Below are 60,948 nucleotides of genomic sequence, written 5' to 3' on the forward strand. Positions count from 1 at the left end.
TGTTGCGGGAGTGAGGAGGCCTGAGAGGCTCTGGGCACCCAGAGGCAGTGCCTTTCCCAGCTAAGAAGGCAGGGAGGGGAGAGGTTCTCTGGTGAGGAGGCTTAGCTGGGGTGAAGGGTCCAGAGAGTGTCCCAGATGAACAACCCATGTAAAGGCCCCAAAGCCAGCAGGTTGGTATAATTGGGGAATTCAAGTCTAACAGGCATAGGGAAGATGACAGCCCCTACCTTATAGGGTGGTGGTGATAACTAGAGGATAATTGACATGTCTTGTAACGTTCTCTGTCCGCTTACCCAACCCCACAGAACCCCTCGTGATGACCACTTTGGCGCTTCCTACCAGCAGTGGCTGAGCTCAGTGGAGGTGAGAGGGCAGGGCTCTCAGGAAAGCCACACCCTCCCGCCCCATGATCAAAACTTAGGGTGCCAGGACCTAACTCTTGATGACAGCCCTATTCCCATGGGGTCTCAGCTCACAGCCCTGCCCCGATCCTGCCCTGACTTCACCCTCCCTCACCCTAGACGCTGCTGACAAACCATCCCCCAGGCCACGTCCTGGCTGCCTTGGAGCACCTGGCTGCAGAGCGGGAGGCAGAGATTCGGTCCCTGTGCAGTGGGGATGGGCTTGGCGATACAGAGATATCCAGGTGTGGGGCAGGGTATTCTCACAGTTGGGGAAGGCCATGTGAGTGGGTGAGCTGGGACAGCCTCAGAACCTGGCCCAGCCACCTGCTGATGGGGTAGAACTGAAACCCACTGCCTGGTGGGGTGGCAGGACTGATACTGGCCACCCTCGAGTACCAAGGCAAGGCCACAGCATGGCTCCCTCAGCAGCTCTTCCCCCACCCCAGACCCCAGGCCCCGGACCAGTCAGACTCCAGCCAGACCCTGCCGTCCGTGGTTCATCTCATCCAGGTGACCCCAGGGCTCGCTTCCCCACCACATTCCAAGACTTCCTTAATCCCCTCACCCATGGATCATGCCCTGGGTGTACCCTGATTCTGCACCCCGCTTGCAGGAGGGCTGGCGGACTGTGGGTATGCTGGTCTCCCAGCGGAGCGCCCTCCTGAAGGAGCGGCAAGTCTTGACCCAGCGCCTCCAGGGCCTGGTGGAGGAGGTGGAGAGACGCGTCCTGGGATCCAGTGAGAGGTGGGGGGCTCTCCGAGCAGAGGCCTCTAGGCCATCTCGCTTCTGAGTGTCTCAGCCCATTGGACTTTTTCAGCCTCTGTGGCTCCTATCTCTGCCTCCTCTCCCTGCAGTTTCTCTCCCTGGTTTATGGTCCCTTGTGTGGCTCAGTCACCCTTCTCTCCTTTGCTCTCCTCCACTTGCCCTGCAGGCAGGTGCTGATACTGGGGCTTCGGCGCTGTGGCCTGTGGACAGAGCTCAAGGCCCTGCACGATCAGAGCCAGGAGCTGGAGGATGCAGCCGGGCATCGGCAGCTCCTGCTGAGGGAGCTACAGGCCAAACAGCAGCGGATCCTGCACTGGCGCCAGCTGGTGGTGAGAGGCTAGGCCCAGGGCCTTGTGGAGGGCCAGAGGGGAGGCTTGAAAACTATGGCTAAGAACTGGGCCTGAGCCCAGTGTGGTAGCACATGCCTGTGGTTCCAGCACTTTGGGAGGCTGAGGTGGGAGGATCTGAGCCCAGGAGTTCAAGGCTGTAGTGAGGTATGATCACACCACTGCACTCCAGCCTGGGTGACAGAGCAAGATGCTGTCACTTAAAAAAAAAAGAATGCTGTCACTTAAAAATTAAGAACTGGGCCTCCTAGGCAAGAGCCCAGGTGAGACTCCCAGGCAGAAGCAGGACCTAAGCAGAGAGGCGCACTGAGGCTGGGAGCTGGGAGGAGTGGGCCTCAGGGTATCCTGGTTCCTCAGGAGGAGACCCAGGAACAGGTCCGCCTGCTCATCAAGGGAAACTCGGCCAGCAAGACCCGCCTGTGCCGGAGCCCGGGGGAGGTGAGATGGGAGTTGGGGTGAGGTCTGGGTAGGGCTGGATCTGCCAGGATGGGGCTGGGTGGACTTGTGATGCCCCACCCATCCCTCCCCTTCCCCACAGGTGCTAGCTCTGGTCCAGCGAAAGGTGGTCCCTACATCTGAGGCAGTGGCACCGCAGAGCCGGGAGCTGCTGCGCTGTCTGGAGGAGGAAGTCCGGCATTTGCCCCACATTCTGTTGGGCACGCTGCTGCGGCACAGGCCGGGAGAGTGAGACTGGGGCTGCCCCACCCCTGCCCTGCATCCCCTGCCATGGGTGACTGTCACTCCCTGAACCTCCTCAAAAAAGATAACCCCAGACCCCCAGTGTTCCCAGGCTGCCAGACCTCACCCTTGGGTCAGCAGCCTGGTCTTGGCATCCTAGTCCCCAGACCCACCTTGAAGTTCCTGGGCCCCCAGAGCCTCCAGAACCCAAGGCCTCCTCTCAGTCCCCACCCAACCCAGACTTCTCCCCATCCGTAGGTTGAAGCCCCTGCCCACGGTCCTCCCATCCATCCACCAGCTGCACCCCGCGTCCCCAAGGGGCTCCAGCTTCATAGCGCTGAGCCACAAGCTGGGGCTGCCTCCAGGGAAGGTGAGTGCCTGTCTCCTGTGACTTGTCTCCCCAGCCCCACCCCAGGTGACTGTCCTTCCCTCCTCCTCCAGGCCTCGGAGCTGCTCCTGCCGGCGGCTGCCTCTCTTCGCCAGGACCTTCTGTTCCTGCAGGACCAGCAGAGCCTCTGGTGCTGCGATCTACTCCACATGAAGACCAGCCTGTCGCCAGGCCCTCCCACCCAGGGTAGGTCTGCCCTGCCACCCCATCCAGCCTCCCCGCCCATTCCCACTACCAGCAGCCTCCACGAGTCCTTACCAGCAACCGCGTTGTTTACGCAGTGCCCATTGTGTGCTAAGGGCTTTAAACATTCTCCCTTGTTTCATCTGCACGGCAGTCCCATGAGGTAAGTGCTGCTGTTCTCTCCATTCTACAGAGAAGGGAACTGAGACGCAGAGGTTAGTAGGTTGCCCAAATGGCAAAGCTGGAATTTGAATCCAGGTGGTCTGAAATGGGTCTGTGCTCCCAACCACTAAGCTACACTACCGTCGACTTTCCACGTGTTCATTCATCACTGTCACATAGTATACCTCAGCAGTTCAAAGCCTGGGAATCCTCTCCACCGTCTCTTCCTAGCTGTGTGGCCTCCCCGTGCCTTAGCTTCCTCCTCAGTGGAGTAAGCATGAAGCAATATCTTACCGAGGTGCTGGGCAGATTGAGGCAGGGGACCCACACAGGGCACTGAACACTGCCTGCTATGCAGTAAGCACCCTGTGTCTCCAATGTGATTAGCATCGTTGTCTGTGTACACACACAGTCTCTTGGAGTCATGACGATGAGGAAAGGGACTTTTAAGAACCCCAGTTTACAGACGAGGAAACTGAAGGTCAGAGAAGTCATTCATTCCTGGATTCACTCACCAAATACTGGGTGTCTACCAGGTGCCAGCCCAGATGGCTTGATGGGGAGTGAGGAGAAAGGTCCCCACCCCAGGGGTTTCCCCAGATGGAAGTAAAGAGTAAAGAATGAAAGGATAAATACATGGAAGAGGAGAATTGATGAGAAATGAACCGGCAGTGCCAGCAGCACTGGAGGAAGAGACTGTTCAAGCCTCTGAGTTTGGGGCTCCCTGCCCTCCACTTCTTCACGAGGGGATGGAGCAGTGTGCAGGAGCAATGAGAGCAGCCCCAGACCCCACATGGCCTCTGCCCACCTCAGCCTCTGCCTACCACACCCTCTGCCCACCTCATGTGTTTTTTGTTTTTGCTTTTGTTTTTTTGAGACAAGGTCTCATTCTGTCACCCAGGCTGGAGTGCAGTGGTGCCATCCTGGCTTACTGCAGCCTCAACCTCCTGGGCTTAAGCCATCCTCCTGCCTCAGCCTCCCGAGTAGCTGGGACCACAGGCATGCACCCCACGCCCAGCTAATTTTATATTTCTTGTAATCATGGGCATCTTGAACTGTACACATCTATCATGGAACTCCTGGTTCTCTCTACTCCAAAAAACAATTTTGTTCCTCTTCTTCTTGGTTTCCTTCCTTGTTAAATTATCTCACCCTCCTCATCCAAGTGCTGCACCCAGAAACCCAGGAGTCATCCTGAATTTCTCCATCTCCCTAATCCCCCCACCCTCACCAGCTTCAGCCTCTCAGCAAGCCCTAAGGGTCCCATCCCCAGAGTTCTCCCATCGGTCCCCTGCCCCAGTAATTCCACCTGACAGTAGACGGAGCTGAACAAAGAGCCAGTGTTGTGATCAAGGTCACAGGGCAGGGATGGGATGGGGTCAGGATTCAGACCCAGCTTGTCTGATCACGCTGCTCGTCTGCACTTGCTGAGCTGGGCCTGTTCTGTGCACATGGAGAGGTAGGCCCAGTCCCAGTCCCAGAGGAAAGCACCGCTAGAGTGAAGCTAGAGCAGGCAGAGGAGGAAGCCTTGGGGCGAGAGTGTTGGAGGGGCCTCCAGGAGGAAAGATACTCTCTACTGTGGGCCCTAGGAATTGGCCAGGCTCTGCCACATCATGAAACTCAAATACCTGCTGAAGGGCTTGGACTCTGCCTTGGGGGCACTGGAGAACCTTGGAGGGTTCTAGACAGGAGGGAGAGCATCAAATTTAGGCTTCAGGAAGATCACTGTGGTGTAGTGTGGAGGGTGAACCAGAGCAGGAGACTGAGGCCTGGAGCAGAGGAGAGGAAGAAACGTTCAGGAGACTGTGCGGACAGGCCATGGAGATTGATGGGCTCTCACGGGGAGGGAGGAAGGCATCCAGAAGGAGACCTGGACGGGGCTGGGGGTGGTGGACTGCCCTTGAGATGAGGACCTGGGAGGAGGGACAGGTCCTCATCTCAAGGGCAGTCCCTCAGAAGGGGACTTCCAGGCTGGGAAGAGAAGGAGACAGACTCATCATTGGTTTGCGGGAGCTGCTGAGGTCAAGACTAGGGGACTGGAGAATTGGGGACCCATTGCTGTAAGGTACCAGCGAGCCAGAGGACTCAAAGCTGCCTCCTGGCTTTCTCACCCTCAGAGCTGCTGCAGATCCAGGCATCCCAGGAAAAACAGCAGAAAGAGAACCTGGGGCAGGCTCTGAAGAGGCTGGAGAAGCTACTGAAACAGGCGCTGGAGCGAATCCCTGAGCTGCAGGGGATCCTGGGGGACTGGTGAGAGGGGAACGTGCCGCGGGTGGGAAACAGAAAAGTCAGGACTCAAGCTGGGGGCCTGATGAGAAGGAGCAGGCCGTGGTTTTGCAGGGAGGGTCTGGAGGGTCAGTCCTTTCCTCTGACGCCATGCCATTCCCCAGGTGGGAGCAGCCAGGCCAGGCCGCCCTCTCTGAGGAGCTCTGCCAGGGCCTGTCCCTGCCCCAGTGGCGGCTGCGCTGGGTTCAGGCCCAGGGGGCCCTGCAGAAGCTGTGCAGCTGAGGAGAGGGTTCAAACGGAAGCCGAGAACTTGACACTGTTCGCCCCAACACCTCACCTCCCCCAGGACATTTGGAAGAAAGCAGCGCCAGGATTCCTCGGCAGTCGTCCCCACCCGCACCTGCGGTCCCCTCATGTGCTGTTCTGCTGCCCCACTCAGCTCCTGGACCCTGTCCTTTCATCCCGCTAAAGCACCCCCTGAAACCCCTTCATCACTTTCATTCTCAGCAAAAAGTAATTGAGCACCTCCTCTAGGCGCTGGGGAGTCCACACTGAACAAAAGAAACAGAAAACCCTGTCTTCCAGCAGTTGAGTTCTAGGGCAGGGAGACAGAGTTTACAAGATAAGGAAAATATATATGTAGTATGCTGCAAGTTAACTGCTGTGTGGGAAATCCAGCAGGGGGTGGGATGTGTGATTTGAATTGAGGGCCACACTGCCCAGGTCGTGCTCCGTCAAGGGGTGAGCAGGAGCAACAGGGGTGGCTGAGTAAGGGCTTGCAGCTTGAGACAACAGCACATGCAAAGGCCCTGAGCCAGGATGTGCTGCAATAAGGGCCATTGAGGGGGACAGTATAGGTTGGGGGTGAGGAATGTATTAAAAGATGAGATTGCCTTCTAGTTTGTATAGTTTCTTTTTTTACATGTAAATCAGCCATTTGGAATTTATCCTAGCACATGGATCCAATTTTGTCTTATTTTACATATATCCTAGTAGCACTGAAATTCCCAGTCAGAGTGGCAGTTGCCTCTGAGGGAAGGTGGGTGGCAGGGATCAACTGAGGAGGAGACACAGAAATATCCTAGCTGATGGGAATGTGCTGTGTCGAGAGCAGCGGCGGTGACGCAGGCGTAGAGATTTGTCAGAGCTCATGTAGTTGTAGTCTTAAGGCCTGTGCATTTCACTGCATGGGTTACTCAATTTATAAAGCAAAGCCCTTACCCTTTTGAGATGCCACCTTTTTATGCACTAAATTTCCATGTTTAATTGGGTTATATCTGGCTTCTCTCCAGACCTGCTTTGTATTTAACTCTACATGTGTCATTCCTACAGTAGCTTAATAGAAAGGCTTGTGACACATTGTCATATCTGTTCTTGTTTTCTTTTGTGGTTTTTTTTTTGGTTGTTTTTTTTTTGAGATGCAGTCTCATTCTGTTGCCCAAGTTGGAGTGCAGTGGCATGATCTCAGCTCACTGCAACCTCCGCCTCCCAGGTTCAAGCCATTCTCATGCCTCAGCTTCCCCAGTAGCTAGGATTACAGGTACGCACCACCATGCCCAGCTCATTTTTGTACTTTTAGTAGGGACGGGGTTTCATCATGTTGGCCAGACTGGTCTCGAACTCCTGACCTCAAGTGATCTGCCTGCCTCGGCCTCCCAAAGTGCTGGGATTACAGGCATGAGCCACCGTGCCTGACCACATTGCCATATCTGAAATGGCTGGATTCTCTTAGGTGCTTTTCTTTTTCTTTTTCTTTCTTTCTTTCTTTTTTTTGAGACAGAATCTGGCTGTTTCCCAGGCTGAAGTGCAGTGGCATGAACTCAGCTCACTGCAACCTCTGCCTCCTGGATTCAAACAATTCTCATGTCTCAGCCTCCTGAATAGCTGGGATTACAGGCACCCACCACCATGTCTGGCTAATATTTGTATTTTTTGTAGAGTCGGAGCTTTACCATGTTGGTCAGGCTGCTCTCCAACTCCTGGCCTCAAGTGAGTCTATCGCCTCTGCCTCCCAAATCTTCACCTGCTGGGATTGGTTTCCCCTGTCTCAGTACATTTTTTCCCCAAACTAAGTGAACATTAGATTTAATTTGCCTGGCCCCAGAAGAAAAACATGCACAGATGGTAGTTTTACTGGTGTCGCAGTAAGTTTTCAAATTTGGAAGTTTGGCAGCTTTATGATCTTGAACCTTGCTGTCCATCTCTCACACAACTCCTCTCTTGGCCTCCAGAGTCCCTTTACTCTCCCAGCTTTCCTCCTGCCCCTGGCTGCTGTTTCCCAGCCTTTCCACATTGGCTTTCCCATGCAGTCCTTAGTGTGTCTTCTCCTCCTCTCTCTCCTCATCACAGTTCCCAGCCCCCATTTTCAACTGAACTCAACAAAATCTTCAACTTCATACAGTAGTCACATTGTTAGTAATAACACTGGCATTTTCATTTTGATAAAATAGACCGTTTAAATTTTTGAGATTCTACCTTATATTTTTTGAATTATATACTAAAGCAAATAAATAGTGATGTAATGTCATTGGGGACCAAGATTTTTAGTGTAAATGAAAAAAGATAACAAATGTAAACTCAAGTAAACACCCTGTAGTCTTTCATATGAATTGGAAATATCAGAATAAAGTCATGATTTTTCTCTTTCTAAAAAATATGTATTTCCCTAGTTAAGTCCCCTGAAAAGGTCTAAATATAATGACACCCCAGTAACACTGAGCAGCACTAGTATACAGACTGTGGTCTCTAAGTGCCATTTCTGACTAAGAACTAGGGACTTTTGTGAAAACAGCTGATTCCAGGTCTGGGGCAAGAAATGTGCAAAATGTGTCCAGGATATTTTGTGCCAGGAAGCAAAGAAGTCCTCCAAGACTACTGTGGCCAAGTCAAAGGAACTCAGGAGCCAGTCTGAAGGACTGTCACTGACCAAAGGTGGGACATGTTGAGCAGCAAAAAGAACCACAGTGGTTTGAAGCACATCAAATATGCCTGAATGTGTAAGTTCATGTTGATACTCATATACCTCATTGAAATCACCTTTGAAGAGTACTAGGAACCCACTCTTTATTTTGAAAAATTTTTTATATATAAAATAAAAGAATCAAGCATGTTCTCTATTTTTCTTATATGTGAACAAGTAACCAACTTTTTTTTTTTTTTTTTTGAGACAGGGTCTTGTGCTGTCACCCAGGCTGGAGTGCAATGGTGAGATTTTGGCTCACTGCAACCTCCGCCTCCTGGGTTCAAGTGATTCTCGTGCTTCAGCCTCCTGAGTAGCTGGGATTACAGGTGCGCGCCACCATGCCAGGCTAATTTTTGTATTTTTACTAGAGGCGGGGTTTTGCCATGTTGGCCAGGCTGGTCTTGAACTTCTGACTTCAGGTAATCTGCCAGCCTCAGCCTCCCAAAGTGCTGGGATTATAGGTGTGAGCCACTGTGCCTGGCCTAAGTAACCAAATTTCTGATGAAGAGGTTATTTATGGAAGAATCACAACTAATAACTTCAGAGAAAATACTAGAATTCAAAAACCACTATTTGCTATTAATTAATCTAGTGATGGATACAGGTAATGATGATCAAGGGCTACTAAAACTATTAGGGGAAAGGTTGATTGGGCTTCTTAAAATAGGTAGACCAGGATGACACCACTGATCAATCCTGACACCAAAGGAAGGCAACCAGACATCTTGTGCTTCTGATGGGATCCAATAGGATACAAGGGATATGATACCATACAATATTATCTATGAAGTGTGCTTTTACCAAATTAAACCTAAATCTCATCTAGCCTTAGCTCTCACTACAAGCATATGGGAAAGGGGCAGGAGGCAGTCAGAAACAAGTGAAACAAAAAGGATGTAATTAGTTAAATTCAAAATGTGTGACACCCTATAGGATAAATGATCCAGTTTCTTCAATGAAGAGAAGGCAAAAGGGGGAATGAAGAAAGAAGAAAGGGAGGGAGGGAAGAAGGGAGGAAGGAAGGAAAGAAAGATGGCAGGCAGACAGGTATTCATTTGTACTGATTCATACTGCAGCTTCAAGAAACCAAGGCAGCCAATAAAATTAAATTTTCTTTTTCTTTTTCTTTTTTTTTTTTTGACACGGAGTCTCGCACTGTCGCTGGAGTGCAGTGGCACAATCTTGGCTCACTGCAACCTCCGCCTCCCGGGTTCAAGCGATTCTCCTGCCTCAGCCTCCCAAGTAGCTCGGATTACAGGCGCTCGCCACCACGCCCAGCTAATGTTTGTATTTTTAGTACAGACGGGGTTTCACCATGTTAGCCAGGCTGGTCTTGAACTCCTGACCTCGTGATTCACCCGCCTTGGCCTCCCAAAGTGCTGGGATTACAGGTGTGAGCCACCTCGCCTGGCCTCTAAGTTTTTCCTGTTGGTAGACATCTGAGCAAGCAAAAATTTAAGTTTTGACAGGAAAAAAAAAGACAATCAAATGCAATATTTGGACCTTGTTTTGATCCTGATTCTACTATTGTATAAAGACATTTTTGAGACAAGGAAAACTGAACACGGTCTGGGTGTTAGATGATACTAAGAAATTAATTTGATGGTATTCATAATGGCATAGTTAATGGTATTTTTTTTTTTCTTGACACTGAGTTTCACTCTATCGCCCAGGCTGGAGTGCAGTGACGCGATCTCGGCTCACTGCAACCTCTGTCTCCCGGGTTCAAACAATTCTCCTGCCTCAGCCTCCCTAGTAGCTGGAACCACAGGCGCACGCCACCACGGCCGGCTAATTTTCGTATTTTTAGTAGAGACAGGGTTTCACTATGTTGGCCAGGCCGGTTTCAAACCCCTGACCTCAGGTGATCCGCCCACCTCGACCTCCCAGAGTGCTGGGATTACAGGTGTGAGCCACTGAGCCCAGCGTTAATGGTATTTTTTAAAAATAGTTCTTGGCCGGGCGCGGTGCCTCACACTTGTAATCCCAGCACTTTGGGAGGCCGAGGCGGGCGGATCACGAGGTCAGGAGATCGAGACCATCCTGGCTAACACGGTGAAACCCCGTCTCTACTAAAAATACAAAAAATTAGCCGGGCGTGGTAGCGGGTGCCTGTAGTCCCAGCTACTCGGGAGGCTGAGGCAGGAGAATGGCGTGAACCGGCGAGGTGGAGCTTGCAGTGAGCCGAGATCGCGCCACTGCTCTCCAGCCTGGGCGACAGAACGATACTCCGTCTCAAAAAAAAAAAAAATAGTTCTTATCTGTTAGGGAGACATAATGGCGCATTTATGACTGAGTTGATGTCTGGAATTTGCTTTAACATACTCCAGCAAAAAAATATAAAAATAAGAAAAGTATAAGGCCATGCGCAGTGGCTCATGCCTGTAATCCCAGCACTCTGGGAGGCCGAGGCGAGTGGATCACTTGAGATCAGAAGTTTGCTACCAGCCTGGCCAACATGGTGAAACCCCGCCTCTACTAAAAATACAAAAATTAGCCAGGTGTGGTAGTACACACCTGTAATCCCAGCTACTAGGGAAGCTGAGGCAGGAGAATCCCTTGAGTCCAGGAGGTGGAGGTTGCAGTGAGCCGAGGTCACACTACTGCAATCCAGCCTGGGCGACAGAGCGAGACTCCGTCTCAAAAAAAAGAAGGTACTTTGTAACATTCTCCCCGCCCTTGAGAATGTACTTTATAAGCCTATCCCAAACCTGTAAGAACTAATGATAATCCCACCACCCTTTGCTGACTCCTTTTTCGGACTCAGCCCGCCTGCACCCAGGTGAAATAAACAGCCTTGTTGCTCACACAAAGCCTGCTTGGTGGTCTCTTCACACGGACGCGCGTGACAAAGAAGTATAGATCAAGTGAAATCCAGAAGTGTTGAATATTGGTAGCGTTTGAGATGTACTTAAGAGTGCGTTATACTATTCCCCTTAATGTGCATGTTTGAAAATACTCAGAATAAAACACTTGTGAGGGCTACGGGAAAAAAAAAAAAAAGGGTCAGCTGTGGCCCAAGAAAGGACAGGGACCAAGCCCACGGACGTGCTCCTCTGAGTTGCACTAGTCTCTGGGCCTTGGCTCCCACCCTGAACAGCTCTCATCTTTAAATGTCTTCAGCTGTCCTCCTCCAGGAAGCCGGGTCAGGCGCTTCCTCCCGGGAGTCTCCGGTCTTCGTGGGAACCACAGGTCAGGTGTCAACCTACTCCAGGATAGGGGCCCCGAGGTGCCAGCCAGGCCTCCCAGCCTTGCCCAACCCTGGGGTTAACACGGACTTTAGCGTCTTTTTAAACTTCCGGCGCGGGCTCTGCGGTGGCACAGGAGGGTCCTCCAAACTTTCCTGCGATCTCAAAGGTCCAGATTCCACATTGGGGATGGGCCCAACTGACTTTGCTTCGCTCTCATTAGCCGGTGGTCCTCCAGGAAGGCGGGGCCGCCTCTCCGCTGTGCTCTCATAGGCCCAGGTTCTTCCGTTCGTGTGTCCTTCTCTCACTCTGATTGGCCTATATTCCCCCTGAGGGTGTGGCAAAATCTCATTGGCTCTCGCGCCCGAATGTATGACGTCATGCGCCAGCGCCCGTCGCTTTTGCTGGACGTCATCCTCGGGAGCCCACCCGGACGAAGGCGGAGAGTAGACAGCAGAACCAGCGGCGGCGGCTAAGCAGAGACTGTAGTAGCGGCGACAGCGACGACGGCAGCGATGGCTGGGGCGGGGCCAGCCCCGGGACTCCCGGGTGCAGGAGGACCCGTGGTCCCGGGTCCTGGCGCTGGCATCCCGGGCAAAAGCGGCGAGGAACGCTTGAAGGAAATGGAGGCGGAGATGGCCCTGTAAGGCCCGCGACAGAGAGTGATAAAAGTCGTCCCAGAGCCAGAGCCACCGAATCTCGGAGCCTCCAGGCCTCGATAGGCCGGAGATACGGCTCTAACATGGGGAAGTGGGACCTTCGGGATTGTGGGGGCGGGGATAGGGGAGAGGTTGGCAGGGGTGAGGGTCCCCTCGCGATATACCCACAGTTCCAAAATTGGTAGGAGGTCCTGAGCGCTGATGTCTGTTCTACTCCTCCAGGTTTGAGCAGGAAGTTCTGGGGGCTCCAGTACCTGGAATCCCAACTGCTGTGCCTGCGGTGCCCACGGTCCCCACGGTCCCCACAGTAGAAGCGATGCAGGTCCCAGCGGCCCCTGTGATCCGCCCAATTATCGCGACCAACACATACCAGCAGGTACGGCTGAGCTAAGGCATATAAGTCAGGGAACACAGTGCCTCGAACAGAGTAGGTGTTTGTGTACAGAGAGCTGTTGACGTTTTGGCTTGTTGACTAATTAGCATGACAAATATTTTATATGCCAGGCACTGAGAACACAGTAATGACTGAGAGAGACATTTCTGCCCTGTGGGAGCTTATATTCTAGAGCATGTTGTCCAGTAGAGCTTTCTGCAATGACGAGACTGTTCTGATATATTTAAAATTTATATTTAATAGTTCGTTATTCTCATTAGTCACATTTCAAGTGCTCAGTAGCCAACTATATATGATTAGTAGAGAAAGAGAGAGAAATTATTAAGATGAAAATAGGCTGGGCACAGGGCGCGGTGGCTCACACCTGTAATCCCAGCACTTTGGGAGGCCGAGGCAGGCAGAGCACGAGGTCAAGAGATCGAGTCCATCCTGGCCAACATGGTGAAACCCCATCTCTACTAAAATTACAAAAATTAGCTGGGTGTGGGGGCACGCGCCTGTAGTCCCAGCTACTTGGGAGGCTGAGGCAGGAGAATCACTTGAACCCAGGAAGTGGAGGTTGCAGTGAGCCAAGATTGCGCCACTGCACTGGAGCCTGGTGACAGAGCAAGACTCCGTCTCAAAAAAAAAAAAAAAAAGCCCTGAGGCAGGTGCATACCTGTTGTGTTGTTGTGTTCAAGGAACAGCAAGGAGACCAGTGACAGTGGAGTGAGCAAAGAGGAAAGTGGGAGGAGATAAGGACAGAAAGGTGAGGCCAAATCTTGTAGAGCCTTATGGCTATTTTAAGAACCCTGGCGGCCAGGCACGGTTGCTCACGCCTGTAATCCCAGCACTTTGGGAAGCCAAGGCGGGTAGATCACGAGGTCAGGAGTTCAAGACCAGCCTGGCCAACATGGTGAAACCCCGTCTCTATTAAAAATACAAAAATTAGCCGGGCGTGTCGGCGGGCGCCTATAATCCCAGCTACTCAGGAGGCTGAGGCAGGAAAATCACTTGAACCCAGGAGGCGGAGGTTGCAGTGAGCCAAGCTCGTGCCACTGCATTCCAGCCTGGACAATAGAGCGAGACTCCGTCTCAAAAAAAAAAAAAAAAAAAAGACTATAAGGGACAAGGGCAGAAGCCAGGAGATGGAGGAAGGGGCTAGTACAGTAATCTAGACAGGAGTTAATGGTGGCTTGGATGGAGGTTGTGCATGGGAGATGGGGAGGACAGGTTGGACACAGTTTCAGTGGGTGCTAAGTGCTGTGGGGAAGATGAAATAAGGTGGTGAGAGAAGCTGCTGCTCAGAGAGCCCTAGTGTGATCCCAAAAGCCTCCCCGAGAAGTGGCATTTTAGCTAAGACCTGAGATAGCCACATACAGAGCACAAAGCATGAAGCTCTTGGTCTCTTGGGGTGAGCTGGCCGCAGCAGATGGGAATGCTGAGTCAGGCCCCTCACGCTGACCTCTTCCTCGACAGGTCCAGCAGACTCTGGAGGCCCGAGCAGCTGCTGCAGCCACAGTAGTTCCTCCCATGGTGGGTGGCCCTCCTTTTGTAGGCCCTGGTAAGTAAAGAGTGGCAAGGTGAGGGGGTTGGGCAATCAGGCAGGGTGGTAAAAAGGTGTGCACAGGACTCTCCTCCCACCATCCTTGCCTCTCCCCTCCCAACAGTTGGCTTTGGCCCTGGTGATCGAAGTCACCTGGACAGCCCAGAGGCTCGAGAAGCCATGTTCCTGCGGCGGGCAGGTGAGTCTGGGGCCAGGGACCCCCACATTTAATCAGGCACTCTTGTTTACATGACTTCAGCCTCTTGCCTAAATCCTTGCTCTAAATTACCCTTTGCATTTGATCCCAACTTGATGTCATCCTAAAGCACAAACCTGATCATGTCCTTTCTGATGATGTCAATTTTGTTTTAACCTGATCATTGCAAACCAACCCTCCTGCTGTCAGTCCTAATTCCCAGTTACCACAGCACTTAACACCGCATAACAAGCTGTATAATTTCTTATTTACTATGGCTATCATCTTTTGCATCCTCTAAAATAAAAGCTCCATGAGGGGCAGAAGTCTCAGTATCTGCCACATAGGAAGCATTATGTACTGTCTGTTGATGGGATGAACAGACTGTCGAGACAAGCGCCAGGCTTTTCCCCTGGCAGTCACAACCCTACATGACCTTGCTTCTTGCAGGGAGAGATCCCCAGCAGCCCGAACATTTCTGGGATGTGCCAGCAGTGCTTTTGTTAAGGTCCCTTCTCTCCCAGCTCACTGTCACCCAGCTGTAATCTTCCAGCCATCCTTCTCCCCCAGGCCATTTTCTACATTCCACCTTTTGTTCTTCAGGTAACCTTTACTCACACTGTCAATTTGTAGGACATTACTTCCTTATATGTATGAAAAGGATGCGTGTTCTTATTTGGATGTAAAATTCTGGTATAATCTCCGTTAAACCAAACGTGCTACTTATGTTACCTAAATCCTGCTATACTTGTTAATCTGATGATCTCTGAGAAGTTGTAATGTCTCTTACTTTTTAGTATGGTTTTGATCAAAATGCAAATCTGACCTACTCCCCCTGCCCAGCTTCCAACCCTGCTGTGGCTCCCCAGTGCCCTCAGGAGGACACCCATGGCTCAGCCAAGAATGCTGTGCTTTAAAAACAAAAAAGCTCTACTGGGGTGCCTGCTGGCTGCTCAGCCCTTCTCACGACACTCTCTAAGCCCCGCTGCGTCTATTACAGTTACACTAAACTGAAAAGGGAAAGGTTTTGCTTATAAATATTCTCCCTGCCAATAATATTCCCACTCACCCCTTGCCTAACACTTCATTGCCCCTCGGGTCTCAGCTCACAGGTCCCTTTCTCCAGGAAGCCTTCCCTGGGCCTGGCTGGGTCAGAGGGCTCCCCTCTCTTAGCACTGATCCTGCTGCCTGGGCTTCCCTGCTTCCAGCCCTGGTCCCCATTGGCTCTCCTTCTCTAGTGATGTCTCCATTCCCTCCTCCTCTGGACCAGGAGCTCCCTGAGAACCCTGGGTCTGTTGGTGTATCCCCAGCATTGCCTGCCACAGGGCTGAGCCAGAGGAGCTTCTCAGTGGTAAATTTTCATGGAATGAACCAGGGGAGAGGCCCCCACATCTCCAGGAGGGCTCCCCAGACTCTTCTCCAGGATTTCTTGATGCTGAGAGTGCGCACACACACACACACACACACGCATGCACACACACACCTTGTCCCAAGTGCCCCTGTCCCCCATGACACACACCCCCATCTCTCTCTCCCACAGCTGTGGCCCCCCAGAGGGCCCCTATCCTGCGTCCAGCCTTCGTCCCCCACGTGCTACAGAGAGCAGGTGAGGGGCCAGGGTCATCATTCCCTGCCACGTAACTCCCCCCAGGCCCTGGAACTCCCCACTAACACCCTGACAGATTCCGCTCTCTCCTCTGCAGCAGCTGGCCCCCGCCCTATGGCCCTACGGCCCCCTCACCAGGCCCTCGTGGGCCCCCCTCTGCCTGGGCCCCCTGGACCACCCATGATGCTGCCACCAATGGCTCGGGCTCCAGGGCCCCCGCTGGGCTCCATGGCTGCGCTGAGGCCCCCTCTGGTGAGTGTGAACAGGGAACTAAAGGTCAGATGTGCGGTGGACGGGGAGACCATCCATCCTGGCCCAATGGGCTATGTCTGAGTTGGCCTCTCTCCTGACTTTGTTTCTCTACCTTCTCACTCTGCCTTTGTCTCTGTCTCTTTCTGCATCTTTCTGCGGCAAAATCTGTTCTCTTCTTTTGTGAAGGGAGTACAGAGAGAAACACATGCTATTGGAATATTTCTCTTTTGATTGTTACTGATGTTCTTGTCTGTGGCTGTCTCTCTCTGCTTGTGTTTCTCCTTCTCTGTGTTTGTCTGGCTGGAGACTCTCTGCCTGGGTGTCTCTTGGCTGCTCTCTGGCCCCCAGGCCCTTTCTTTGTTGGATGGAATGGAGATGACAGTAAAGTCTCAGCCTGTGAGCCGGCCCCCCTCATGCTCTCCTCTTACCCACAGGAAGAGCCAGCAGCACCCCGAGAGCTGGGCCTAGGCCTGGGGTTGGGCCTGAAAGAGAAGGAAGAGGCAGTGGTGGCGGCGGCGGCTGGGCTGGAGGAGGCTAGTGCGGCTGTGGCCGTGGGGGCAGGAGGTGCCCCAGCTGGCCCTGCAGTCATTGGGCCTAGCCTGCCGCTGGCCCTGGCCATGCCATTGCCCGAGCCTGAGCCCCTGCCCCTCCCGCTGGAGGTCGTCCGCGGCCTCCTGCCCCCGCTGCGCATTCCTGAACTCCTGTCCCTGCGTCCTCGGCCCCGGCCCCCTCGGCCAGAGCCACCCCCAGGCCTCATGGCTCTTGAGGTAAGCAGGGAGCCTAGCGGTGAAGGGACAGAAGGGACGGGGGGCAGACAGGAGCCCAGCAACTTCCACACAGACAGACCGGACAGCAGGAGGACCCGGGGGAGGGAGGCGGACACATGTGCCCCACATCCAGAAGCACATCCAGCCCTTACCGTGGTGGCAGGAGGGCCGGGGACCAAAGGACAATGGGAGACCCCAATACCAAGCCCTTTGCACCTCTCCCCTTTCCTCTGCAGGTCCCAGAGCCCCTGGGTGAAGACAAGAAGAAGGGGAAGCCAGAGAAATTGAAACGGTGCATTCGCACAGCGGCAGGGAGCAGCTGGGAGGACCCCAGCCTGCTGGAGTGGGATGCAGGTAAGCTGCTGAAGCTCGAGGTCAGGCGTGGCTCGGCCAAGGTCAGACCAGGCTGCTGTCCTTGGGCTGCAGACTGGGAGGGTGAACCCTCTCAGTAGGGTGGGCGCTGTTGTTAGCCCACCTTGGGGAGGGGAGGCTATGGCTCACGGGCTGGTTCCTCACCTAGCCATGGGCCGGAGCTTGGTGGAGGTGACAGGGACATGGGGCTTTGTAGCCCGTTTTACTCATGAGGTGCCTGGCTTCAGAGAGTATCTTTTTTTTTTTCCCAACTCTTAGGATAAAATTTTTTTTTTTTTTTTTATGAGACAGGGTATCACTCTGTCGCCCAGGCTGCAGTGCAGTGGCGCGATCTTGGCTCACTGCAGACTCCGCCCCCCAGGTTCAAGTGATTCTCCTGCCTCAGCCTCCCAAAGTGCTGGGATTACAGGCATGAGCCACTGTGCCTGGCCGGGAAAAATTTTAAACACAGATGGCACAGTAAATACCCGTCTACCCACCACCTAGATTCTGCAATTAACATTTTGCTGTGTTCACTTTTTTCCTCTTTGTGTATGTATATGGTTTCTTTGTTTTTAGCTCAGTCATTTGAAGCAAGTTATAAGTGAAGTAATCACTTCTAAATATCTCAGTATTTATCTCCTAAGAAAAGAGATATTTTGGCCAGGCACGGTGGCTCACACCTGTAATCCCAGCACTTTGGGAGGCGGAGGCAGGTGGATCACTTGAGGTCAGGAGTTCAAGACCAGCCTGGCCAACATGGTGAAATCCCGTGTCCCTAAAAATACAAAAAAATTAGCCAGGCTTGGTGGGAGGCACCTATAATCCCAGCTACTCGGTTGGCTGAGACAGGAGTATCGCCTGAACCCAGGAGGCAGAGGTTGCAGTGAGCCAAGATCAGGCCACTGCACTCTAGCCTGGCAACAGAACAAGACTCCATCTCAAAAAAAAAAAAGAAAAGAAAAGAGATACTTTTTGCATATCATAATACTATTATCAAGTCTAAGAACATTAACTAATTCGGTATCTTCTTTTCAGTTTATATTCGTATTTCCCTAGGTGTCCCAAAACTCTGTTAGAACTATTAATGTTTTTGCCCTGAACCAGCATGCATGCAGTTTTATGTCCTTCAATTATATCTTTTTTTTTTTTTTTTTTTTGAAACGGAGTCTTGCTCCATCGCCCAGGCTGGAGTGCAGTGGCGCAATCTCGGCAGCTCACTGCAACCTCCACCTGCCGGGGTCAAGTAATTCTCCTGCCCCAGCCTCCCGAGTAGCTGGGACTACAGGCGCGCACCACCATGCTTGGCTAATTTTTGGTATTTTTAGTAGAGACGGGGTTTCACCATGCTGGCCAGTCTGGTCTCGAACTCCTGACCTCGTGATCCGCCCGCCTCAGCCTTCCAAAGTGCTGGGATTACAGGCATAAGCCACCACGCCCAGCCTCGATTATATCTTAAGAATGGTCTCTTTCCTACCTCTTTGTTTTGTACATATTTTTTGAAGTGTCCAGGGCAGTTGTCATGTATGATGTCCCACCTTCTGAGTTTGTCCGGTTGTTGGCTCCTGGCATTGCCTAACTTGTGCTTAGAGTGTCCCATATCACAGACGCCATGGGGCAGCCGTGCAATGGCTGAGGAAGGAGATGGACCCCTCCTGCTTCAGTGTTTGACTTCCGCCCCCTCTCCTGGGACTGTCTGCCTGGCCCAGAGAAGACCCTAGCTCTGTGACCTTGGGCAAGTCACTTAGCCTGGTTTTGTTTTGTTTCTTCTTTTTTTTTTTTTTTTTTTTTTTCTTTTTTTTTTGAGACAGAGTCTCGCACTGTCACCCAGGTTGGAGTGCAGTGGTGTAATCTTGGCGAGCCTCCGCCTCCTGGGTTGAAGCAATTCTCCCACCTCAGCCTTCCGAGTAGCTGGGATTACAGGCACCCACCACCACACCCAGCTAATTTTTGTATTTTTTAGTAGAGATGGAGTTTCACCATGTTGCTCAGGCTGGTCTTGAACTCTTGAGCTCAAGTCATCCACCTGCCTCAGCCTCCCAAAGTGCTGGGATCACAGGCGTGAGCCACTGTGCTTGGCTCACTTAGCCTTTTAAGCCTCATATTCCTCATCCCCTCCCTTGTGGGGACAGGGATTCATTGGGACAGAGCATGTTCAGTGGAAGCACAGGCCCAACTCAGAGGCAGCATGAGAATGTCAGCTGGGTGCAGCCATGGCGGAGGAGCAGGCAGCATGTCCAGGTCTCAAGGGGGAGTTAGGGCAGGCCTTGCTAAGGAAGCAGGGCTGAGGAAAGATGAAGCCCATGTTCCTGAGGTGCCATGACGGGCAGCCAGTGGGTGACAGGGGTCCAGGGGACCAAGGGACACCAAGGCTCAGAGGAAAGGCCAGGGCTAGGGCAGAGTTAAGGGTGTTACTACAGGAATGAGTGAGGTGGCCCTGGGGTGGGGAGGGCAGTGCAGTTCAAGGTTAAAAGTAAGGACTGGAGCCAGATGCCTGAGCTCTTGTCTTAGCTCTGCCGCTTCCTGCTTGTGTCACTGTGGGCAGTGACTTCACCTCTCTGTGCCTCAGTGTAAAAGCATGGTTGGGAGTGCCAGAAATGGAAACACCCCTCCAGGTGCCAGCAGAGCTCCTGGCGCAGGGTCAGTAGGTGTTGACCATTATTACTAAGAGGTCCCTAGGTGGAGACTAGATACCTCCGAAAAGGTGGGATCGTTCAGACAAGGTACACACTGGGCAAGGCCTCTGCATCCTCTGATGTCATCTCTTCCCCATCCCCAGATGACTTCCGGATCTTCTGTGGGGATCTGGGCAATGAGGTGAACGATGACATCTTGGCACGCGCCTTCAGCCGCTTCCCATCCTTCCTTAAGGCCAAGGTGATCCGTGACAAGCGCACAGGCAAGACCAAGGGCTACGGCTTCGTCAGCTTCAAGGACCCCAGCGACTACGTGCGCGCCATGCGTGAGATGAATGGTGGGTGCGGCCTCCCCTGGGAACTGCAGGCGCGGCAGGCGCTGGCCTAAGCCTGACCTGAGCCTGCCTTGAACCCTCTGTCTCCACAGGGAAGTATGTGGGCTCGCGCCCCATCAAGCTTCGTAAGAGCATGTGGAAGGACCGGAATCTGGACGTGGTCCGCAAGAAGCAGAAGGAAAAGAAGAAGCTGGGCCTGAGATAGGGTCTGTGGCCAGGCACCCGCTCCCACCTGGCCGGGCGCTGGCTCCTCCCTCAGTTCTCTTTGGAAAACCCCCAGCTGTCCACCCATCTCCTGCCCCAAAACCAGTTTCAATAAATTTACGTTCATTTCCACCCCTGGCTGGGCATGGAAGCACGCTGTGGGGAGCAGGGCTTGGCTTCCCCACAGCTGGAAATGGCGGGGAGCCTTGAGAGTTTACCCAGGCAAACACCCAGGCGGGGGCTTCTGAGCCCTTCCTGTGCACCCATTCCCTCTTCAAACGTCTTCCACACATGCTGAGTGCTGCTTATTCCAGAAGAGAAAGGGGGGCCAATGGCAAGGGTGAAGCCAAGCTCAGGCCCACCCCCGTGTCCTGGCTACTTCCTGTGTTCTCAGCACCAAGGTAGGAGATCTAGGCCCTTCCCTTCTGGAGCTCACAGCCTTCTAGGCCCTCTTCCATCCAGCAGACTCTCACCAAGGGTCTGAACAGTGCTTGAGGACACAATGGTGGCTAAAAGTCCTGGGCCCTGCACCGTTAGAGCTCAAGGTCCAGTGGCAGAAAATAGGCCCGGTGCCCTGACAATAAGAGCCCAGAGTGGTCAGGGCAGGATGGGGGCGCTGACCTGTGGGTGAGGGGGCCCTTCCTGAAGGAACTGTCCACCCCCAAGTCTCCTCTGGGGCTTTCCAGCTTCTCCAGTCTGCCACGCCCAGCCAGCTCACCGTGCTCTAAGTCTCGGTGGGCACCTCTATCTCTGTCTCTGTGGGTACCCCTCCATTTCTTGTCTCTAAGCTTCTATATCCCTGTTGGTCTCTGTTCTCTCCCTTGGAGCTGGGAAATGAAAAAGGAGGAGAGACCCAGATAGAACAGAGACTTGGGGTCTGTTCCCCTCTTTTCCCAGCTCCAAGCTGGCCTCTGCCTGTCTGAAGAGGTGTCTGTGCAGGGCCTTGAATGCCAGGCTGAGAGCTTAAGCTTTACGCAGAAGGCAGCAGCAAGCCCCAAAAAGCTGAGAAAATTCAAGCAGCAGCAAGGTCCCGGGCAGCACAGATGTGTGCTGTAGAAAGGGCCCTGTGACCGGCTGGGTGCGGTGGCGCACGCCTGTAATCCCAGCACTTTGGGAGGCAGGCAGATCACGAACCAGCCTGGCCAACATAGTGAAACCCTGTCCCTACTGAAAAATACAAAAATTAGTTGGGCGTGGTGGCGGGCACATGTAGTCCCAGCTACTTGGGAGGGCTGAGGCAGGAGAATTGCTTGAACCTGGTAAAAGGAGGTTGCAGTGAGCTGAGATCGCGCCACTGCACTCTAGCCTTAGCGACAGAGTGAGATTCTGTCTCAAAAAAAAAAAAAAAACGCCCTGCGACCACCACTGTGGCTGGAAGTCTAGAAGAAGGCTGGGGCAGGGACTGGGCCAGAGGAGGGAGATGGCAGGTTTGAGTATGGGGAGGAGTGGAGGGTCTCCCAGGGACACAGCCATCAGAACCCTCCATTAGGAGGGAGCAGGTTGGGCAGGACTTTGTGGGGCATAAGTTGGGGGGTGAACAATACCAAGGCCTCTCAGGGACCGAGGTCCCCCAGGAGAGGTGTCGAATTTCTCCTGTTCCTGTCTTCCCCGCCTTACTGCCCCCTCTCTGACGTCACATTTTCCAGTCTGGTCAGAGGGTGAGAGCCTCCCTCCCTGGCAGGAAGTGCCCTTTAGCCCCCTGCCACCTGGGCCAGACCACCCAGCCCCAGGATCCTCAAAGCCCCTTCCCCCCATCACTAGTCTTTTCTACCCCTGACCCCCCTTGTGCTGACAGCAAGCATAGGGTCACGGGAGGAGATGGGAAGAGAGGATGGCTCCAGAAAGGACGCTTCCAAATGCATGTGATTCTCACTTCCAAGTGGGAGCAGAACAGCAGGTACACGTGGACATGCAGAGTGGGGTAACAGGCACTGCAGACTCCAAAAGGTGGGAGCGTGGGGGAAGCTGAACAGTTACCAGTTGGGTACGTTGCTCACTATTCGGGTGCACTAAAGGCCCAGGCCAGTATACTGGATATACTGACATATATCCGGTAAGGAATCTGCACTTGTACCCCCTAAAGGTTTATCTTTTTTTTTAATGCACACAAGTCTTCCTGAGAACAAGAAGAGACACACACAGATAGAATGTGGCAAGCAGAGGTAGAGATGGCGCTGTGAGCAGGGGGCTCAGAGGCAGAGATGAGAACCATCAGAGACTGTGCAGTGGGAAGGGGGACGGGGAGAAAACCAATAGACAGATGGAGACGGACAAGGAGATGAGATAGGAACACTCAGACAGATGGGGAGGGACAGAGATGTCAGAAGAGACCAGGTGACAAAGCCTCACTGGAGTCAGGCCCGTGGCAACAGAGACCCAGTTTTAGAGATGCCAACCTGAAGAAAGAGGGCAGAGAGACATGGAGAGACAGACAAGAGGCCAGTTTCAAGGACGGGAAGCCAGGACTCCCTTCAGGCGCCCACGCTGGACGGATAGAGGGACCAGTGATGCTCCAGGGCTCTGTGGCTCACCTCACACTGATTCCAATCCCAGTCCCACTCCCACTCCATGGGAACCCCGGTTTACTTTTCTGTAAAATGGAAGGAGGAGCAATGCCACCTGCTCTCCAGAACGGCAAGTAGTTAATGATCAAGAGGCTGGGCTGGGGATTGGAAGATGCCTATATGCAAAAGTTATTTTTAATGGTAAATATTACATACTTATTAAAATACAGCAGGACGGCTGGGCACGGTGGTGGCTCATGCTTCTAATTACAGCACTAAGGCTAAGGCAGGTGGATAGCTTGCGGCCAGGAGTTTGAGACCAGCCTGGCCAACATGGCAAAACCCCATCTCTACTAAAAATGCAAAAATTAGCCTAGGCATGGTGGCTCACGCCTGTAATCCCAGCACTTTGGGAGACCGAGGCAAGTGGATCACTTGAGGTCAGGAGTTCGAGACCAGCCTGGCCAACATGGCAAAACCCCGTCTCTACTAAAAATGCAAAAAATTAGCCGGGCATGGTGGCGCTTGCCTGTAATCCCAGCTACTTAGAAGGCTGAGGCACCGGAATTGCTTGAACCCGGGAGGCAGAGGTTTTAGTGAGCTGAGATCACACCACTGCACTCCAGCCTAGGCGACAGAGCGAGACTCCATCTCAAAAAATATTTTATATATATATATATAGGACACCCAGTTATTGAATTTTACATGAACAATTTTATAGTTTAGGTATGTCCTAAATATTTCATGTATGTATGTATATGTTACATGTATAGCTGTGTTTTTTTTTTGTTGTTTTTTGCTGAATTATTTGAGCAAGTTACAGACTTTGTTTTTTTGGTTTCTTTTTTTGAGATGAAGTTTCGCTCTTGTTCCCCAGGCTGGAGTGCAATGGCATGATCTTGGCTCACTGCAACCTCCATCTCCCTGGTTCAAGCAATTCTCCTGCCTCAGCCTCCCGAGTAGCTGGGATTACAAGCACCCGCCACCACGCCCGGCTAATTTTTTGTATTTTTAGTAGAGACAGGGTTTCACCATGTTGGACAGGCTGATCTAGAACTCCTGACCTCAGATGATCCACCCGCCTCAGCCTCCCAAAGTGCTGGGATTACAGGCGTGAGTCACCGCGCCCAACCACAAGTTACAGACATTATAACATTTCATCTCTGAGTTCATTTTCTAAATGATATCTTTCCTCCTGAATACCATTATCAAATCTAAGAAAAGAATTCTATGATATTTCATATTCAGTTCATACTCCAGTTTCCCCAATTGTCCTAAACTATTACAGCGCGGAAGGGCATGGGGTCTGGAGAAGGAGAGCAGTGGGAGGATGCCTGCCTTACCTTCCCCCTTCATCAAATGAGAGTATGTATTGTACTTGCCTCATAGAAGGATTCAATGAAGGGGTATGGCACAGTTGGTTTCACACAATGAGCCCTCATTTAATGTTGGCTGTTATTGCTACTATTGTTATTGTTGAAATTGTTGATGTCAATATTGCTATGACTGGCACTCCTGGGAAGCAGCCCCAGGACGCCCTCCCTACTGGGCCTGGTGGGGGATTGGGTCGGCCTTCACTCCTGCTCCACACCCCCGCAGTTACTCTGCCGATTGTGACGTCAGCCGACGCTGGGGGCGGGTGGGGGAATCTGGCCGGAAATCCCTCTTCCTGTTGCAGATAAGCCCAGCTTAGCCCAGCTGAGCCCAGACCCTCTCCCCTCACTCCCCCCATGTCGCTGGATCAAGACCCTGAGGCACACAGCCCGTTCACCAAGCCCCCCGCCCCGCCCCCATCACCCCGTAAACTTCTCCCAGCCTCCGCCCTGCCTCACCCAGCCCGCTGTTCCCCAAGCCTCGCTCCAAGCCCACGCCACCCCTGCAGCAGGGCAGCCCCAGAGGCCAGCACCTATCCCCGAGGCTGGGGTCGAGGCTCGGCCCCGCCCCTGCCCCTGCAACTTGAGCCTGGCTGCGACCCCTGCTCTGACGTCTCGGAAAATTCCCCCTTGCCCAGGCCCTTGGGGGAGGGGGTGCATGGTATGAAATGGGGCTGAGACCCCCGGCTGGGGGCAGAGGAACCCGCCAGAGGTGAGCCATGAACTGAGGACTAGATGCCTGGGTGTCTGGGTTAGGAAGGACCTGGGGGACTAGACTCCCAAGAAGCCGGGCGCCTGGACTCCTGGGTCTAAGAGAGGAAGAGAGCTGGGGTCCCTCACTCCCAGGACCAAGATTTTAGGCTCCTGGGGAAGGAGGGAGCGGAGGCGTGGACTCCTGGCTCTGAGGGAAGCTAGGGCTGGGGCCCAGACTCCAGGGCCTCCAAGTGTCACCAGCTCACCCATTGCCATCTGGACTTTTCCCGACCCAGAACATTCAGAAGGCCTTCATCGCATCCATGGACCTGTGGAACTGGGATGAGGCATCCCCACAGGAAGTGCCTCCAGGGAACAAGCTGGCAGGGCTTGGTAGGCTGCCGAGGCTGCCACAACGTGTGTGGGGAGGGTGTCCAGGTGGGGCCTCTGCTGACCCTAACCCCTTACCGCCCGCAGAAGGAGCCAAATTAGGCTTCTGTTTCCCTGATCTGGCACTCCAAGGGGACACGCCGACAGCGACAGCAGAGACATGCTGGAAAGGTGGCTGCGGGCTGGGACCCCTAAGAGCTGGAAAAGAAGCGGGGAGGCTGGGATCCTAGGGCAAAGGGAGGAGGGGGGCGTGCCTAGGTTCCTGGGACTGGGTGGGGAGGGGCCGCGTGCTTGACCCCTGAGGGTGAAGGAAAAGGGGGCGCGGGGTGCTGAAATACGGGCTGGGGGGCTATAACTCCCAGTCCCTGACAAGTAGAGACTAGAGAGTGGGTAATTGAGGGGTCTCTTTCATTGCTCACAGTCCTCCCTAAACTCAGGTACAAGCTCATCCCTGGCAAGCTTCCCACAGCTGGACTGGGGCTCCGCGTTACTGCACCCAGAAGTTCCATGGGGGGCGGGTGAGTGTGGGGAGAGGCGGTGGGAGGTGGGGACTGGGGTCCCGAGGCACCGGGGCTAGAGGTGTAGACTCCCTGATCTTTGAGGACTGAGAACATCTGCGCCCTCAAGGTGGCATGACCTGGATCCGGGACAGCCGGGCCCCAAGTGCCAGGGCTGAGAGCTTAGACCCTAGAGTTTTTGAGGGGGCACCTGGGCTCCCCTCACTCGGGATCCGTTACTCCTCACAGAGCCCGACTCTCAGGCTCTTCCGTGGTCGGGGGACTGGACAGACGTGGCGTGCACAGCCTGGGACTCTTGGAGCGGCGCTTCGCAGACCCTGGGCCCCGCCCCTCTCGGCCCGGGCCCCATCCCCGCCGCCGGCTCCGAAGGCGCCGCGGGCCAGAACTGTGTCCCCGGGGCGGGAGGGGCCACCTCGTGGTCGCGCGCCCAGGCCGCCGGGAGCAACACCAGCTGGGACTGTTATGTGGGGCCCGACGGCGATAGCTACTGGGGCAGTGGCCTGGGCGGGGAGCCGCGCACGGACTGTACCATTTCGTGGGGCGGGCCCGCGGGCCCGGACTGTACCACATCCTGGAACCCGGGGCTGCATGCGGGTGGCACCACCTCTTTGAAGCGGTACCAGAGCTCAGCTCTCACCGTTTGCTCCGAACCGAGCCCGCAGTCGGACCGTGCCAGTTTGGCTCGATGCCCCAAAACTAACCACCGAGGTGAGAGGGCCGCAAAGACTGCGGGGAGGGCGAAGCTGGAGTCCAGAGCCGGGACCCAGGCACCTAAGGGGGCGGGGCCCGGGAGACTGACAGTGAGGGGGCGGAGGCTTAGGGACCAGGGGCTCGAAGAAGGAGGGGCCGGTGGCCCGCACTCCAGGTCCTTGGGGAGGAGAGGGCTAAGAAACTGGTAGTCTTATAGAGACCAAGGGGATGAGGACCCAGGCTCCTGGATTATATAAAACGAAAGCGATAAAGGCCCAGATTCCTGGGTCTCCGAGATGGGGAGGTCAAACTCCTCAATCTCTGAGACTGGGGCCCTGGACGCTTGAGTCTCCAAGGCTGACTGTTGGATCTCAGAGAAGGGGGGGATCCGGACTCCTGGGTCCCGAGTTGGGAGAGTGAGTGTGCCCTTCCCTTCATCCCGCAGGCCCCATTCAGCTGTGGCAGTTCCTCCTGGAGCTGCTCCACGACGGGGCGCGTAGCAGCTGCATCCGTTGGACTGGCAACAGCCGCGAGTTCCAGCTGTGCGACCCCAAAGAGGTGGGGCAGCTCCCCTGCCCAGCCAAATCCTGCCCCGTCTCTTCTAGTTCAATTTAGCTCCGCCCAAGGGCTAGGTTCAATCGCGTAGCCCTCGGCCCCGCCGCTCCCCGGCCCACTCGAGGCCCCGCCCAACCCTTCTCAAAACCAATCTCCCGCCTGTACTCCTGCCTCAACCAACCCAGTCTCCACCGGGCTCTGCGAGGCCTCGCCCAGGTCTGCACTGCACACCGCCCCCAGGCCCGGCCCTCCCCACTATCGCCAAGCCCCGCCCCTTCCCACTCCGACCAAGCGGGCCTCTGTCCTAGGTGGCTCGGCTGTGGGGCGAGCGCAAGAGAAAGCCGGGCATGAATTACGAGAAGCTGAGCCGGGGCCTTCGCTACTACTATCGCCGCGACATCGTGCGCAAGAGCGGGGGGCGAAAGTACACGTACCGCTTCGGGGGCCGCGTGCCCAGCCTAGCCTATCCGGACTGTGCGGGAGGCGGACGGGGAGCAGAGACACAATAAAAATTCCCGGTCAAACCTCTTCGCGCGTGCTCCTCTGCTGCATTCTTCCCGCTGATACTGACTACACCAGCTAGGGAGCCTAAGTGTGCAGCTCCACATGTTGGAATTTGGCCTCCCCACCTCGGAGACCCAGGCGTCTGGGCCTTCATCTCTTTCCTCTCACATGATCCAGAGGCCTGGATCCTTGCTCGCTAAAAGACTGCAGTGTCTTAGTCCTCTCCTCCCCGAAGACCCTGAAGTGCGGGCCACCAGCCCCAAGTCCCTTAAGCTCCCAGGTCCCTAAGCCCCGCCCCTCGCTGTCAGTTTCCCCGGTCCCGCCCCCTTAGGCCCCGCCTCTCGACTCCGCCTTCACTCCCTCCGCAGTCTTCGCGGACCTCCCTCCTCGGTGGTTAGTTTTGGGATGAGGAACCATCCACCTCCAGTGCTGGGCAATGATCAAAGGAGACCCAGACTCAGGGAGCCTGCCATGTGCCCGCCCTGTGATGAGAGAGGCAAAGAAACTAAACCCAAAGCCCATAGGGCCTACTGTGTCCCTGCCCTGTGTCGGGATTTGTAAAGGAATCAGACCCAATCATGAGAGTATATCTGCTGTGTCCCCTTGAAGAGAAGACTCAGACCCTGAAAAGGGCTTACTGTGCTGTGTGTCCTCCCAGTGCAAGGGATCATCAAAGAATTAAAACTAGTGCTTGCACCCCAACACCACTCACTCTTTCCCCACTCCAAGCTGGAGGACACAGGACTCAGACCTACGCTGTAAAGAGAGCCTACGCCATTCTGAGAGCCACTGAGCCCCTAAAGAGAGCCTGCTGTCTGGTCGTCCTGTGAGCGATGCTGGGGATACAGCAGGGACCAAGACAGACCTGGACCCTCCCCTCAAGGAGCTCACAGTACAGTGGGAAGACAGACCCATCATCAGAGTGTTTTGAGCTGGGATGAGAAGACTCCAGGGGACTGAGGGAGGCCAAAAGGAGAGACCTGATCTAGCCCAGGAGGAGAAGGGTCAGGGGAGACTCCCTGGAGGAGGAGACAGCTGATTTGAGAAGTCAGGTAGGCAAAGAATGTTTCAGGCAGAAGGAACAACAAGATCAAAGGCCCAGAGGTGGACGATCTCAAAGCACTGCTCAAAACTATCAATGTGGGCCAGGCATAGTGGCTCACACCTGTAATCTCAGCACTTTGGAAGTCTGAGGCAGGAGGATGCCTTGAGGCCAGGAGTTCCAGACCAGCCTGAGCAACATAGGTGAGACCCCCATCTCTATTTAAAAAATTAAAAATAAACGTGGCTACAGCAGCAACAGGGACCAATTCATAAAGGATCTGTGGGCCGTGGTGAGGAGCCTGGACTTTGTCTCCAGGGCTCCTGGGGAGCCATCAAGGGTTTTGTTTGTTTGTTTGTTTGTTGAGATGGAGTCTCACTCTGTCACTCTGGCTGGAGTGCAGTGATGCAATTTCAGCTCACTGCAACCTCCGACTCCCAGGTTCAAGCAATTCTCCTGCCTCAGCCTCCCAAATAGCTGGGATTACAGGCGCACATCACCACGCACAGCTAATTTTTGTATATTTAGTAAAGATGGGGTTGCACCGTGTTGGTCAGGCTGGTCTTGAACTCCTGACCTCAGGTGATCCGCCTGCCTTGGCCACCCAAAGTGCTGGGATTATAGGAGTGAGCCACTGTGCCTGGCCCCCATCAAGGGGTTTTAAGCAGGGAAAGGGATTTGGATTTTAGGAAGATCTCATTGCAGGGGATGAATACATGCATGTAAACAGGTAATTCCACAAATAATCACAATGTTGATGGACACAGAACGTGTAAGAAGAGGTCCCTGACCCAATTCCTTCTGGACACTGCACCCCAGATGGTATGTGAGAAGCTTTAGAGGCCAGATGGGGGAGGAAGGAAAGCGGTTCTCTTTCATAGCTCCCTCTCCCAGTCCCCAGATGCTTCCTTCATTTCCACAAGAAATTCTTGCACTCAGCAAATATTTATAGACCACTTCCTGTGTGCCAGGCACTGCTTTAGATACAATGGTAAATGAATAAGGCAGACAAAAATTCTTCCTTTATGATAATTCTTTTCTATTGAGGGAGGCAAAAAGAGGTAAACATAATTTAAAAGAACAGATATAGCCGGGCGCGGTGGCTCACGCCTGTAATCCCAGCACTTTGGAAGGCCAAGGCGGGCAGATCACCTGAGGTCAAAAGTTCAAGACCAGCCTGACCAACATGGAGAAACCGCATCTCTACTAAAAATACAAAATTAGCCAGGTGTGGTGGCGCATGCCTGTAATCCCAGCTACTGGGGAGGCTGAGGCAGAAGAATCGCTCTAGCCCGGGAGGTGGAGGTTGCAGTGAGCCAAGATCGCACCACTGCACTCCAGCCTGGGAAACAAGAGCAAAACTCTGTCTGAAAAAAAAAAAAAGACCAAATTGGTCAGGTAGGGCAGCTCACGCCTGTAATCCCAGCATTTTGGGAGGCCGAGGTGGGCAGATCACCTGAGGTCAGGAGTTCAAGACCAACCTGACCAACATGGTGAAATCCCATCTCTACCAAAAATACAAAAATTAGCCGGGAGTGGTGGCGTGCGCTTGTAATCGCACCTACTCGGGAGGCTGAGGCAGGAGAATCGCTTGAACCCAGTAGGCGGAGGTTGCAGTGAGCCAAGTTCGTGTCACTGCACTCCAGCCTGGGCGACAGAGTGAGACTCCGTCTCTCTCTATATATATATTATAAGGGTAGGGATTTTTGTGTTTTGTGCAGCGTGCTTTCTCAACCCGTAAAGTGCCTGATGGCTGGATACGGTGGGTCACGCCGGTAATCCTAACGCTTTGGAAGGCCGAGGCGGGAGGATCGCTTAGAGACCAGGAGTTCGAGTCCAGCCTAGGTAACACAGCAAGACCCCATCTCTATAAAATGCATATATATATCCAGGAGTTGCGGTGCGCATCTGTAATCCCAGCTACTCGGGAGGATGAGGCGGGAGAATCGCTTGAACCCAGGAGGCGGAGGTTGCAGTGAGCTGAGATCGCGCTACTGCACTCCAGCCTGGGCCATAGAGTAAGACCCTGTCTCAAAAATTTAAAAAAAAAGAAAAAAAATTTTTAAAGAAAAGAAATACCTGACACAGAAAAAGCGTTCAATAAATATTTCTTGCATGAATAAAAGTACTTTCGCTGGGACATTTTTCCCCATACCTACCCCTCCAGCCAGCCCCGGGATCTATAGCACTCTCTCCGAGTGAAGACACGGAGGTGATGAGATCGGGTAACCCACAGGCGCCCGAACCCCAGCCGCGCAAGCTCACGATTGGGCCAGAAGTGAGGATGAACAAGCATTTAGCCCAATAGAAAGTCGTAGTTCTCTTGCTGGGCGTGGCTTGAATGACTTCGGTGGCCTCCTCCTGGGAGGGAGCTGAAGCCGCTCGCAAGACTCCCCTGGTCCCCACCTCTCTCAGCTTCCGGCTGATAGTAGTTCCGCTTCCTGTCCGACTGTGGTGTCTTTGCTGAGGGTCACATTGAGCTGCAGGTTGAATCCGGGGTGCCTTTAGGTGAGTGTGGAGGGTTCTGTAACCTGGGATCCCAGTCTAGCGGGCTGAGGAGCCGGACCCCAGCTTCCCTGAGAACGGGTTGAGGCTTCCGGCTGGCGGCGTCCGGCCTCCCTGGACCCCGGGGCCCTGTTGTTCTGTTCATCGTAAGAGCTAACAATGATACGGTTCTTCCTTGATGCCAGGCAACATCCCAAACAACTTTAATTAATTTATTTAACTCTCCCACCAGCCCTATGAGATAGGGCCTGCGATTATCCCCTTTTCTCAGTAAACAGGCTCAGAGATACCAAGCGACCTAGCTGAACCTACACAGCGACCAGGATTTGGCCCAGGAGTTTGTCCTCCAGGGCTCTTCATGGCTAATTCACAGGCGTGGCGTCTCGCGGCTTGCCTGGGCCGCAGCCTGGCTCCCGGGTGTCTAGTCCATCCTCCCTTTTGGACGTTGGAGGGGCCGCAGCGTCATCTCCGATGCACCCTCATCCTCAGATACCGGGTAGAGATCTCGCCGGTAACGATCCTTCCTACTGCGTCTGTGCCCCAGCAGCTGGTGTTTTACACCGCACTTCCCCACCGAAAGACTGTTTTAGTGCTCCAGACCCCCACCACCACCTTGCGTCGCTTGAATTTGACACTGCTCTGCAAGTCTCTGTATAGCCCCACGACTCCTAGGATTCCCTGGAATATAGATACTTTTCTCTCAGGTTCCCGACGAACACTGTCACTTCTTCAGAGACATTATATTAAAGGTTTTTAACCCTGGGTCCGCAGAGTTGGTAGAATTCAAGGAATGCTAGTACTTGAATTGGGGTGGGGGGTGGAATTGCATCTGTGTTTTTACTAACCTTTTGAGGCAACAACCTTGGTAGTACTAGCAGCAGCTGTGATTTTGTTAGCAATGAAAATCATAGACATTCCTTTTTTTTTTGTTTTTCTCCTTTTTTGAGACAGGGTCTCTGTGTCACCCAGGCTGGCGTGCAGTGGAGAAATCTTGGCTCACTGCAACTTCTGCTTCCCTGTGCAAGCGATCCTGCCTCAGTAGCTGGGACCACAGGCATGCGCCACCACACCTGGCTAATTTAATTTTTTTTTTTTTTTTTTTTTGAGACAAGATCTTGCTGTATCGCCCAGGCTGGAGTACAATGGCACAATCTCGGCTCACTGCAACCTCCGCCTCCTGGGTTCAAGTGATTCTTCTGCCCCAGCCTCCCTGGTAGCTGGGATTACAGGTGCAAGCCACCGTGCCCAGCTAATTTTTTGTATTTTTAGTAGAGATGGGGTTTCACCATATTGGCCAAGCTGGTCTTGAACTCCTGACCTCAGGTGATCCGCCCACCTCGGCCTCCCAAAGTGCTGGGATTACAGGCGTGAGCCACCTCTTCCGGCCAATTTTAATATTTTTTTGTAGAGATGAGATGGGGTTTCACCATGTTGCCCAGGCTGGTCTTGAACTCCTGGGCTCAAGCGATCCTCCCACCTCAGCATTCCAAAGTGCTGGGATTACAGGAGCCATTGTGCTCCACCCAAAATCATAGGTATTCTTATACCACATTATAACTGCAAATGTCACAAAATACTATATTCATTCATGATTACTTCAAAATTGTATTTTTTTTTTTTTTTGAGACAGTGTTTTTGCTCTGTTGCCCAGGTTGGAGTGCACTGGCACAATCTCGGCTCACTGCAACCTCTGCTTCCTGGGTTCAAGCGATTCTTTTGCCTCAACATCCAGAGTAGCTGGGATTATAGGCACCTGCCACCATGCCCAGCTAATTTTTGTATTTTTAGTAGAGCCAGGGTTTCACCATGTTGGCCAGGCTGGTCTTGAACTCCTGACCTCAGATGATCCACCCCCCTGGCCTCACAAAGTGCTAGGATTACAGGCGTGAGCCACCACACCCGGCGAAAATTGTATTCCTTAATGAATCCTCAGCTGGATATAACTGCTTTTCTTTGTGATGCTGTGCAGGTTTTTTTCACTTCATGTACTCATGGAGCCTATGCAATTTTTAAATACATTTAAACATATTCAGGCCGGGTTTGGTGTCTCCCTTCTGTAATCTCAACATTTTGGGAAGCCAAGCCGGGTGGATCATTTGAGGTCAGGAGTTGGAGAGCAGTCTGACCAACATGGTAAAACCTTGTCTAAAATACAAAAAAATTAGCAGGGCATGGTGGCAGGCACCTGTAATCTCAGCTGTTCGGGAGGCTGAGGCAACAGAATTGCTTGAATCTTGGAGGCGGAGTTTGCAGTGAGCCCAGATCGTACCAGTGAGCCTGGGTGACAGAGCAAGACTCTGTCTTAAAAAAAGAAAAAAAAAAAACATTCAGCGAGAGGTTTCTGGGATTCATCAGACTGCTGAGGAGTTTGTGGCACCAAAAAGATTAAGAATCTTTGCAGTGTAGATTATGCCAACAACGGAGGCAGCCCACCAGTTATTTTTATGCCGTTTAACCGTAGGAAGTCACTTAGACACCCTGTTCCTTCCTCGTCTGGGCAATGGTGATAGTAATAGTTCCTACCTTTTAGAGTGGCTGTAGGAGTAAAGTGTGTAGAACAGCGCCTGGCATGTAGTAAGCACTCAGTGAGTGTTAGCTCATGTTATTTGGGGACCAGGCTGATTTTGCTGAGGAGTTGTACCCCAACCCTGCCGCGACCTCGACACTCAGATGTGTGGATTCGCCCTGCCCCTCATCTCTGTGTATGTTGAGAGGCAGGAACTTGTTCACACCCAGCCCATTGTTCTGTGCCTGCCCTCTTCCATTGATCCTGGGTAGTCTGGCTTGCTCAGGGCCCCTGGGGCCCCTGCTGACACCCACTCCTTTCGCCTCCAGGATTCAGCACCATGGCGGAAGACATGGAGACCAAAATCAAGAACTACAAGACTGCCCCTTTTGACAGCCGCTTCCCCAACCAGAACCAGACTAGAAACTGCTGGCAGAACTACCTGGGTAAGCAGGACCTTTCCCTGGCCACATACCTCGAGTCACTCACCGCTTGCCTCTTCCTAGGGGACCCATCCACCCCAGCCTCCTCCCTTTTATTCTGAACATCCTTACTCTGGAAGGCCCATGCCTCTCATCACCTGCTGTTCAGGTCCAGGCTAGGGTTACAAACTTTAGTTCCTGCAATCTTTTTTTTTTTTAATTTAAATTTTTTAGTATTATTATTATGGTTTTGTTTTGTTTTTTTCCAGAGACGGGGTCTCACTTTGTCACCTAGGCTGGAGTGCAGTGGTGCAATCATAGCTCACTGCAGCCTCAACCTCCTGGGCTCAAGAGGTCCCCCTACCTCAGCCTCTCGAGTAGCTGGGACCACAGGCCCACACTACTGCACTTGGCTAATTTTTTTGTAGAGAAGAGGTCTCAGTTTGTTGCCCAGGCTGGTCTCAAACTCTTGGTTGGCTTCATGCGCTCTTCCTGCCTCAGCTTCTCAAAGTGTTGGGATTATAGGTGTGAGCCACCGTGCCTGGCCCCTACAATGATTTTTTTTTTAAGCTGTATGTGTGTGCGTACTGTAACATGTACAGAAAGCACATAACAAACATGTACAGCTAAATGAATAATTCTAAAGTGAACCCCTTGTGCAACCATAACCTGGAGAGAAAAGCAGACATTGCCCACACTCTCATCTCCGTGCCTTCTTTTTTTTTTTTTTTTGAGATGGAGTTTTGCTCTTGTTGCCCAGGCTGGAGTGCAATGGTGCAATCTTGGCTCACTGCAACCTCCGCCTCCCGGGTTCAAGCAGTTCTCCTACCTCAGTCCCCCAAGTAGCTGGGATTACAGGCACCCGCCACCACACCCAGCTAATTTTTTGTATTTTTAGTAGAGACGGGGTTTCTCCATGTTGGTCAGGCTGGTCTCGAACTCCTGACCTCAGGTGATCCACCCGCCTCGGCCTCCCAAAATGCTGGGATTACAGGCATGAGCCACCGCGCCTGGCCTCCCCACCTTCTTTATGTCCTGTCTGGAACACAACACCCCGCTCTCCCCAGTAGAGAAGTGACCCCACTAACTGGGGGTGATCACATCTTTGTTTTTGTTTGTTTTTTTGTTTTTGTTTTTGAGACTGAGTTTTTTGTTTTTGTTGCCCAGGCTGGAGAGCAATGTCACGATCTCGGCTCACTGCAACCTCCTCTGCCTGCTGGGTTCAAGCAATTCTCCTGTCTCAGCCTCACTAGTAGCTGGGATTACAGGCACCCGCCACCATGCCCAGCTAATTTTTTGTATTTTTTTTTTTTTTTAGTAAAGACAAGGTTTCACCATGTTGATCAGGCTGATCTTGAACTCCTGACCTCAGGTGATCCACCCACCTCAGCCTCCCAAAGTGCTGGAATTATAGGCTGAGCCACTGTGCCCGGCCTCACATCTTTGTTTTTTACCACCATGTTTATTATTTTATTTTATTTTATATATGTTATGTTGTTATGTTATTGATGGAGTCTGTTTCTTGTTGCCCAAGTTGGAGTGCAATGGCACGATCTCAGCTCACTGCAACCTCTGCCTCCCGGGTTCAAGTGATTCTCCTGCCTCAGCCTCCTGAGTAGCTGGGAATACAGGCGCTTGCCACCACACCCAGCTAATTTTTTTTTTTTTTTTTTGAGACAGAGTCTCGCTTTGTCGCCCAGATTGGAGTGCAGTGGTGCAATCTCGGCTCACTGCAACCTCCGCCTCCCAGCTTCAAGCAGTTCTCTGCCTCAGCCTCCCGAGTAGCTGGGATTACAGTCGCCTGCCACCATGCCTGGCTAATTTTTTTTTTTTTTGTATTTTTAGTAGAGACAGGGTTTTACCATCTTGGCCAGGCTGGTCTTAAACTCCTGACCTCGTGATCCACCCCCCTCAGCCTCCCAAAGTGCTGAGATTACAGGTGTAAGCCACCATGCCTGGCCAATTTTATTTATTTATTTGAGACAGAGTCTCGCTCTGTTGCCCAGGCTGGAGTGCAGTGGTGCAATCTTGGCTCACTGCACCCTCCGCCTCCCGGGTTTAAGCAATTCTCCTGCCTCAGCTTCCTGAGTAGCTGGGACTACAGGCGCGTGCCACCATGCCCGGCTAATTTTTTGTGTTTTTAGTAGAGACGGGGTTTCACCATGTTGGCCAGGTTGGTCTCGATCTCCTGACCTCATGATCTGCCTGCCTCGGCCTCCCAAAGTGCTGAGATTACAGGCGTGAGCCACCGTGCCTGGCCAATTTTTTGTATTTTTTTTTTTTTTTTTTGAGATGGAGTCTCGCTCTGTCGCCCAGGCTGGAGTGCAGTGGCGTGATCTCGGCTCACTGCAAGCTCCGCCTCCTGGGTTCACACCATTCTCCTGCCTCAGCCTCCCGAGTAGCTGGGACTACAGGTGCCCGCCACTGCGCCCAGCTAATTTTTTGTATTTTTAGTAGAGATGGGGTTTCACCGTGGTCTCGATCTCCTGACCTCATGATCCGCCTGCCTCGGCCTCCCAAAGTGCTGGGATTACAGGCATGAGCCACTACGTCCAGCCACTTTTTTGTATTTTTAATAGAGACAGGGCTTCACCATGTTGTCCAGGCTGGTCTCGAACTCCTACCCTCAAGTGATCCACCTGCCTTAGCTTCCCAAAGTGCTGGGATTACAGGCCTGAGCCACCATGCCCGGCTACCACCGTGTTTAGATTCACCTCTTTGTGAACTTTATAAATACTGTGTGTATTCTTTTGTGTTTGGATTTTTTCATTCAGTACCTTCTCAGATCCATACATGCTGTGGCATATAGCTTGCTCATTTTCATTGCTGTCCAGTTTTCTACAATTTATTCTATGCCTGTACACTTGTGTGATTTCCATTTTGGAGTTCTTACAAATGGTGTGGCTATAAACATCTTTATAAATGTAATTTTGCTGGGTGCAGTGGCTCACGCCTGTAATCCTAGCACTTTGGGAGGCCGAAGTGGGCAGATCAAGACCAGCCTGGACAACATGGCGAAACCCTGTCTCTACTAAAAATACAAAAATTAGCTGGGCGTGGTGGCAGGTGCCTGTAATCCCAGCTACTTGAGAGGCTGAGGCAGGAGAATCACTTGAACCCAGGAGGAGGTAGAGGTTGCAGTGAGCTGAGATCGCACCATTGCACTCCAGCCTGAGTGACAGATCAAGACCCTACCTCAAAAAAAAAAAAAAAATGTGTTCCAACTCTTGATCTGGGCTGACTTGAACCCCTTTCTTCACAGACTTCCACCGCTGTCAGAAGGCAATGACCGCTAAAGGAGGCGATATCTCTGTGTGCGAATGGTACCAGCGTGTGTACCAGTCCCTCTGCCCCACATCCTGGGTATGTGCCTCCTGCCGGGGCCCTTGGGATGCTGGGATGGGGTCTTAGCAGAGGGGAGTGTGGTGGCTTGGTAGGAGCGCATCTGTGAGGGGCAGAGGGAGGACAGGGCACCACACTGTCCCAGGACTCAGTGCCTTTCCTCCCGCCTAGAATTACCTCCCTGTCTCCTTCTGCTGATGCCTCTCAGCCAGTCAGGGCTCTCAGCTGAGGCGACCAGGGTGCTTTGCTAGATGTAGCTCACTCATGCACTCTCCAAATACACACTCAGCACTGGGCTCCCATCCCTATGTAGCTCACAATTCTGTGCAGTCCTGTCCTTTTTTATTAGGAACATTTTCTTTTCTTTTGTTTTTTTTTTCTTTTTTTTTTTAGACCAGTCTTGCTCTGTTGCCAGGCTGGAAGGCTGGAGTGCAGTGGCGCGATCTTGCCTCACTGCAACCTCCGCCTCCTGGGTTCAAGCGATTCCCCTGCCTCAGCCTCCCAAGTAGCTGGGACTACAGGTGTGCACCACCATGCGCAGCTAGTTTTTTGTATTTTAATAGAAACGAGGTTTCACCATGTTAGCCAGGATAGTCTCAATCTCCTGACTTCGTGATCCACCTGCCTCGGCCTCCCAGAGTGCTGGGATTACAGGCGTGAGCCACCGTGCCCGGCCCTATTATGAACATTTTCAAAGTAGAGATAATAATTCATTGACCTCAAATACATCCATCACCCAAAGTGAATAGTTATCAGGATTTATCCACAGTTTCTTCATCTACCCCTTTTCTTTTTCTTCTTTCCTTTGCTGAAGTATTCTAAAGCAAGTCCCAGACATGTCATTTCACCCCTGCCTACTTCAGTGTGGACTTCTAAATAATGACACAGTAAGACAGTCCTTTCAGCCCTGATCTGACCAAATCTGTCGTCAATATGTAATAGCTCTTTGCTATGCCCCTGCCCTTTGTTTAAAAAAAAAAAAAAAAAAAAGTTTTTAAAGACAAGGTCTCATGATGTTGCCCAGGCTAGACTCGAACTCCTGGGCTCAAGTGTTCCTCCTGTCTCAGCCTCCTGAGTAGCTTGGACTACAGGCATGTGCCATTGTGCCTGTCTCTCTCTCTCTCTCTCTCTCTGTCGCCCTCTCGCTCTCTCTTGCTCTCTTTTTCTCTCTCTCGCTCTCTCTCTCACTCTTTCTCTCTTTCTTTCCTTTCTTTCTTTTCTTTCTTGAGCCTTGCTCTGTTGCCCAGACTGGAGTGCAGTAGCATGATCTCGGCTCACTGCAGCCTCAGCCTCCTGAATAGCTGGGACTACAGGCATGAGCCACCACACCTGGCCCAATTTTTGTATTTTTTTGTAGAAATGGGGTTTCGCCATGTTGCCCAGACTGGTCTCGAACTCCTGAGCTCAAAGCAGTCTGCCTGCCTCAGGCTCCCAAAGCGCTGGGATTATAGGCATGAGCTACTGCACCCAGCTGTATCTTTCAAAATTAAAAAAATTACCCTTCAACTTGGCAATTCCACATTCTAGGGATGCTACAAAAATCTTCATGTACAAAGATGCCCATTGCAGAGTTGTTCGTAATGGAGAATATTTGGAAATAACCCAAGTTAAAACATTTATCTTGATAGTCTTTATGGAGACTGTGGTGATCTACATGCTAGCACACAGAAAGAATGCTAAGACACAGGAAAAGCAAGTTGCAGAACAATCTATGTAGTAGGAGTCAATTTGCAAGGATGGAGTTTTTATGGTGTGGTGTGTGTATGTAAATAAAGTAGGCACATACCGCTGGCACTTATTATGGGCCAGCTATGTTGTTGGCCCTTTTTTTTTTTTTTCTTTTTTGAGATGGAGTCTTGCTCTGTCTCCCAGGCTGGAGTGCAGTGGTGCAATCTCAGCTCACTGCAACCTCCGCCTTCCAGGTTCAGGCGATTCCCCTGCCTCAGCCTCCCAAGTATCTGGGATTACAGGCGCCTGCCACCATGCCCAGCTGATTTTTGTATTTTTAGTAGAGACAGAGTTTCACCATGTTGGCCAGGCTGGTCTCAAACTCCTGACCTCAGGTGATGCACCTGCTTCGGCCTCCCAAAGTTCTGGGATTACAGGCATGAGCCACCACGCCCAGCCATGTTAGCACTTTACATCACATAAGGTCAACATGCTAACACAACCGTATGAGGTAGGTACTATTGTTAGTATCCTCATTTTACAAAATTGGAAACTGAGGCCCAGAAAGGTTGAGTAACTTGCCCAAAGTCACACAGCTAGGAAGTGATGGAGCAGGGATTCAGATTCAGCCTCTCTGTTATCCATGCTTTCATCCACTGTTCGTTCTTGCACCAGTGGTCCTCACCCTTTTTGGCACCAGGGATGAGCTTCATGGAAGACAGTTTTTCCACAGACAGGGTTGGGGATGGTGTAAGGATGAGTCCAGCATATTACATTTATTGTCCACTTTATTTCTGTTATTACATTATATAATAAAATAATTATACAACTCACCATACTATAGAATCAGTGGGAGCCCTGAGCTTGTTTTCCTGCAACTAGATGGTCCCATCTAGGGGTGATGGGAGATAGTGACAGATCATCAGGCATTAGATTCTCATAAGGATCATGCAGCCTAGATCCCTCACATGCGCAGTTCACAATAAGGTTCGCACTCCTATGAGAATCTAATGCTGCCGCTGATCTGACGGGAGGTGGAACTCAGGCAGTAATGCGAGCATTAGGGAGTGCTTGTAAATATAGTTGAAGCTTCTCTCGCTCACCTGCCACTCACTTCCAGCTGTGGGGCCCAGTTCCTAACAGGCCACAGACCAGTACCTGGTAGGTACTGGTTGGGGCTCAAGGACCCATGCCTTATAGCATAAAATGTGAGCGTGTATGTATATAAAAACGTTTATGCTTGTAACTGCTTGTGAGGTCCACAAAGAGTAGAGTGTTACTTTCAGGGAGTGTTAACTTGACATAGGCCTTATATGGGCCTTTTCATTTTTTTTTTTTTTTTTTTTAGAGACAGTCTTGCTCTGTCACTCAGGCTAGAGTGCGGTGTGCAGTGGTAGCATCATAGCTCACTGCAGCCTCGAACTCCTGGGTTCAAGCAGTTCTCCCACCTCAGCCTCCCTAGTAGCTGTGACTACAGGTGCATGCCACCATTCCTGGCTAAGTTTTGTATTTTTTGTAGAGACAGGGTTTTGCCACGTTCACCAGGCTGGTCTCAAACTCCTGGGCTCAAGCGATCCTCCCACCTTTGCCGCCCAAAGTGCTGGAATTATAGGCGTGAGCCACCACGCCCAGCTTATTTTTTATTTTTTGTAGAGATGGGGGTCTTGCTGTGTTGTCCAGGTTGGTCTCAAACTCCTGAGCTCAAGCAGTCCTCCCACATCGGCCCCGCAAAGTGCTGGGATGACAGGTGCGAGTCACCACACCCAGCCTCCATCATTGTTTATACTGAGCATCGCCTGTGGTCAGTGGTGGGATTGCACTGTGTATTCTGTTTGGCACCTTTTTTGCACTTGACTATGTATCTTGAAGATCCATCCATTCATGCCAGAACATAAATCAGCCTCGTTTTTCTTCACAGCTGCCTGCTATTCCATCTCCCCTATTTGGACAAACAGCATAGTGTTGACTTGAGGTTTTCAAAGCAGGGCCCACCCTTGGAGCTCTGTACAGTGACAGATCTCCCCATCGACAGCTCTGCAGTGGGCCTGGGATTTTCCTGCCCATTACTCTCCTCCCAGCATGTCAGCTTGTTCAGTACAGTGATTTCTGTCTTTTGGGGTCACTGCTGATTCCCCGGCCTCTAGAATAGAGGTTGGCACACAGCAGGTACCTGTGGATATTGGTTGAACAAACAGGTGGGCAAAGTGAGGAAGATAAGAAGTCCATCCGTTCAGTTTCCCCACTGCGGAGGGAATAACACTGTCTTTCCACAGGTCACAGACTGGGATGAGCAACGGGCTGAAGGCACGTTTCCCGGGAAGATCTGAACTGGCTGCATCTCCCTTTCCTCTGTCCTCCATCCTTCTCCCAGGATGGTGAAGGGGGACCTGGTACCCAGTGATCCCCACCCCGGGATCCTAAATCATGACTTACCTGCTAATAAAAACTCATTGGAAAAGTGAGACTATGCGTGTGAACGGACTAGGCAGTGGCAAGAAGCTGGGCTGGAATCAGTGCCCTGACCAGGGAGGGGCTTGAGTGAGTATTTTTTCTGTTTTGTTTTTATTTATTTTATTTTATTTTATTTTATTTTTTTATGATGGAGTCTCGTTCTGTCACGCAGGCTGGAGTGCAATGGCACAATCTCTGCTCACTGCAACCTCCACCTCCAGTGTTCAAACGATTCTCCCGCCTCAGCCTCCCGACTAGCTGGGACTACAGGCACACCCCACCACACCTGGCTAATTTTTGTATTTTTAGTAGAGATGGGGTTTTACCATGTCGGCCAGGCTGGTCTCAAACTCCTGACCTCAGATGATCCACCTGCCTTGGCCTCCCAAAGTGCTGGGATTACAGGCATGAGCCACCATGCCTAGCGTTTTTTAACTTAATTTTATTGAACCTTGGCCACCCTCTCTGTGCCAGTCAATGAGTCAAATAGTTGATTATACAGAATAACCTAAGTTCCTATGTGTGCAACCACCCTACATAATTTTAAAGCAAATTATATAGATTATAATATAATATAAAATACATAAAGATTATATTTTATCCAGAAATAAGAAACTATATGTATCTCTTGGAGATACAATTTTTCTTTTTTTTTTTGAGACAGAGTCTCAATCTGTTGCCCAGGCTGGAGTGCAGTGGTGTCATCTCAGCTCTCTGCAACCTCTGCCTTCTGGGTTCAAACTATTCTCCTGCCTGGAGATACCTATTTTTTTAACATAATTATTTACACCTAAGAAATTAGTTCTTAATGGCCGGGCGCAGTGGCTCATGCCTGTAATCCCAGCACTCTGGGAGGCTGAGGTGGGTGGATCACCTGAGGTCAGGAGTTCACGATCAGCCTGGGCAACATGGCGAAACCTCATCCCTACTAAAAGTACAAAATTAGCCAGGCATGGTAGCACATGCCTGTAATCCCAGCTACTCGGGAGTCTGAGGCAGGAGAATCGCGTGAACCTGGGAGGCAGAGGATGTGGTGAGCCGAGATCATGCCATTGCACTCCAGCCTGGGCAACAAGAGTAAATCTCCATCTCACCAAAAAAAAAAAAAACAAAAAAAGAGTTCTTAATATCTAATAAGCAATCTCCTGCACAATGTGTAACTTCTCCCTGTGTTGGGACCTGCTCTTTCACGCTGATCATGATGGTAGTTGTAAGTCATTTAAGTAGGCCAAGTTGAGAGCTGTTCTTCATGGTGCCCCCAAAAGAATTGCCACACAATAACAGCCCAGAATATCTCCAACAGACTCGTCAACAGGGACCTAGCTAGCATGACCAGCTGGAACACTCTCGTGGCTGAATTGGTGTGTCCTCAAAACCTTTCAAATGGCCGGGGTGTGGTGGCTCACGCCTGTAACCCTAGCACTTTGGGAGGCCCAGGCGAGTGGGTCATGAAGTCAGGGATTCAAGACCAGCCTGGCCAAGCTGGTGAAACCCCATCTCTTCTAAAAATACAAAAAAATTATAAAAATACAAAAATTAGCCACGTGTGGTGGTGCGTGCCTGTAATCCCAGCTACTGGGGAGGCTGAGGCAGGAGAATCACTTGAACCTGGGAGGTGGAGGTTGCAGTGAGCTGAGATCACACCACTGTACTCCAGCCTGGGCGACAGAACGAGACTCCATCCCCAAAAAACAAAAACAAAACTTCAAATGGTTACAAATTTGTCTGATGCATTCACATGAGCAGGGATGATTCTTGTATGGAGAAAAATGGCCCCAGAGATAGATCTTGTGAAATAGCTGCTCATGAAGAAAAGTGGCTGTAGGGGCTGGGCGCGGTGGCTCACGCCTGTAATGCCAGCACTTTGGGAGACCGAGGCAGGCAGATCACCTGAGGTCGGGAGTTCCAGACCAGCCTGACCAACATGGAGAAACCCCGTCTCTACTAAAAATACAAAATGAGCCAGGCGTGGTGGTGCGTGCCTGTAATCCCAGCTACTCTGGATGCTGAGGAAGGAGAATTGCTTGAACCCAGGAGGTGGAGGTTGCTGTGACCCGAGATTGTGCCATTGTACTCCAGCCTAGGCAACAAGAGCGAAACTCCGTCTCAAAAAAAAAAAAAAAAAAAAGTGGCTGTAAACAGGACCTTAGTGCACACACAGGGAGCTTGAGGGATCGTGGGAGGTTATGGCGTGGGTCGGAAGTAGCAAAGAACTTAAACACCATGAAAAAAAAATTTTTTTTTTGAGACGGAGTCTTGCTCTGTTGTCCAGACTGGAGTGCAGTGATGTGATCTCTGCTCACTGCAACCTCCACCTCCCGGTTCAAGCAATTCTCCTGCCTCAGCCTTCCAAAAAGCTGGGATTACAGGTGCTTGCCACCACACCCAGCTAATTTTTTGTATTTTTAGTAGCGATTTAGAGAGTAGTTTCACCATGTTGGCCAGGCTGGTCTTGAACTCCCTGACCTCAGGTTAACCATCCACCTCGGCCTCCCAAAGTGCTGGGATTACAGGCATGAGCCACCACACCCAGCCAACACCATGAAAATTTCAAATGAAACAGGACGGCCAGTGAAAAGTCAAGGTGCTGGACTCCTTGAGTCCAGCTGCCCCATTCCGCCCAGGGTTTGCCACCAGCGCCAGTGTTTCCTGTACATTCCTTTAGAGATAGCTCATGCATCTAGAAGTATTTGTAAATATATTGATCTGATTGGATATGGTGCCCGTTTGCTCACACAGCCCCTGCCACACTGGCCTCTTCAGTGCACAGGAACTGTGAGCAAATGAGGTATTTCAACACACCAGGCTGGCTCCAACCCCGGATCCTTTACACTTGCCGTTTGCTCGACCTGGAATGTTTGGCCACCAGCTGTCCACAAGCTCACCCCTCACTGCCTTCAGGTCTTCATTTAGCGAGGCCTTCTCTGACCACTCAGCCTTCACCTTCAGCTCCTCCCTCTTTGTGCCCCTTTACTCCTTTTGTTTCTTTCTCTTTTTTCAATTTTTATTTATTTTTTAATTTTTGGAGACGGAGTCTCTCTGTCACCAGGCTGGAGTGCGGTGGCGCAATCTCAGCTCACTGCAACCTCAGACTCCCTGGTTCAAGCAATTCTTCTGCCTCAGCCTCCCAAGTAGCTGGGATTACAGGCACGCGCCACCACGCCCAGCTAATTTTTGTATTTTTAGTAGAGACGGGGTTTCACCATGTTGGCCAGGATGGTCTCCATCTCCTGACCTTGTGATCCACCCAGCTCGGCTTCCCAAAGTGCTGGGATTACAGGTGTGAGCCACCATGCCTGGCCTTGTTTCTTAAGCACTTACCGCTAACATGCCAAATGTTATCCTTCATCATTGCACCACTGGAATGTAATTTCCATGCGGGCAGATTTGGAAATATATATTTAATTCCCCTTTTCAGCTTTTTTTTTTTTTTTTGAGATAAGGTCTTACTCTGTCACCTAGGCTGGCATGTAGTGGCATAATCTCAGTTTACTGCAGCCTCCGCCGCCCAGACTCAAGCCATCCTCCTACCTCAGCCTCCCAAGTAGCTAGGACCACAGGCATGGACCACCACACTCGGCTAGTTTTTTGTTTGTTTTTGATAGAGACGGGGTTTCACCATGTTGCCCAGGCTGGTCTCAAACTCCTGAGCTCAGGTGATCTGCCCGCCTTAGCCTCCCAAAGTGCTGGGATTACAGGCCTGAGCCACCGCACACCAGCCTGCTTTTTTTCCAAATGTTCTAATCTTTCTCATTTTATTATTTTTTTTTTTAATTTTTTTTTGACACAAGACCTCACTCTGTCACCCAGCCTGGAGTGCAGAGGCCTGATCACAGCTCACTGCAGCCTTCAACTCCCAGGCTCAAGAGATCCTCCCACCCCAGCCTCTCCAGTAGGTGGGACTACAGGCATACGCCACCACACCCAGCTAATTTTTGTATTTTGTAGAGATGGAGTTTGCCCATATTGCCCAGGCTGATCTCCAACTCCTGGGCTCAAGTGATCCTCCTGCTTCAGCCTCCCAAGGTGCTGGGATTACAGGCATGAGCCACCGCACCCAGCCCAGCTGTTAATCTTATTGATGATTAATTATATGTGATGGGTCACTTGTCAGTTGCTGCTTTCAAGGTTCTCTTTTTATCTTTCAATAATTTGATTATGATATGTCTGGTGATGGATATCTTTGAGTTTATCCTATTTGAAGATTGTTGAGCTTCTTGGCTCTAGATTGATGGGTTTTTTCATCAAATTTTGGGAGTTTTCAGCCATTCTTTCTTCATATATTCTTTTTTACCCCTTCCTTTTTGTCCTCTCCTTCTGGGACTCCCATTATTTGATGATGTCTCACAGGTCTCTGAAGTTCTGTTCACTTATCTTCGTGCTTTTTTCTTTCTGTTCCTTAAACTTGATCATCTCAACTGATCTATACTCACATTCACCGATCTTTTCTTCTGCCTACTCAAATCTGTTGTTGAGCCCTCTATTCCTCTATTGAATTTTTTCTTTTTTTTTTTTTTTTTGACACGGAGTCTTGCTCTGTCGCCCAAGCTGGAGTGCAGTGGCACAATCTCGGCTCACCGCAACCTCCACTTCCCGAGTTCAAGTGATTATCCTGCCTCAGCCTCCCAAGTAGCTGGTACTACAGGCGCATGCCACCATGCCTGATTAATTTTGTGTATTTTTAGTAGAGACAGGGTTTCACCATGTTAGCCAGGATGGCCTCGATCTCCTGACCTCGTGATCTGTCCATCTCGGCCTCCCAAAGTGCTGGGATTACAGGCATGAACCACCACGCCCGGCCCATTTGAATTTTTTCATTTTAGTTACTGTACTTTTCAAGTCCCAAATTTCTGTTTAGTTCTTTTAAAATAATTTCTGCTTTTAGGCCAGGCATGGTGGCTCACACCTGTAATCCCAGCACTTTGGGAGGCCAAAGTGGGAGGTTCACTTGAGGTCAGGAGTTCAAGACTAGCCTGGCCAACACTCCATCTCAAAAAAAAAGACAGTATTCTTTAGCATGTGTTCCGCTAATGATTGGACAAAGATTTCCTTAGCCTCCAAAAACCAATAATCTCCTAGCCTTTGCTGCGGCATGGTGGGCCATGCTTTCGACATTCAGCCAGGCAATTGACAACTCTGCCTTCGCCACTACTTCTCCCAGGAAGGCACACATCCTCAAGGTCAGCCCAATGTAAGAAGACTGGGTTCTCATCTCTGGTCTTTCTTGAGCCTGCATATACTCCTGGGCATGCACACAACCCTATGCATGCATGTGACCTAGATTTCCAAGAATATTTTGGAGTTTTTCAAAGCCTTCTCATTCCCCAGCTTTATCTTTTAAACTTTTTCATTACCCTATTATTGGCCTCAACTGTTATTCATTGCTTAGGCAGCTGCCTAGTTAAACAATTGCATGCAATTGTGTTTCACAAATGCCCCTGGGGAAATAATTTTGATGATGTATGAGCTCTAAGTTAGGTCAAATACAGACAACATTGCAAGTAGGGGCTTCCAGGGAACCACAAGACGAATCAAATAATTCTGACTTTCTGGGAGTGAGGCTTTTAAGGAGTTTCATCCTCTTCTGCCCCGTTTGGTGTATGCCAGGCTGCTAGTTTCCACTGAGAATGCTGGCAGTTAATATTCAAGGCTACCATGGAGCTGGAGTGGGGGAATGGAACTAGGCCAATTAAAAATGTCACAAAGTATAAAAATTAGCCGGGTGTGGTGGTGGGCGCCTGTAATCCTAGCTACTCGGGAGGCTGAGGCAGGAGAATTGCTTGAACCTGGGAGGCAGAGTTTGCAGTGAACTGAGATTGCGCCACTGCATTCCAGCCTGGGCGACAGTGAGACTCTGTCTCAAGAAAACAAAAATAAAAATAAATTTTAAAAAAGTCATAAAGTTCACTGCTCTTACTAAGATTCAGCTGCTTTTCTTGAATAAACACTTTACAGATTTTTGTTGTTGTTGTGGAGACAGAGCCTCACTGTCACCCAGGCTGGAGAGCAATGGCACGACCTCAGCTCACTGCAACTTCTGCCTTCGAGGTTCAAGCGATTAGCTCCTGCCTCAGCCTCCTGAGTAGCTGGGATTACAGGCACTTGCCACCACGACTGGCTAATTTTGTATTTTTAGTAGAGATAGGGTTTCACCATGTTAGTCAGCCTGACCTCAGGTGATCCCCCCACCCTGGCCTCCCAAAGTGCTGGGATTACAGGCGTGAGCCACCGCGACTGGCCAAAAAAACTATTTTAAAATCTAAAGTGGGTTGACTAAAACCAAATTAACCATTTTAATCGGAAAACATCTCATGTATCTTATTACCAAACCAGTGCCTTGACGATGGGATTTTCAGTGTCATTTGCCAAATTCGCAGGCACCGCAGTGGGGAGCCACTGCTCCCACAGCAGAGGCAATGAATGGCCTAGCCTTGGGGTTGAGAAGTTCTGGGGACGGTGTCGGGGGGCCTGGGCCACCATTTTTGCATGTGGAGCCAGCCCTGCGCTGCGAGGGCGTGGCATCGGAGAGACCGTGGCCTCGTGGGCAGCATCGGCGGCCCCTGGGGACACGCGCTGGCTCAGGCCCCACCTCCGCCAGGGAAGCGGTCTGATGATACCCATTTCGCAGATGGGCAAATCCACAAGCCAAGTCGCGCCGCCCAGAAGAGGCAGAACTGGGATTTGAACCTAGGTTTCTCATTCTGCACCTGAAGAAATAAATGTCTGCTTGGTCCATGCATGTGTTGGGGGGTGATGGGGACTTTTCTTCAACCAAGCCCGGTGTGCCCCCTCTCATTTTCTAGCACGTTCTTCTCCCCCATCTTTGCACTTATCTCAGACTCCCCTCACACACCTATCCTGGGTGCCATCCTTTCCCTCAGCCCACCGCCCATGTAGTCAGCCTCCTAAGCACCCCTTCCACCTGTCCCCTCATCTCCCCACTGCTCTGCCTCAGTCCAGCCCTGGCCTTGGCAGGGGTCCCTGCCTGGGCCTCCCCACGGGCTCCCGGCCTCACAGAGGAGCAGCCACCTGTGCAAGGTCACACAGCAGGAGAGACACTTTTGGGATTCAGGACCCATCTGTGGGTCCGAAGTGGATTTTTTGTTTGTTTGGTTTTGGAGACAGGGCCTGGCTCTGTCACTCAAGCTGGAGTGCAATGGCACGATCTTGGCTCATTGCAACCTCTGTCCCCCAGGTTCAGCCATCCTCCCACCTCAGCCTCCCAAGTAGCTGGGACCACAGGCATGAGCCTGGCTAATTATTTTTGTATTTTTTGTAGAAACGGGGTTTCACTATATCACCCAGTCTGGTCTCAAACTACTGAGCTCAAGCGATCTGCCTACCTCAGTTTCCCAAAGTGCTGGGATTACAGGCCTGAGCTACCACGCCCCGCCCTGATTTGGATCTTGCTCCTACTCCCAGGAAGGCCCATGTCCTAGCAAGAGAGACACCAGGTGGTGCGCACGCCCCTCCACCTCCAACTCCTCCACCACCAACAGAGCCTGGGACCCAGGGGCCATGGGTCCTACACAATCTGGTATTTCAGGTCTATAAATCATGGGGGTGGCAGGGAGCCCATCAAAGCTGTTCGCCCAGCTTGGTCTGCCGGCTCGGCCTCTTGTCCACCCCACTGCCGTGCCCCAAAACACACACACACCCTCCCTCCTTCCTGGGAGACTAGCCCAAGGAGCGGCCTGGGCGTATATAGGGAGCCACGGTGGGTGGGGCTGGCCAGAGAGGCTGCAGACAGAGAAGGTGAGGAGGGGGCCCTGGGAGTCTGGGTGCGGCATGGGGGGTCTGAGGCTCAGGGAGGGGCAGTGCCAAGTTCAGGCCAGTGACTGCCCCACCGGAGCCCGGGTGTCCTCTTGTGCAAAATGCCTCCCCGCCAGGGCTGTGGGTACATCAGTACCAGCCTGGGCCCCGCAGAGAGCTGGAGCAACCCCTCGAAGCTGGGGTGTGGCTCAGAGATGGGGGGTCCGGCTGGCCCTTTACGCTCCTGGCCTCATCCCTGCTCATGTGTTCCAGGATGATGGCGTCTGCGGCAGCAGCGGAGGCCGAGAAGGGATCTCCAGTTGTGGTGGGCCTGCTAGTTGTGGGCAATATCATTATTCTGGTGAGACTCACCCCAGTGCTGGGAGCCAAGTGGTTGTGTGGTGGGGAGGGGACAGTCCTGAGCTCGGGGTGGGGGATGAGGGTCCACAACTGTCTCTCGGGCAGACTCAGTGGTCAGCACAGCCTGGGTTGAAATCCCAGCTCTGCCTCTCCCCAGCTCTGTGACCTTAGCAAGCGACTGTCCCTCTCTGTGCCTTCTTTCCTCATCTATAGACTGTGTCCTCATTGTGTGGGCTGTTGTCATGTGGATTAATCCATGCGTGGCCCTCAGCTCAGAGAAAGTGCCCAACCAATGCTGGCTATCACCATCAGCATCACCATGGATATAAAGTGACAGCCTGGTGCACAAGAGGCCACAAGAAGGAAAAACAACAGTGTCTTTCAATTAACATTGGGTTTTGGTTTTGTGTTTTTTGTTTTGTTTTGTTTTTGAGACGGAGTCTCACTCTGTCGCCCAGGCTGGAGTGCAGTGGCTGATCTCAGCTAACTGCAACCTCTAACTCGAGGGCTCAAGTGATTCTCCTGCCTCAGCCTCCAGAATAGCTGGGATTACAGGCGCACACCACCACACCCGGCTAATTTTTTTTTTTCAGACAGATTCTCCCTCTGTCACCCAGGCTGAAGTGCAGTGGCGAGATCTCGGCTCACTGCATCCTCCACCTCCTGGGCTCCAGCAATTCTCCTGCCTCAGCTTCCCGAGCAGCTGGGATTACAGGCACATGCTACCACACCCGGCTACTTTTTGTATTTTTAGAAGAGATGGGGTTTCACCATGTTGGCCAGGCTGGTCTTGAACTCCTGACCTGAGGTGATCTGCCCACCTCAGCCTCCCAAAGTGTTGGGATTACAGGTGTGAGCCACCACGACTGGCCGTGTGTTTGTTTTAAAGACAGGGTCTCACTCTGTTGACCAGGCTGCAGTGCAGTGGTGTGATGCTTGCTCACTGCAGCCTCCAACTCCTGGGCTCAACTGATCCTCCTGCCTCAGCCTCCCGAGTAGCTGGGACTACAGGTGCACATCACCACATCTAGCTATTTTTTTTATTTTTTGTAGAGACGGGGTCTCACTATTGCCCAGGCTAGTCTCAAACTCCTGGGCTCAAGCAATCCTCCCGCCTCGGCCTCCCACAATGCTGGGACTGCAGGTGTGAGCCACCTTGCCTGGCCCATTTGTAATTTTTATGGCCATGGCCATGTTCCCCTCCTCGGGGAATAACAGCACCGTCAAGGGAGGGCAGGTGGACCAAGCATCTCCTCTGTGCCAGTCCACTGCTCCAGCCTTTCCATGTGGCATCCCCTTTTATCCCCGAAGAAACTGGCAGCTGGGGCGTGGGCGTCGGTTGTCTGGCTGGGCTGTCTCTTCTCTCCTGGACTCTGCTCACCCTCATCGCTGCTCATGGAAGGCGAGGTCTTTGCCCACTTTACTGAGAGGGCAGTGGAGACTCCAAATGGGGAAGGAACTTGCTCGTGGAGATGCCTGATGCCAGGGCTGCTGGCCCCGAGCAGACCTTCCTAACCCACCGCTCTGTCCAGCTGTCAGGCCTGGCCCTGTTTGCTGAGACCATATGGGTGACAGCCGACCAGTACCGTGTATACCCACTGATGGGAGTCTCAGGCAAGGATGACGTCTTCGCTGGTGCCTGGATTGCCATCTTCTGCGGCTTCTCCTTCTTCGTGGTAGCCAGTTTTGGTGTGGGCGCCGCACTCTGCTGCCGCCGGTCCATGGTCCTCACGGTGAGACCCCAGGGGTGGGGGGATGGGGACACTGAAAACGGAGTTCAGCATCACTGAGTCATAGTAGCAGGTGCAGCCCCAGCCACTAGTGTGAGTTCCCCATGGTGTCACACTCAGGGATCCCAGGCATCATCTCATTCAGTCTTCCCACAGCCCAATAACCCAGGCTTGAGTAGCAGAGCTGGGATTTTTTCTTTTTTTTTTTTTTTTTTGGTAAAGATGGGGGTCTCACTATGTTGCCCAGGCTGGTCTCAAACTCCTGGCTCAAATGATTCTCCTGCCTCAGCCTCCCAAAGTGCTGGGATTACAGGCTTGAGCCCCTCTACCTGCACCCAGTGCAGGGCTAGAATTTGAACCCCTGCTAGCTGCTTTCCAGAGTCCATGCTCATGAACTCTGCCAATAATAGCACAGCTACCATTTAATAATGGTTTACTACAAGCCACGAGCTGTTCTAAATGGTTTACTGGATTAGTTCATTTATTCCTCATAGTCCACCAAGAGATACTGTCATCATTATGACCCTATTCGATGAAGATTGAAACTGAGGCTCAGAGAAGTGAAGTCATTTATCCAGGGTCACACATTGAGACAGTGGCAGAGCCAGTTTCAACCTGAGCAGATCGGCTCTTGAGCCTGTGCTCTTAATCTCTGCCCACAAGAATAACCCACACTTCCCAAGTGTCTCTCATGCACCTGACACTAGGGTAAGCAGTTTAGAAAATGAGCTTCATGGCCAGGCGCAGTGGCTCATGCCTGTAATCCCAGCACTTGGGGAGGCTGAGGCGGACAGATCATTTGAGGTCGGGAGTCCAAGACCAGACTGGCCAACATGGCGAAATCCCATCTCTAAAAAAAAAAAAAAATTAGCCACGCGTGGTGGCAGGCACCTGTAATCCCCGCTACTCAGGAGGCTGGGGCGGAAGAATCACTAGAACCCGGGAGGCAGAGGTTGCAGTGAGCCAAGATCACACCACTGCATTGCAGCCTGGATGACAAAGTGAGATTCCATCTCAAAGAAAAGGAAAGAAAATGAGCTTCCTCAATCTTCCCAGAAGCCCTTCACAGCTAGTGCTTTTCAACCCATTTACCAGATGAGGAAACTGAGGCTCAAAGAGGCTAACAGCCTCTCCCAGGTGACCAGGAGAGCAGGGATTCCAATTCAGGCCCCAATGACACAGAGACAGCACTGTGTTTCCTCGACAGCCGAGGGTTTTTCAGATTCCCAGGAGCAGCCACTCATTTGATGAACAAATGCTTATGAGCAGGAGCTACGTGCTGAGCCCCACGCTGGGCACTGGGGCTCTGTGCTGAGTGAAACATAAAAGCCCTTGACCCAGGGAAGTGGTGCTCAGAGGAGGAAGACAGTGAACAGGAGGGGAGGTCAGGAGCCGAGGAGGGCGAGGGAAGACCTCACTGCCAGGGAAAGCAAAGACCTAGAGGCACTGGGAGTGAGGCAGGTGTGTAACTGGAGGAAGAGCCTTCCAGGTGGAGGTGGCAGCAAGGGCAAAGGCTCTGAGGCCAGAGCGGGCCAGGAGTCCAAAGCAGCTGGAGCTGAGTGAGGAGGAGGTTGGGGGGTGAGAGGACATGAGGCAGACAGATGGGGAGGAGAACAGTGAGGAATGGGGATGGGAAAGAAGCAGGAGGGAAGGCAGGTGTTGTGGACTTTGGCTTTATCCTGAGTAAGATGGAGCCATAGACCCCCTGCTCCCCTCCCCTCCCTTCCCCTCCCCTTCCCTCCTCTCCCCTCCCCTCTCCTTCCTTCCTTCCTTCGTTTTTCTACACAGGCAGGTGTTGTGGACTTTGGCTTTATCCTGAGTAAGATGGAGCCATGGACTCCTCCCCTCCCCTCCCCTCCCCTCCCCTCCCCTCGCCTCCTCTCCCCTCCCCTCCCCTCGCCTCCTCTCCCCTCCCCTCCCCTCCTCTCCCCTCCCCACCTCCCTCCTTCCTTCCTTCGTTTTTCTAGACAGGCAGGTATTGTGGACTTTGGCTTTATCCTGGGTATGATGGAGCCATGGACTTCCTTCCCTTCCTTCTTTCCCTCCCTCCCTCCCTTCCTTCCTTCCTTCCTTTCTTTCTTTGTTTTCCTAGACAGGGTCTCACTCTGTTGCCCAGTTTGGAGTGCAGTGGCACAGTCATAGCTCATTGCCACCTCGAACTCTTCGTCTCAAATGATCCTCCCACCTCAGCCTCCCAATGAGCTGGGACTACAAGTGTGCATCACCATGTGCAGCTAATTTTTGTATTTTTGCATTTTTAGTAGATGGGGTTTCACCATATTGGTCAGGCTGGTCTTGAACTCCTGACCTCAGGTGATCCACCCGTCTCAACCTCCCAAAGTGTTGGGATTACAGGCGTAAGCCACTGCACCCACCCTTGTTTGTTTTGTTTTAAGAGACAGGGTTTTGCTCTGTCGCCCAGGCAGGAATGCAGTGGTGCGATCATAGCTCGCTGAGGCCTCCAACTACTGGGCTCAAACGATCCTCCAACCTCAGCCTTCCAAGTAGCTAGGACTAACACTACCACTAGTAGTAACCAGGCTTAACTAATTTTTTTACTTTTATTTTTTGTAGCGACGGGGTCTCACTGTGTTGCCCAGGCTGATCTTGAACTCCAGGGTTCAAGCAATCCTCCCACCTCAGCCTCCCAAAGTGCTGGGATTACAGGCATGAGCCACTGCATCTGGCAGAGAATGTCTTTATTTATTTATTTATATTATTATTTTTTGAGACAGAGTTTCGCTCTTGTTGCCTGGGCTGGAGTGAAGTGGTGTGATCTCGGCTCACTGCAACCTCCGCCCCACAGGTTCAAGCAATTCTCATGCTTCAGCCTCCTGAGTAGCTGGGATTACGGGCATGCGCCACCACGCCCGGATAATTTTGTATTTTTAGTAGAGACGGGGTTTCTCCATCTTGGTCAGGCTGGTCTTGAACTCCCAACCTCGGGTGATCCACCTGCCTTGGCCTCCCAAAGTGCTGGGATTACAAGGGTGAGCCACTGTGCCCGGCCCCGAATGTCTTCCTTTTTTAATTTTCTTTTCTTTAGCTTTTTTTTTTTTTTTTTTTTTTTGCTGTCATCTATGTATCCCAGCTATTTTTCTCTTTTTATAGTAGACATTTATTTACTGATTCTAAGTCAATACATAACTTTGGCAAATATGTTACTTTTTAAATTTCATTTTCCCTTGACATTTTATTATAAAATATTTCTGGCTGGGTGCAGTGGCTCACTCCTATAATCCCAGCACTTTGGGAGGCTGAGGAAGGAGGATCATTTGAGCTCAGGACTTTGAGACCAGCCTGGGCAACATAGCAAGACCCCATCTCTACAAAAAATTTAACAATTCGCCAGAAATGGTGGCATGTTCCTGTAGTCCCAGATACTCAGAAGGCTAGGCAAGAGGATTGCCTGAACCTGGGAGGCAGAGGCTGCAATGAGCTATGATCCTGCCACTGCACACCAGCCTGGGTGACAGAGTGAGATCCTATCTGAAAAATAATTTTTTTGAGACAGAGTCTCGCTCTGTCGCCCAGGCTGGTGTGCAGTGGCATGATATCAGCTCACTGCAACCTCCACCTCCCAGGTTCAAGCGATTCTCCTTCCTTAGCCTCCCGAGTAGCTGGGATTACAAGCGTCGCCAGGCTAGAGTGCAGTGGCACAATCTCAGCTCCCTGCAACCTCCGCCTCCCAGGTTCAGGCGATTCTCCTGTCTCAGTCTCCCGAGTAGCTGGGACTACAGGCCCGTGCCACCATGCCTGGCTAATTTTTGTATTTTTAGTACAGACGGGGTTTTGCCATGTTGGCCCAGCTGGTCTCAAACTCTTGACCTCAAGTGATCGACCCACCTCAGCCTCCCAAAGTGCTGGGATTACAGGCGTGAGCCACCAATGCCCAGCCCTAATTTTTGTATTTTTAGTAGAGAAGGGGTTTCACCATGTTGGCCAGGGTGGTCTCGAACTCCTGACCTCACGTGATCGCCCCCTCGGCCTCCCAAAGTGCTGGGATTATAGGCGTGAGCCACCACGCCTCGCCTGTCTCAAAAATAAATTAATTAAATTAAATATTTCAAAATACAGAAAAGTTGGAAGACAATACAGCGAACACCTGAACACCCACCACATATTATAGATGCTGCTAGTCACACTGCCCCAAACTTTTTTAAAACTTGCATTTCCACAATGATGCTTCCCTGACGGGGTGTGGCTTCACGGGCTCTGCCCGACGGGCCGTCCTCCCTCTGTCTCCCCAGTACCTGGTGCTCATGCTCATCGTCTACATCTTCGAGTGCGCCTCCTGCATCACGTCCTACACCCACCGTGACTACGTGAGCCCGGCGAGGCCTGGGGAGGGGCCTGACCTGCATGGGAGGGGCGAGGGTCCCGGCGCGGCGGGGCGGAGGTCGTCCTCTCTCCCCACCCAGCCCTGCCGGCCCTTGTTCTTCCCTGTTCTCCTCAGATGGTGTCCAACCCATCCCTGATCACCAAGCAGATGCTAACCTTCTACAGCGCGGACACCGACCAGGGCCAGGAGCTGACCCGCCTCTGGGACCGCGTCATGATTGAGGTGGGCGGGGTGGATCGGGTGCTGGGAGGGCCCGCGGCTCCGTCCACAGAGGCCGATAGAGCTCCCGATGTGCCAGCTTGTAGAGGAGTGAGTGCCTTAAAGACATCCGCTCATGAGATCTCTAGGAGAGCAGGGCTGTGGTCATCACCGTTCTGCGGATGAGTAAACAGGCCCAGAAAGGGAAATTTCCTTGCCCGAGGCCACGCAGTCGGTAAGTGGTGGGAGCTGGGATTGGAACCCGGCAGCCTAGCTCCTGACCTCCCTGCTCTTAGCCTACACATACTACCTCAACAGAAATGTTGATAATAACAATGATAGTAACAGCACCATTCACTGAGCTGGGTTTCACGCTGTTCAAAGGACTTTTATTTTTATATTTTGAGATGGGGTCTTGCTCTGTTGCCCAGGCTGGAGTGATCATAGCTCACTGCAACCTCCAACTCCTGGGCCCAAGTGATCCTCCCGCCTCAGCCTCCCGAGTAGCTGGGAATACAGGTGTGCCCCACCACACCCGGCTAAGTTTTTTAAATTATCTTTTGTGGAGACAGGGGTCTTGCTGTATTGCCCAGGCTGGTCTCGAACTCCTGGGCTCAGGATTGGAGCGATTCTCCCACCTCCGCCTCTCAAAGTGCTGAGATTACAGGCATGAGCCACGAGTGCCTGGCCTCAAAGCACATTTTTTTTTCTTTTCATCTTTTTTTTTTTTTTTTTTTGAGACAGAGTCTTGCTCTGTCGCCCAGGCTGGAGTGCAGTGGCGCGATCTCGGCTCACTGCAAGCTCCGCCTCCCGGGTTCACGCTATTCTCCTGCCTCAGCCTTCCGAATAGCTGGGACTACAGGCGCCTGCCACCGCGCCCAGCTGATTTTTTGTATTTTTAGTAGAGACGGGTGTTAGTCAAGATGGTCTTGATCTCCCGACCTTGTGATCCACCTGCCTCGGCCTCCCAAAGTGCTGGGATTACAGGCTTGAGCCACCGCGCCCAGCCTTTCAAAGCACTTTTAAAGCTTTTTTAATCCTCACGACCACCCCATAAGGGAGATCAGCCTTTTAGTGATGAGGAGACCAAAGCAAGAGGTTGAATATCTTGCATGAGGTCACACACCTGGTAGGTCACAGAACTGGAAGGATTCAAACTCAGACTTCCAGGTTTGAAGAGATACAGTGTTCATCAAATCCAACATGATATTGCACTGGAAAAGGAAGAAATTGGCTGGGTGCAGTGGCTCATACCTATAATCCCAAAACTTTGGGAGGCAAAGGCGGGCAGATCACTTGAGTTCAGGGGTTCAAGACCATCCTGGCCAACATGGTGAAACCCTGTCTCTACAAAAAATACAAAAATTAGTCAGGTGTAGTAGTGTGCACCTGTGATTCCAGCTACTTGGGAGGCTGAGGCAGGAAAATCACTTGAACCCAGGACGGGGAGGTTGCAGTGAGCCAAGATGGCGCCACTGCACTCCAGCCTGTACAACAGAGGGAGACTCCATCTCAAAAAAAAAAAAAAAAAAAGGAAGAAATTGAGGACTCAAGGAAAACTGAGGAGTCAATGTGGCCCAAGTCCTCTAGCTAGCCAGGATTTGAACCCATGTTTGAAGGGTACCCAAGCCTATGTTTTCCTCATTCAGGAGCCACAAATTAAACACCTGGATTCCTTACCAAGTCCAGGAAAAGCCAGAAATCTACCCTTTTTGTGTTATTTTATCAGCATAGTTGTTGATAAAAATATTTTATTTTATTTTATTTTTTGAGATGGAGTTTCATTCTTGATTCCCAGGCTGGAGTGCAGTGGCACGATCTTGGCTCACTGCAATCGCCACCTCCCGGATTCAAGCAATTCTCCTGCCCCAGCCTCTCAAGTAGCTGGGATTACAGGCGCCCACCACCACACCCAGCAAATTTTGTATTTTTAGTAGAGACGGGGTTTCATCATGTTGGTCAGGCTGGTCTCGAACTCCTGACCTCAGGTGATCCATCCACCTCGGCCTCCCAGAGAGCTGGGATTACAGGCGTGAGCCACCGTGCCCGGCAAAAATATTTTAAAATAAGTCAGAGGTGCGGGTTTAATCCAAATCCCCCATCAGCCTCCTGGTCCTGGGACAAATATTGTCTGCTCTGTGCTCACACACACAGACACCCACCGGACACACTCGCTTGGAGGCCCAGGACATGGGGAAGTTGGGCCCAGCTGTGTCAAAGGCCAATCCTGCCCCTCCTTGCTGTGTGACCTCAGGCAAGCAACTGTCCTCTCTGAGCCCGAGCCTGCCTGACCCCCTGCTTTTCACTCTAGCAAGAATGCTGTGGCACATCTGGTCCCATGGACTGGGTGAACTTCACGTCAGCCTTCCGGGCAGCCACTCCGGAGGTGGTATTCCCCTGGCCCCCACTGTGCTGTCGCCGGACGGGAAACTTCATCCCCCTCAACGAGGAGGGCTGCCGCCTGGGGCACATGGACTACCTGTTCACCAAGGTGTGGCCCTCTGCCCTGCTCCATCTGTATGTCCATCTGTCTGTCTTCCTCTGGTCTCTGCTCCCTCTCTGATTCTCTCTTTCTCCCTCCCTGTGTCTGTCCGTCTAGCTTTTTCCCTCTCCTCTTCCCCTCTCTGATTTTCTTGTTTTCTTTTTCTTTCTTTCTTTTTTTTTCTTTTTTTTCAAGACCGAGTCCCGCTTTGTCACCCAGGCTGGAGTACAGTGGCACAATCTCAGCTCACTGCAGCGTCTGCCTCCTGGGTTCAAGGGATTCTCCCACCTCAGCTTCCAGAGCAGCTGGGATTACAGGTGCGCACCACCCTCTTGGCTAGTTTTTGTATTTTTAGCAGAGACGGGGTTTGACCATGTTGGCCAGGCTGGTCTCGAACTCCTGAGCTCAAGTGATCCACCCACCTAAGCCTCCCAAAGTGCTCGGATTACAAGCGTGAGCCACCACGCTGGGTCCCCTCTCTGATTTTCTAGTGCTCCCCCAACTCTCTCTCAAGTCAGCAGGATGCACCCAGGGTCTGTCTGAACCAGACCTGGCACCTGCAACCTTACTCAGGTTGTCCGAGAATAAGAGCAATAATAGGGCCGGGCGCGATGGCTCACGCCTGTAATCTCAGCACTTTGGGAGGCCGAGGAGGGCAGATCACTTGAGGTCAAGAGTTCGAGACCAGCCTAACCAACATGGCGAAACCCCATCTCTACTAAAAATGCAAAAATTAGCCCAGAGCAGTAGCACGTGCCTGTAATCCCAGCTACTTGGGAGGCTGAGGTAGGAGAATCACTTGAACCCTGGAGGTGAAGGTTGCAGTGAGCTGAGATTGTGCCACTGCACCCCAGCCTGGGCGACAGAGCAAAACTCCATCTCAAACAAAACAAAACAAAACATCAAACAAAACAATAGAGCTAGGCACGGTGGCTCAAGCCTGTAATCCCAGTACTTTGGGAGGCCAAGGCAGGAGGGTCACTTGAGGTCAGAAGCTCAAGACCAGCCTGGGCAACATATCAAGACCCCGTCTCTACAAAAAAGTACAGAAAATTAGCCAGGCGTGGTGGTGCACGCCTGTAATCCCAGCTACTGGGGAGGCTAAGGCAGGAGGATTGTTTGAGTCTAGGAGGTCAAGGCTGCAGTGAGCTGTGATGGTGCCACTGCACTCTAGCCTAGGCAAGAGACTTTAAAAAAGGCAAGAGACTTAAAAAAAAAAAAAGGCCAGGCGTGCACAGTGACTCATGCCTGTAATCCCAGCATTTTGGGAGACCGAGATGGGAGGATCACAAGATCAGGAGTTCGAGACCAGCCTGACCAACATGGTGAAACCCCCGTCTCTACTAAAAATACAAAAATTAGCCGGGCGTAGTGGTGCACACCTGTAATCCCAGCTACTCAGGAGGCTGAGGCAGGAGAATTGCTTGAACGCGGGAGGTAAAGGTTTCAGTGAGCCGAGATCGCGCCACTGCACTATAGCCTGGGTGACAGAGGGAGACTGCGAGACTGTCTCCAAAAAAAAAAAAAAAAGCTAGCTGTAAGAGCAAAATCACCCTCAGATTGTCATAGCCATCAGCAGGGCGGCACCTACTTGTGCAGGGCCTGGGTTCAACATCAGCTCCCTGGGGCCCCGAAACCACCTGAGGAGGTGGACAGTGCCATGGTTCCCATTGCACAAGTGAGAAAACCAATGCTCAGGGAAGGTGGTGACTTTCCCAAGGGCGCACAGTGACTCTCGCCTTCAGCGGCTACCCTCATGGGCGTCTTCTCAAACCTCCCCCATCCCCCTGCCCAGGGCTGCTTCGAACACATCGGCCACGCCATCGACAGCTACACGTGGGGTATCTCGTGGTTTGGGTTTGCCATCCTGATGTGGACGGTGAGAGGCGGGGAGCCCACAGGCTGGGTGGGCTGGGGGTGGGGGGCAGAGTTCCCTCATCTCGCTGCCTCCTCGCCAGCTCCCGGTCATGCTGATAGCCATGTATTTCTACACCATGCTCTGAGGGACAGGAGGGGAAGGCAACATACACACCCCGGACTCCTCTGCATCCTCCTCCTGCTTCCTCCGCTGGGGCCTGGATGGCTGCCTCACCTCTCACCTCCCAACCTCCCTAGCCCTTACGTCCTTCCGCTTCCAAGATCTTTTTCCAGGTTCCTGAGCCCTACTGTGTCTCGGGTGCGCCCTGAAACCCCAGGGCTTGTGTGCACGTATCCTTAGCCCATCTTTCAAGGGACCTCTCCATGATCCCACCTCCCATTCACAGATACCTCTCTTGTAGCTCTCTGACCTCCTCCTTCATGGCAGGCATCGCCATTCTTGCTGAACAGTTTGTGATTGCCATTTGAGCTCTGGAAGCCTCTATTGCCGTGAGAGTTCTGCCACGGTCACTTTACTGTCCCCATCATCACCCAGCACGGGGCTAAGCATATACTAGATAGTCAATAAATAAATAAATAAATAAATAAATAATGAATGAATGAATGAGTTTTTTTTTTTTTCTGGGTCAAGGGAGAGTGAACAAGAACTGTTCTAGGCCAGGCGCAGTGGCTCACGCCTGTAATCCCAGCACTTTGGGAGGCCGAGGCGGGCAGATCACCTGAGGTCAGGAGTTCAAGACCAGCCTGGCCAAAATGGTGAGACCCCCATCTCTACAAAAATGCAAAAATCAGACGGGTATGGTGGCACACATCTG

General features: G+C 52.0%; 5 protein-coding genes across 14 annotated transcripts in view; all 5 read left to right on the forward strand.

Annotated features, from left to right (window-relative positions):
• Window positions 1-7,807, forward strand: part of HAUS5 (HAUS augmin like complex subunit 5) — a 12,635-nt gene extending 4,828 nt beyond the window's left edge. For 3 of the 5 annotated variants that reach the window (XM_019020062.3, XM_019020061.4, XM_055369013.2), the window contains 11 exons: window positions 306-363; window positions 522-646; window positions 851-914; window positions 1,018-1,148; window positions 1,336-1,498; window positions 1,874-1,954; window positions 2,055-2,200; window positions 2,453-2,564; window positions 2,636-2,768; window positions 5,045-5,177; window positions 5,318-7,807. In XM_019020062.3, coding sequence (XP_018875607.3) covers window positions 306-363; window positions 522-646; window positions 851-914; window positions 1,018-1,148; window positions 1,336-1,498; window positions 1,874-1,954; window positions 2,055-2,200; window positions 2,453-2,564; window positions 2,636-2,768; window positions 5,045-5,177; window positions 5,318-5,435 — 1,264 coding nt within the window. In that variant the 3' untranslated portion in view covers window positions 5,436-7,807. The remainder of the gene's footprint in view (window positions 1-305; window positions 364-521; window positions 647-850; window positions 915-1,017; window positions 1,149-1,335; window positions 1,499-1,873; window positions 1,955-2,054; window positions 2,201-2,452; window positions 2,565-2,635; window positions 2,769-5,044; window positions 5,178-5,317) is intronic. The other 2 variants (XM_055369012.2, XM_063701254.1) reach the window with 1 other exon arrangement.
• Window positions 7,808-11,283: 3,476 nt separating this feature from the next.
• On the forward strand, window positions 11,284-20,360 carry RBM42 (RNA binding motif protein 42). 3 transcript variants are annotated; one of them, XM_055369014.2, is made up of 10 exons: window positions 11,689-11,946; window positions 12,185-12,338; window positions 13,815-13,899; window positions 14,006-14,080; window positions 15,618-15,683; window positions 15,781-15,935; window positions 16,370-16,702; window positions 16,939-17,056; window positions 19,833-20,027; window positions 20,117-20,360. In XM_055369014.2, exons 1-10 carry the CDS (start codon window positions 11,819-11,821, stop codon window positions 20,227-20,229), a joined length of 1,422 nt encoding a protein of 473 aa, XP_055224989.1. In that variant the 5' UTR covers window positions 11,689-11,818; the 3' UTR covers window positions 20,230-20,360. The 3 variants fall into 3 exon arrangements, with proteins under 3 accessions (XP_018871590.1, XP_055224989.1, XP_018871588.1); XM_019016043.4 differs by having other exon boundaries at window positions 11,696-11,946; window positions 15,760-15,935; XM_019016045.4 differs by lacking the exon at window positions 15,618-15,683 and having other exon boundaries at window positions 11,284-11,946.
• A 4,019-nt stretch (window positions 20,361-24,379) lies between these two features.
• ETV2 (ETS variant transcription factor 2) lies at window positions 24,380-27,678 on the forward strand. 3 transcript variants are annotated; one of them, XM_031004402.3, is made up of 7 exons: window positions 24,380-24,817; window positions 25,095-25,191; window positions 25,276-25,359; window positions 25,626-25,706; window positions 25,935-26,414; window positions 26,842-26,954; window positions 27,260-27,678. In XM_031004402.3, exons 2-7 carry the CDS (start codon window positions 25,122-25,124, stop codon window positions 27,458-27,460), a joined length of 1,029 nt encoding a protein of 342 aa, XP_030860262.2. In that variant the 5' UTR covers window positions 24,380-24,817; window positions 25,095-25,121; the 3' UTR covers window positions 27,461-27,678. The 3 variants fall into 3 exon arrangements, with proteins under 3 accessions (XP_030860262.2, XP_055224993.1, XP_063557325.1); XM_055369018.2 differs by lacking the exon at window positions 25,626-25,706 and having other exon boundaries at window positions 27,260-27,677; XM_063701255.1 differs by lacking the exon at window positions 25,626-25,706 and having other exon boundaries at window positions 24,380-25,191; window positions 27,260-27,677.
• A 3,158-nt stretch (window positions 27,679-30,836) lies between these two features.
• On the forward strand, window positions 30,837-41,402 carry COX6B1 (cytochrome c oxidase subunit 6B1). Its single transcript, XM_019016049.3, has 4 exons — window positions 30,837-31,005; window positions 33,838-33,954; window positions 37,193-37,293; window positions 41,214-41,402. Exons 2-4 carry the CDS (start codon window positions 33,849-33,851, stop codon window positions 41,265-41,267), a joined length of 261 nt encoding a protein of 86 aa, XP_018871594.1. The 5' UTR covers window positions 30,837-31,005; window positions 33,838-33,848; the 3' UTR covers window positions 41,268-41,402.
• Window positions 41,394-60,725, forward strand: UPK1A (uroplakin 1A). Of its 2 annotated transcripts, none has more exons than XM_019016048.3 (8): window positions 41,394-41,478; window positions 49,417-49,504; window positions 51,036-51,236; window positions 55,484-55,558; window positions 55,690-55,797; window positions 58,085-58,264; window positions 60,051-60,134; window positions 60,214-60,725. In XM_019016048.3, the coding sequence occupies exons 2-8, from the start codon at window positions 49,418-49,420 to the stop codon at window positions 60,256-60,258; spliced, it is 780 nt and encodes a 259-aa protein (XP_018871593.1). In that variant the 5' UTR covers window positions 41,394-41,478; window position 49,417; the 3' UTR covers window positions 60,259-60,725. The 2 variants fall into 2 exon arrangements, with proteins under 2 accessions (XP_018871593.1, XP_063557326.1); XM_063701256.1 differs by having other exon boundaries at window positions 41,478-48,928.
• Window positions 60,726-60,948: the final 223 nt, after the last annotated feature.

This window comes from Gorilla gorilla, chromosome 20 (genome assembly GCF_029281585.2).
Source record: "Gorilla gorilla gorilla isolate KB3781 chromosome 20, NHGRI_mGorGor1-v2.1_pri, whole genome shotgun sequence".
Classification (NCBI taxonomy): domain Eukaryota; kingdom Metazoa; phylum Chordata; class Mammalia; order Primates; family Hominidae; genus Gorilla; species Gorilla gorilla.

What these genes read in the sequence shown, in the direction of transcription:
- COX6B1 (XM_019016049.3), top strand. Translation starts at nt 33,849, where the DNA reads ATGGCGGAAGACATGGAGACCAAAATCAAGAACTACAAGACTGCCCCT. An exon ending in CTGCTGGCAGAACTACCTGG is followed by an intron (nt 33,955 to 37,192) that starts GTAAGCAGGACC and finishes CTTTCTTCACAG; the next exon opens with ACTTCCACCGCTGTCAGAAG. An exon ending in CCCTCTGCCCCACATCCTGG is followed by an intron (nt 37,294 to 41,213) that starts GTATGTGCCTCC and finishes GTCTTTCCACAG; the next exon opens with GTCACAGACTGGGATGAGCA.
- ETV2 (XM_031004402.3), top strand. Translation starts at nt 25,122, where the DNA reads ATGGACCTGTGGAACTGGGATGAGGCATCCCCACAGGAAGTGCCTCCA. An exon ending in GAACAAGCTGGCAGGGCTTG is followed by an intron (nt 25,192 to 25,275) that starts GTAGGCTGCCGA and finishes TACCGCCCGCAG; the next exon opens with AAGGAGCCAAATTAGGCTTC. An exon ending in AGAAGTTCCATGGGGGGCGG is followed by an intron (nt 25,707 to 25,934) that starts GTGAGTGTGGGG and finishes TACTCCTCACAG; the next exon opens with AGCCCGACTCTCAGGCTCTT.
- RBM42 (XM_019016043.4), top strand. Translation starts at nt 11,819, where the DNA reads ATGGCTGGGGCGGGGCCAGCCCCGGGACTCCCGGGTGCAGGAGGACCC. An exon ending in CGACCAACACATACCAGCAG is followed by an intron (nt 12,339 to 13,814) that starts GTACGGCTGAGC and finishes CTTCCTCGACAG; the next exon opens with GTCCAGCAGACTCTGGAGGC. An exon ending in CCACGTGCTACAGAGAGCAG is followed by an intron (nt 15,684 to 15,759) that starts GTGAGGGGCCAG and finishes ACACCCTGACAG; the next exon opens with ATTCCGCTCTCTCCTCTGCA.
- UPK1A (XM_019016048.3), top strand. Translation starts at nt 49,418, where the DNA reads ATGATGGCGTCTGCGGCAGCAGCGGAGGCCGAGAAGGGATCTCCAGTT. An exon ending in CCTACACCCACCGTGACTAC is followed by an intron (nt 55,559 to 55,689) that starts GTGAGCCCGGCG and finishes TGTTCTCCTCAG; the next exon opens with ATGGTGTCCAACCCATCCCT. An exon ending in TGGACTACCTGTTCACCAAG is followed by an intron (nt 58,265 to 60,050) that starts GTGTGGCCCTCT and finishes CCCCCTGCCCAG; the next exon opens with GGCTGCTTCGAACACATCGG.